Below are 67,057 nucleotides of genomic sequence, written 5' to 3' on the forward strand. Positions count from 1 at the left end.
GGTCTGCTTTTGTTTGTTTGTTTTCGTTAGGTTCCGTTTTGTTTTAATCAACACTGATAGTCTCTGTCATTTAATACGTGTATTTAGACCATTCATGGTTAAAGTGATTACTGTTATGGATAGATTAATATTTGACATGTTTTTAACTGTTTTCTATTTGCTACCCTTGATTTTCTTTTCTTTTCCTTCCTCCCTCCCTCTCTCTTTCCCTCCCTCCCTTCCTTCCTTCCTTCCTTCCTTCCTTCCTTCCTTCCTTCCTTTTTTCGGTCTTAAACTATTTTTCTGTCTTCTGTGGCTTTAATTGAGTGTTTTATACGATCCCATTTTCTCCTGTCTTTTAGCAGAGCCATTATGGTTGTAATGTTGTTGTTTTTTTTCCTTATTGATTGCCCTAGAGTGTGCAATCTGCTTTTACAACTAATCCAAGTCCACTTTCAGAAAACACTATACAGCTTCAAGTACCTCATGGAAGAATATTTCCAATTCATCCCTCCTGGCTCTTATGTAACATTGCTGTCATTAATTTCACTTATCTATAAGCTGTATTCACTGAACACATTATTTCTATCACTATTTTCAGCAAACTCTTTTTGTTACATCTATTAATTAAAAAAGAAAAGAGTTTCTTTATCCATAATTCATTCCTTTCCTAACACTCTTCCTTTCTTTATGTAGGCCCAAGTATATGAACTACACTATTTCCCTTCTCTCTGAAGAACTTCTTTAAACATTTACCTGTGCAAGGCAGGTCTACTGGCAAAAAGTCCCTCAATTTTTGTTTGGCTAATAAAGTCTTCCTAACTCATTCACGCTGGAAAGACAATTTTGCTGTATACAGAATTCTAGGCTGGTAGTTTTGGGGGTTCCTTGTTTTGTTTTGCTTCTCTTCAATACGGTAAATATTTCATTTCACTCTCTTTTTGTTGCATGATTTCTCAAGAGAAGTCCAATGTAATTCCTATTCTTGTTCCTGTATAAGTAAGGTGATATTTTCCATGGGCTTTTTTTTTTTTTTTAAAAGAAATTTCTCTTTGATTTTCTGTAGTCGGAATAGGATATGCCTATGTGTAGATTTTTTTTTTTTTTTAATCTTGCATGGTGCTCTCTGAGCTTCCTAGACCTGTGGTTTAGTGGCTGTCCTTTATTTTGGAAAATCTGTACCCAGTAATCCTTCAAATATTTCTTGTGTTATTTTCTTTCTTCTCCTCCTGGTGTTCCCATTACACATATGTGATACTTTTGTAATTGTATACAGTCCTTGGATATTCTCTTTTTTCATATTTTGTTTTACATTCTTTCTCCTCTTTGCTTTTCAGTTTGGGAAGTTTCTATTAACATATCCTCAGGCTTATTGACTTGTTCTTTGCCCATGTTCAGTCTCCTAATGAGCCCACCAAAGACATTTTTCATTCCTGTTATGGTGTTTTATATTTCTAGCATTTACTTTTTCTTTTCTTAGGGTATCCATCTCTGCTTGCATTACCTGTCTATTCTTGCATGTTATCCACTTTTCCCATTAGAGCCCTTAGCATATTAGTCATGGCCACTTTAAATTCCAGGTCTAATAATTTCTCTGCCGTATCAGTCTGGTTCTGATGATTGATTCATCTTTTTGGACTGTGTTTTGTTTTGTTTTGGTTTGTTTTCATTTTAGCATAGCTTGTAAGTTTTTGGTGAAAGCAGACATGATGTATCACGTAAAAAGATCCTAGGTAAATAGGCCTTTGGTGGGAGATTCTATGTTTATCCGGCCAGGAATTAGGTTGTGCTTGCTAGGTGCTAACAGTTTCATGTGTCAGAGGCAAAAATTTCTTTTAGAATCCTTGTTTTTGACTCCTCTATTGTCTTGGGTTGCTTGGGATAGTCTTTCTTAAAGACTCTAAGCTTCCAGTTCCATCAGCTATAATCTCCTGTTGTTATGCAGGAGTGCAGTGCATGTGGTGATATTGTGTGGGGGAAGGAGAAGCATTTCATTGTTCCATGCTAAAAGACTAAGGGCAACTATGCCCCTGAAATATGACCGCCACAAGTGCTCCTCAGCTTTTTCCTGACCTTAGTTGGGATGGGTAGGCTAGAAAAGTTTGGAGTTGGGTATAGCCTTTCCCCTACACTTGAGACTACAAAAGACAGCTTTCAATATTTCCCTTCACCCAGTTTGGTTACACTCTGGTATCGTACAAGTTAGTAGACTTGGGCCCCATGGGCTCTATGGTTCAGAACTTTAAGGCTGTACTGCTCCAGGTCACTTGGACTTTATCATTCTCAAGTCCCAGAGTATTGTAGTTCAAAATACTGCTTCCGGAACTTTATGGATTCAGGCTCTAAACTCAAAATCTCTTTGGCCTATGGCCCCAGTATTCCATTTTAAGGGTGCTCTGTAGAAGGGCGACAATATTTTAAATCTAGATGGATCCGGGACTTTGTAGTTTCTAAACACTACAATGCCAGTGCACTGTATTTTTCTGGCTTTGAGGTAAAGTAAACAAAATGAGACAAAACAAACCTGTGGCCTCTGGAAGGTTCAGAGTCTAAATTGACTATGGTTTCCTTTTTATACTGTTGACTCGGGTTTTATGACACCAGAGTTCTCCAGCTTGAAGGTTCTATGACTCTGGGCCCCTTGGTGATCTGAAGTTTTGTGGTTAAGGGTCCTGATGGTTACAGCCCCCCATGTCCAATGTTTCAATGTTCCCAGTATTCTGTGGTTTCAGGTCTATGTGGCTCCTGAATGTGCAAGGTACCAGGACCCCAAGGGAGGCCTTGGCCTCTAAGATCCCAGGGTCATGGGAGGTAGAGTCTCTGGTCCCAGGGGACCACTGTTCCTGTACTCTCTGCTTTCTGAGTCTTCTAAAACAAGAGCTATAACAGGTCTGCCGGGTCCTTGTTACCTGCTTCATCGTGGTGCCAAACATTGAGCCAGCCACTTGTATTAACAACGAATACCACATTTTTGTTGACAGGTGGGAGGCTTCTGGGGGCAAAATAATGAATAAAATAGCCCTCGTAAATCTGGACAAAAAGAAGTGAAACCAACAAGAAGTAGGAAAGGCAGTCTAAATCAGGTCCCCTCTTATTCTCCGGCATAGCACCCTGTGCCTTTTTCCTTCCTAGGCCTTCTCTCTGCTTCTAGTTAAATAGGCATCTGTGAGATTGTTTGTTTTAATGTCCACCTCCTCTACCAGAGCTGTGTCTCTGCTGTTCAGGCTGTCAGCCCAGGGCCTGCCCCAGAACTGTGGAGTGAACGAGGCTGGCTTGTGGCCCAAGGCTCCAAGGATCAGGATCTCTGTAATATGTGAGTTCCTGTTCATGAGAGCTGACTTGCACAGTCCTGAGGGCCCCTGGGGACATTTTGCCTGGGCTCCAGGAACTGTAAGTATTGTTTTAACCTCCCTTTATAGAGTGAGCCAGGGGCCCAGCTCCATTGCTGCCAGGGGCTGAGAGTTTGCAAGGCCTCCCTCTCTTCCTTAAGCCTCCTTTCTGCTGTTGCTGGGCAGAGTAGGCAGGGAAGGAGGGAGCAGAGGCTGGGTGAGCTGTCTGTTCAGAGGGGATTGGTTAGACCAGGTGCAGATGCCTTGGGCTGCCAAGGATGTGATTGGCTGCTGACCCCCTTCCCCCACTCCATCTCCCCTCTGCAGAGCTTGGGGGCTGGAACAGATGAGGGAAGTGGAGGCGGGATGTCCCTGGGGGCCAGTGTCAGCTCAGCCTAGGGAAGTATGGGCTTGCTGAGGGTCTGTGCTGCTCAGTAGCCTGAAGTAAGCTCTGCCTTGGGACAGCCAGCTTTACTCTCCTCTCTGCCATTCAGGCGCTCTCTGATCACAAGCCTGGACACATTATCTCCTCCTCTCTCAGGGGGAAAGGAGGATAAGGGAGGACATCTTGCTCTTTCCCTCCACTCTAGCCTCTGAGTTAATTCACACGTGCATGTGGAGGCTCTGTCTCCACTTTCTCCTGACGCTCTACAGCAGTTCTCAAAGACCTGGGTCATCCACCATACCACTGCCCAGGCCCAAGGCAGAGCCCAGCTGTCCTGAGATTCCTGCTATAACCTGAGCAAGTGAGAGTTTCTGGGAAAATCACATTCCTATCTCCTCATGGTCCCAGGCTCCCTGGTGGCCTCACACCTCACATCCTATAAGCCAGAGGCATGACCCAGGTCACCACCCTCTCACGTTCCCCTCAGCTGCCATGCCACCTCACTTGGAGGAAATGTTTCCTTTCCTTCCTAATGAAGAAAACTAATGGCACCAGGCCATGTCCCTTGGACTGCCCACCCCACCCTTGCACAGGGTTCACACACCCATACACCTCTTCCTCTATTAAGGACAAAACAGTCTTGTCCTGGACCCCATGCCCTCCCAGGCTCCATCACCTCCTCCGCCAGTCAGACCCTTCTCTCCAACCTGCCCCACACAAGCTCCTGGGTCTTCTTTAGGATATGGAAAGTGTTGTGTCTTTTCCACCCACTAAGACAATCCCCACTGATCCCAATCCCATCAAAACTTTAAACCATCTTATCTCCTCCCTGTAGCATACCAAGGTAATGGAATCACCAACTGCAGTGGTCGGCTCACGTCCAGTTTATTCCTCTCCACACCACAGACTGGCTTCAGCCCCTGCCACACACTGACTCCTCTCTCACTAAAGGCAACAGTACTTAGTTGGTTTCCAAACTCAATAGGTGTATTTTGATTCTTTTTTTTTTAATTTATTTTTTATTTTTTTATAAACATATAATGTATTATTAGCCCCAGGGGTACAGGTCTGTGAATCGCCAGGTTTACACACTTCACAGCATTCACCATATCACATACCCTCCCCAATGTCCATAACCCCACCACCCTCTCCCTACCCCCCTCCCCACCGCCACCCTCAGTTTGTTTTGTGACATTAAGAGTCTCTTATGGTTTGTCTCCCTCCCGATCCCATCTTGTTTCATTTATTCTTTTCCTACCCCCTAAACCCCCCACGTCGCATCTCTACTTCCTCATATCAGGGAGATCGTATGATAGTTGTCTTTCTCCAATTGACTTATTTCACTAAGCATAATACCCTCAAGTTCCATCCACGTCTTCACAAATGGCAAGATTTCATTTCCTTTGATGGCTGCATAGTATTCCATTGTATATATATACACCACATCTTCTTTATCCATTCACCTGTTGATGGACATGTAGGTTCTTTCCATAGTTTGGCTATTGTGGACATGGCTGCTATAAACATTCGGGTGCACGTGCGTGTTTTTTGATTCTTATCAGACTGCATCCCCCTGATGTATTTCACAACTGGCGATCACTTTTGGTCCCAAGAAGAATCTTCTCTCCTGGGAAACTCAGATGGCAAACTCTCCTTACTCTCTGACCAGTTCTCTGGCCCATTTGATTCAGTCTCTTACATGAGTTCCATTTTCTCTAAGCAGTGCTTTCTGGTTTTTTTTTTTTTTTCAGTCATGGCAAGCAAAGAGAATGATTATGCTTGTGTAACACAATGGAGGGAAGTGATGGCGATACAGAGCTCTGAGCAGACTGCTGGCAGCTGGTGGAGCTAGACACCCAGAGAGCTGAGGAGATCAGTGGCTGCTGGACCTTAGCAGTTGCCATCGTGGATCTGCTCTTCTGGCTCAACACATTCTCCCTGGGTCGCTTCCCTAGCTCTTGTACTGTCAGTCCCTGAATCTCCATGATGACCCAGTACCACATCTTTCTCCTGTCCAATGTTCTCCACTCTTCCCCTTCCACAACTGCATACCTGATCACTGTTAGACCCATTCCCTTGGACGTCTGAAGATGCTTCCAACGTATTTTGCCCAAACAATAAATTGCTATATTTCCCCCATCCTGCCTTTGTGTGCCTTTGTCCTTTACAGACCCTATCATCCACATGGTCACTCCAGATACAAACCTGAGCATCACCCTTGAATCTTCCTGTGCCCCTCACTCCCCACATCCAACCAGCTACCAATTCCTGCTGCTTTAATCTGCAGGATATATCCCAGGCCCACCCCTCCTCTCCATTCCAGACTAACAAAACCCAAATTCAAGACTTCTTTCTCTTTGGTTCTGCTCCTTCTTTTGTGGCCATGCATCTTTGCAGCAGCTGCTCAGTCAGGTCTTCCTAAACTCAAACCCCATAATGTCATTCCCTTTCATGGCTCCCTTGTCAACTTCAAGACTTATTCCATGTTCCTCATCACACCCCTGCAGCACTCGTAGCCTTCGGTCTCACCTCTTACCATTTCTTGTGTCTCAAATGAATGCTCCAGGAACTCCAGCCTACGTGAGGCTCCCTAAACACCCCTGGATATTTCCAGCCTTCATTCCCTGTATCGTGCAGGCCTCGGTTGGCTAGAATGTCTTTCCCATTTCACAGCCCCTCTCCCAACTTGGCATCCATTTTTGCATTCTTTTACCCAGGTCAGTTTTCACTTCTGCCAGGGAGCCCTCCCTGACCACCTTCTTCCCTCATGATGGCATCCGTCCCAGCTTGTGTTGTCATTGACAGAGAACTTTTCATCGTGTGTGTGTGTGTGTGTGTGTGTGTGTGTGTGTGTGTGTCTGTGTGTGTGTGTGTGTTTCACCCAGAAACAGTGAATAGGATCTCCGTGTGATTCACTTCAGGGTTCCCAGCATCAGCCAGCAGTGGGCATGAAGCAGATTAGGTACCCAGGGAGTCCCAACTGAGTGAATGAAGGGGTGAATGTGCAGGACTTTGAAAGATGGGCAACCTCAAGCAGGAATGGGAGGTCAGTGGAGGGATTCTTGGTAGGGGATGCAGGAGTCAGGGCACACAGTAAATGGGAGTATCTGTCTTGCTATTTAGTGCCTAATTCCATCTGTTCTGATTATGTTTCTGCTCCAGGCAATGGTCAAAAAGGTAAAGAATGAGATGCAGACAAATACCTCAATTAACACACCCACAGGATAGAACACCAGGTTAAGGCCCCTGCTGCCACCTACTGGCAGGGTACCCTCAGCTCTTATTTGGAGAGGGAGACTTATTTTACTCCCCCTCCGCAACAGGCTGTACCATACCTCTGTGCCTCTGCGCACACTGTTCCCTACATCTCTCTGCATCTGCTATTCCCTTCACCCCCAACGACCCTGGCAGAGGTAGAGTCTCTTCATATTTTTCCCAGGCTAATTTAAAGGCCAACTCCTTTAGGAAGGCTTTCCTGGAACCCTCCTCAGTGGTATCTGTGCATAACCCATTACAGATTTATATGCAGCATTTAGAACCGTTTATGACTGCCACAGGTCTATGTATCTGGCTGCTTAGGGGCTAGGATGTTCCAAAGGAAGACTAGGGGTTGTGTCCACCTCATTTTTGAGCTCCCAGAATCAGTGAGGACAGGACTGGGCTAGAGTAGCTCTGCTTGGTGGTGATGTATCCACATATGAATGAATGAGTAAATATGTGCAGGGGGAGAGGTGTTACCAAAGCACTATATTAGCCCAGAGCAGACGGGAAAATTGTCAATGGGCTGGGCTCATCAGAGAGGTAGCATTTGAGCAAGTTCTTCAAGGACAAGGACCAATGGAGAAAGGAGGGAGAAGACATTCCCAGGGCAAGCAGAGAGTATGAGCAAATACTCAGGCACAAATGAATGGCAAATTCAGGTGTTTTTAAAGAAAGGCATGTGGCGTGGTGTGGTGTGTGGGGCAGCTGGAGGGTGGTTCGTGTGCTGCAGGTGGTGAGAGATATGGCAAGAAAGGAAGGCTGGGACCAGACATCTCGGGCAGCCATGCAATCGTTGTCAAGCCAAGGGTCCTGGATCCATGCTGGAACCTCCTGGCAGAGCATGAGATTTCTGCATATTCTTCATGAATGTGTGAGCTCAGAATTAAGGGCTCCCTGTTTAGGCAGATGGCTCAGGTGAGGCAAAAAGAATTTTTAAAACTTAGAGACGGCATGAAAGTGTGAGGGAACATGAGAATATCAGAGCTGCAGAAAGTGTGAGAGCCCCATGAGTGGGAGAGACCAATTACTGGCCAATGGTTCACTTTCCAAAAGGACTGGTGAAGAGTGGGCTATAATTTACTTCAACCAAGAGTGGATTCATTTCAGGGTGCCTGGGTGCTTCGGTGGGTTAAGCATCTGCCTTCGGCTCAGGTCATGATGCTAGGGTCCTGGGATGGAGCCCTGTGTTGGGCTCCCTGCTCAGTGGGGAGTCTGCTTCTCCCTCTACTTCTCCTTCTGCCTCTCCCTCCGCACGCCCCCCACCCCTCCTCCTGCGCTCATTCACTCTCTCGCTCTCTCGCTCTCTCTCAAATAAGTGGAGTCTTAAGAAAAAAAAAAAAGCAACGGGTTCATTTGGAGTTTTATTCAATTTATGCAGTTCTGAGTCTCCAACACTTAGAGGAAGCGCATGTGTCTCCTGTGGTGTCAAGTCATGTGTCCCTATACATCATTCTGTCTGTGTTCACTTGTCCTCACTGATCTCTAGGGAAAATCAGATGAGCAATTTGCAGAAGCCAGATTACTGGCCAGGCCTGTCTGACTCCAGAGCCAGACTCTTTCCATTCCATTTCCATTTCCATTCCCCCTCACCTGCACATCTCCAGCGATGCCCTCCATGACTCCATGTGCTGGACCACAAAGTGGGCCATGGTGCCTGAACTGGAAAAGGCAGACTGGTCTTGCAGTGCTGGGCAGAAGGTGATATTCAGACACAGGTCTCTCCCCCTCTCAATCCTGGTAGATGGGGACGAGTCAGCCTCACCTGTATGGGTGGGAAGGATTGAGAGGGGTGGCATGGAGGGCTCACCAGGCAGAAAGGGATGACATCAAAAGGGGCAATATCTGAGCATGGGGAAAAGCAAACCCTGCACCACCCGCTGCTCCTCCTGCTTACAGCACCCTTCCACTTGCCCCAGTGCTATAATCCTCTCCAAATCCCACAGCTAGCTCCTCCTGCTCTGCCTCTTCCAGCAGGCCCAGGCTGACCCACCCAGCCCTCCCCACAGCTCCCAGGCTCTAGAAGTCTGACCCTCACCCACAACCTTGCCCTGGCTCACTTGCCATTCGTCCCTGGGCCCAGTCTCTGGAGGCGTGTCATGTCTCCACCTAGACCAGAGACCTGGGTCTCCTCCCACAGAGGCTGTGTGGTGTGTGCTGTGGAGAGAGACAAACACGGAAACGGGGCCTAGGTCCCCTCCCATGCCCCTTACTGCTGTGGAAAATTGCAGTCTAGCAAGGTTCTCCTCTGGGATAGAATTTCATGTGTTTTCTGACACACACAGCCCGCCACCCGGCCTTCTGACTCTCAGAATCACGTGTGTGAAGAAGGCTTTTAGCGCCTCATGAAATCACAGATGATTCTCTGGTCCCGGATGTTTGCCGAGCAGGCCACAAGATCAGCTCTTCTGGAATTCCAGCCCAAGACAAATGTCCATTTAGACAGGTCCCTGTGCCTCCCTTTTTCCAGAAAATGGAACCTTGGGAATTCTGTGTCCCCCCCCCCTTCTTCCTGCTACAGCTGTCAGGAAGCTTAGGGGCAAACTGAGCCCCCATACTCTCTGAGACTTCTGCTTACATACATTCCCTTGGCTTCCTTCCTTTCAGAGGTCTTTGTTCTGTTTTTTCCCCACAGGATTGGCTCTACCCTCTGCTTTAACCTTTAAGGAGAAGGGGGAGGGAGCTGCCATTTATAGCTTAGGGCTTAAGAGTGCAGGCTGCAAGGACTCAGATGCTCCCTGTGGGCCCCTAGACAAGTTATTCACACTCTCTAAGCCTCAGTCTCCTCATCTGTAGCATGGGAATTATAATAACTCCTATTTCATAGACAGCGTTTGTGGGGATTAAATGAGACCATTTACGTAAAGCACTTGGAACCATACTTGGTTCTTAGTATGTGCTCAATAACGCTAACAATTACAGTTATCATCACATCTTCATGAGACTCTGCACCAGTGATTTGAAGGAAGGCATTTTCTCAAATTCTCACAATGGTCCTGGGCTGTGGATGGCATCTCCCCATTGTACTGGTGGGAATAGTGAAGCGGAGCAGTGGAGTCATTTGCCTGTGGTCCCACCTTAGGAAAAGGTCAAAGCCGGGTTCAGAACCCAGGTCTGTGTGTGTCTTTATGTATGTATACCACCCTGCCTCTCTGGGTCAGTAGGCTCAAATGAGGCAAGGCCTCCAAGCTAAACAGTTTGGTGAGGGTGGTCACATGGCATGAGTGGTTTCTCTGCGCCTGTCCATTCATCTCCCAGAGGAGGTGGGTAGGCCCGCTCAGTGGTTTTCCAATCTGGCTGAATACCAATTTCACCTGCAAATGGGTTAAGAGCATAGATTCCTGGGCCCCTCCCTAACTTACTGAAGCAAAATCCAGAAGGGTGGGGTCCAGGAATCTGTATTTCTAACAGCTCACATAGTGATTCTGATGTAGCCAGTCTGGACTTCAAACATCTGTAGATGAAATTTTTTATATTTTTTATGTTTTTCACCATACGGTACATCATTATTTTTGTTTGTTTGTATGTTTTAGACTGAGCCACCCAGGTGCTCCAATTTTTTTGTGTGTGTGTTATGTTAGTCACCATACAATACATTATTAGTTTTTGATGTAATGTTCAAAACAAGGCTGGCAGCCAGGACAGTTCTCTGGCCTAGAGAGCCTGAGATGGTATCCTCAAGGGCAGCCTGCACTTCACACTGTTTTCCCATTGCCCTTGCATTCTCAGTGGTCATTTGAGGAAATTAGTTGTGGCTTCTGCTACCCTTAGTGGTATAAATATCAAAGGTTATAGATCAATCTATTCTGTCATTCCCTCATACACACTTACTTACTGATTCATTTATCATTTATTCATGTTACATTCATCCACTCCATCCTTTACTCACACATTCATACTTTCCATTTTCATTCACATTCTCTCTGTGTCAATCAGAATGCTATAAAAAAAAAAACAGATGGCACACTCAGTGGTAACTGAGAATAAATTAGTGAAGACATAATTCAGAGGTGGGTAGAGTTAAGGGAACGTACAAGGGATGGCCAGATACCCAAGGACTAATCAGCTAAAAGTCATTTCCACTCCAAAAAATTGAAGGATCAAGGGAATAGGTTATAAGAAAGAGGTGAATTTTATAAATGGGGACATGGGCTGCCCACAGGAGTTTATGGCTATTGTTAGGGGGGACTCAGACAAGGTCAAGAGACAACCCAGTGGGTAGGAATACATGAGAATAAATACTTAAATTCTCGGATCTTCCTCCATCTCATGCCAATGTGTCTTGTTTGCAGAACAAGGGAGCCGGAAGGATCAATCAAGAAAAGTCATTATCCTAGGGCACAAAATAGGATAGATAGGGTTCAAGAGGAGCAAATGGAAATAATGAAGAGAGCCCAGTACCATTATCTCCTGAGCTACCTTTGTTCCTGATTGGGGAGGCCCAGTAATCTGTTCTACATCAAGATCTTCTATGTGAGCTCACATTACGTGGTGAACTGAGTGCAGGGTCACATCCAGTGCCACCAAGTCTAGTATATTAGGAACACCCAAGTTACACGGACTCCATCAACTTATGCCAGCATGGTAAGAGTGAGATCAACTTCAGAGTTCACGTCAGAGGTGACTCTGGCCTCTCAGCTCAGAGCAAGCAGGTAGGAAGGACCACATGCACCACAAGGCATTGGCTGAGCTGGCCCAGGTAGGCTGTGGGTGGGTGGTACAGCCACTGCCTAAGTATGGGAGGACTCAGTAACAGGGTAAAATCAGGTTCTGGTCACACCTGCTTTTCCACCTAATCAGTTGCTCTATCTTGATCTATCCTTGAAAGGTTCCCATGTGCTAACAGCACCTCTGTTTAGCTTGGTATTGGCACTTCAGGTTGCCCAGGTCTGGCTGCTCCTCTAGCCCCATTAGAGTGAGCACTCCTCACCCCTGCCTGACTGGTTTCCCTCCTCTGTCTCTCACAATTCTGTGCCCTTTCTTGTGCAGTTTCCGCCACCTAGGATGCCCTCCTCTGTCAGCTAGTGACCATCACATGCCCTGACAGCTGCCCTGATATGCCCCATTCTTGAATCTATTTTTTCTCTTACTCAGGGCTGATGTCACAGTCCCCACTCCCACTTCAGGCCGTCCCACTGTCAGCACTTGTCACCAACCAGTTACTACTCTTCTCTTGCCCTCTCTCCCTTATCCCCTTCTATGGCCCAGCTCCTGCATGGTTTGGTCTAGGAAGCCTTCCCCTGTCCTCTTCTGCCTTCCCAGACCAGTCACTGTGCCTTGTGTTCCATCTTTCCCAGTTCTGGCCCTTCTCTGACTATGGCATGAATCTCTTTTTCCAGCCAAGCATAGTAACCTGCACATTACGGTTATAAAATAAAATAAGGCACAAATTTTCCTTAGTGTTGTCCCTGTGCCTGGGCTTGTTAACACAGGTATTGTTCTTGCTGGGAGGATGGCTTTGGGTAGAACAAATAGGAAATGGGGTGCAGGAAGAAGGGAGCACTCTCTTTTATTGGGCAAATGTGCACAGTCACAGCACCATCTGCTTCCACAAGTGTGGCCTCACTCAATCTTCACAACAGTTCTGGGGGGGTGGGCATTACCATTAACGGTTTATGAAACCTGAGGAGGCTGAGGCCCAAGGAGGAGAAAAGAGCATCCCCAGGTCATATAACCAGTAAAAAAGAGCTAGGATTGAAAACCAGACTTTCCTGACTGCCCCTAATCATCCCCCACTGCAGAAGTGGTAGTGTCCTAAGCAAGGCACTGCACTGGAAGGCCTGGTCCTCATGACTCCCTTTCTCTTACCTTCAGACTGGCAGGCTCCCCTTAAGGGGGACTCAGACCTTTGACTCCCACCCCTCTTACTCCTCAGAGAAGAATAGAGGGTACTGGTGGCATCACCCTTTCCCTATGGCACCACCTGTTGCCAGGGGTCTCTTGATTGGGGCCAGCTATGGCTTTGCCCACACAGCTCAATACCCAGTTTGGACACATGGCCATCTCCACAATGCATACTGGCCTTGCACATAAATGTGTGCGTGTACAGGTAAATGCCTGGCACCAACCTTCATACTTATGTGCACAGTGCACAATGCAGCTTACAAAACACTTTCCCACTGAGTGTCACTAATAATTAATCACAGAAGATGTCACCCAATGTGGACATCTAGGTGCTTCTCATCCACTATTCAATGTAATGCTCACAGGACCAGGCTGTGTGAGCTAATGTTGTTTACACCTTACAGGTAGGAGATCCAAGTCGAGAGAGAAGAAGGGATGTGTCTTAGGTCACATAGGGACCATGTAAGGAAGCTAGAACAGTTTAACCCCTGTTGCCTACATCCCAGTCAAGGGCTCCTTCCACCAGAGAACACTGACTGCTGACTCATAATCCATAATCAGGACATGTGTACATAATACCTATATTTAAACATGTATGCTTATGTCTATGCAGTTGTGCTGATGTTCACCACACACCATCTGTGACTAATAATAGCATGCCTTTGCAAAAGAAGAGTGAATCACTTGCTCATTTGGACTCATAGTTCTTCACGGTTTCTCTTGGTGCTGTCATTTTTTCCCTCATTGGACTGGATGTGTGTTGGAAATGGGACGCTCTGAGACCCATGAATACTGTAGTCTCTAATGCATGTTTGTTTAATAAACAAGTAAATGTCTGAGTGAGTTGAGTGGGTGTCTGTGACAGATTGGGATGCTATATGGAGCCTCCGACAAACCCCAACTGGAAAATCAAAGCTCAAGCCTCTAGAGTTTTGAAGCAAAAGTCATGCACCTTGTCAAATAATACTCTCCTTTTTTAAAAATTTAATTTAATTTTTTAAATTTATTTTTAGCATAACAGTATTCATTGTTTTTGCACCACACTCAGTGCTCCATGCAATCCGTGCCCTCTCTAATACCCACCACCTGGCACCCCGACCTCCCACCCCCCCGCCCCTTCAAAACCCTCAGATTGTTTTTCAGAGTCCATAGTCTCTCATGGTTCACCTCCCCTTCCAATTTCCCTCAACTCCCTTCTCCTCTCCATCTCCCCTTGTCCTCCATGCTATTTGTTATGCTCCACAAATAAGTGAGACCACATGATAATTGACTCTCTCTGACTTATTTCACTCAGCATAATCTCTTCCAGTCCCGTCTATATTGCTACAAAAGTTGGGTATTCATCCTTTCTGATGGAGGCATAATACTCCAAAGTGTATATGGACCACATCTTCCTTATCCATTCGTCTGTTGAAGGACATCTTGGTTCTTTCCACAGTTTGGTGACTGTGGCCATTGCTGCTTATAAACATTGGGGTACAGATGGCCCTTCTTTTCACTACATCTTAATACACTCCTTTTAAGAAACAACTCCTAGCACCTGATGACTAATTTAGCAAAGTTAAATTACTGATCCTGGTAGAGCTTGAATACCTAACCTTGGGATCCCAAGTGACAATGCAAACTGAGCTGCCCATCTTGGGCGTGGTGCCATCTGATGGCAAAAAGTGGGGCAGGCAATAACAACACTCCATCAGCAAAGGACAGTGGTATAAACAAAACCAGTCTGGAGGAGCATCTGAGTGGCTCAGTGGGTTAAAGCCTCTGCCTTTGGCTCAGGCCATGATCTCAGGGTCTTGGGATTGAGCTGCTCAGCAGAAAGCCTGCTTCCCTTCCTCTCTCTCTCTCTCTGCCTGCCTCTCTGCCTACTTGTGATCTCTTTCTGTCAAATAAATAAAATCTTTAAAACAAACAAACAAACAAACAAACCAGTCTGGCGAAGGTCCTGAAAGAACAAATGAGTTACAGGAGGTTCGCACTCCCATAACACCTACTCCTGCCACACTGCTTGCTCTCTGTCAGTTCAGACCTAGATCTTTGTGGGTAGTTCCTAATAACCAGTTTACTGAAGAAGAAAAAATCCAGAAGCATGTGGTTTGCAGGTGCCGCTGCTGGTTAAGGAGGAACTAGGTGGAAGTTGACAGCTGTAGTGTTAATTGCTCCACTCAGGCATGACCCTGATGGGAAGTAAGGAAGAGAAATCCTCTTAGAAGACAAAATGATGTATCGTATGGTGACTAACATAACACAATTTAAAAAAAAAACTGCTTAAGAATAAATCTGGAGAAAAAAGACACTTAAAATTATGGATTATACTTGAAATCCTCATATTTGATAGACCCAATTTTGCATTTAACATCAAATAGATCTATTGACATCTTATTAAAAGCTGATTTTGTAAATGAAATGCTTTAAAGACATTAGACGGGATTCATTAATTAAAAATGTGTGCCATGTTTCTCTTGCATTGGGTTTCCTCCTTGAAATGATGGCATAAATTACAAGGAAATGTAGACAAATTATGTGAACACTCTTGATGTGCTCATAGGACCATTAAAGTGAGGAGCAAGAAAGACAAATGGCACATAGCATGTAACGGTCACATACCAGCACTCTAAACAGAGGGCCTTGTCAATTAAAACCTCTCTTTGTCAAATAATGCTAATCCATATTTCATAATAAAACTAAATAGTACAAGATTTTAAAACTATAAGATTATAAATAAATTGTTCTTATCAGAAGAAGAAGGAAGAGGAGGAAGAGGAGGGGGAGAGGGAGAAGGAGAAGGAGAAGGAGGAGGAAGGGAAGAATGTGACGGCGTCAAAACTCAGAGCCATGCTTCTGGTTGATCTCTTTATCCACAAAGTGACCTGGCCAGGCACACAATCAATACCAGCTAACACTCTGGTCAGATGGTCCAAGACTGGGAAGGAACAAGACTAGAGAACTGATAGCAATAACAATAATGCAATAAAATACTTAGAGAGTACTGAAATTAGGCTAGTTTCAGTAACAAAGACTATAACCATCCTCTTTATTTCCTTTTTTGCTCTCTCTCTGTGTAATTTATTTCCATCCTCTTCATCTTTGCCCCTTTGTAGAACATAGTGTGTGCATGGTGGCTCAACCTACAATTTAGTTCATAGCTTGTAGCATATCTAGAAAGTGTTGCAAGGTAACTAGAATAGGAAAGGATATCATCCAAGATTACCGGACTTGGAGCTAGAGATAGTGGGTGATAAGATTTGTGGTAATCTCCTTTTGGAGAAGGGGTGAGTGTTTATACATGATTTAGTAGCATTATGTTGAATAAAGGCATTTTTGAGAGTGTAAGTTTGGGGAAAAGTTTGCTATCCATTTTGTTCTCACAAATGCTTGATCTCTAGTAAATGTTTCTTGTTTTCTCTCTCTCCCCACCCCCAACCCCCCTTTCCCGGGTACCCAGAATTCATTCCACCTTGCTTTATTCATTCCAAAGGAAATATTACTCTAGGGCTTGCATTTTCAATGTGGGGGTGGAGGTGGAGGGGTGGCAAGTAATCACCCCCAAGGGGGTGAAAATTGGCTCTTGGGGAGGCAACAATAATCAACTATTGTAATAGTTTGTGGTCCTCTAAGGCTCAAGCCTATCGGATAAAAATCTTATTCCTCAGTTTTAAATTTCTCTTACTGGATTTTCTTGGCTATCACATGAGCAGCAATGCTGAAGTCATGGAAGATACACAAAAAGGTATGCAAGGTTAGTGTTACAAAATCTCAGGGAATAGATGGCTGTGACTGGAGGACTTTGAATCCATTGCTTCTATGCAGTCATATAGTGAGAAGTGGTCTGTGAGTGCCTGTTGGCTGCCATTGACTGCCTTTGATCTTCAGTGCCCTTATGTTATATGGGCTTTGAGAATTAAATTAAAATAGTTTCTGTTTAATTCTACAAAAGTTATTCAAACCATCATTAATTACGTCAGGTAGTGAAAAGAAAAACTGTTAATACCCGAGTGAATATCGAGCAGCTACTTATTTTCTCGTATCAAGCAACACTAAAAAATTAAGTTCACTAAAAATAGTTATAAATTTCCAACTGTTTTACTTTTGCTAGAAAAATAAGTTGTTCTTTTTAAAAAAATGTATAACACCTCTATCATATCTGTTGTAAAAATGGCTGAAAAAAATAAAAATAAAAATAAAAATGGCTAATATTCAGGGGTACCTGGCTGGCTCGGTTGGTAGAACGTGTGACTCTTGATCTCAAGGTCATGAATTCAAACCTCACATTGGGTGTGGAGCCTACTTAAAATAAATGGCTAATTTTTATACGTAATTTGATATGTTACCATGTAAATTACATTATAATGTAAATAAATTGTATTTAAAGTTTTCAGCAAATACAGATGACTAAGTGGTTCATTCTGTTAAGAGTCTGCCTTAGGCTCAGGTCATGATCCCAGGGTCCTAGGATTGAATACATCAGGCTCTCTGCTCAGTGGGGAGCCTCTTTCTCCCTCTCCCTCTGCCTGCTGCTCCCCCAGCTTGTGCATGCTCTCTCTGGTTCTCTCTGACAAATAAATAAAAATCTTTTAAAAAAATATTTTAAAATATTTAAAACAACAAGAGTTGTTCGTCAAATCGCTATAATTAAATGTTAATAGCTTTTATAATTTTTAAACTTTTAACTTACACATTTTAGTCACCACTAATCCTGTATTTAATAAAAAATATTTTATGTATAAAGCACAAGTATAAAATTATTAAATATATATACAATATATGTGGTATTGAAATTTAATGAATTGCTATTCATGCAATAGCAATTAGGACAAAAATGTCTAAAAACCCTTCTTAAGGAGTGATAATGAAAAACAGGTAGAGAAACTGCTCTAGGAGGTCTTCCATCTCTTAGCCAAGGGGAAGACATACAATATAATCCAGACTTATTTGGAATTTAATATGTACTGAAATAAAGAATGAAAATTGTGGGAATTCATTCATTGCAGTAATGGCCTCCAAGCTGACAACTGGCAAAAATATGAACTGGAGTTTATCTCCATTTCCTCTTCCCTGCTCTGGTCACTCCCCACTTGCCTGGAACCAGACTTCATCTCTTCCCCCCTGCCCTACATGCCTTCAGTCCTTACATTTGGGAAGGAATAAGCCAACCTCTTGTCCTCTCAAATTCTAGGCCTTGCATTAAGGGAGAAGAGATGGAGAGCCCTACAAGCCCCAGTGATCTCAGAAAGAAGTGGAAAGAGTGAAGTTCTCCCATGACTATGATATACCCTTATCTCTATCAAGCACTATTAACTTAATTATTCGAATTATAATCCCCAAGTTACTTACCAGCTCCCATCACTGCCCCATTCCATTTTCAAATGGACATTACCTGAGAATCTGAGGGGGGGCCCTGGACACAATATCCATCCACTAGAATTCTTGCTAAGCCTAAGCTGTCCCTGACTTTGTCTACCTCTTCCAGGTACTACCCAGCTCCCAAGGAAACCAGGGTCTATGAACTCAATGGAAGAACCTCTGCTTTCTGTGAACAACACCTCAAGTACAAAAGCAAGTCTGGATTCATGGCCATAGGCAAGGAGCTGCCTTGCTCTAAATGGAAGTGGTGAGGTTTTTGTTTTGTTTTGTTTTGTTTGGGTTTTTTTTTTAGATCTTTAATTGCCTAGTCTATAGGAGGTAAGAGACAGCTATTTCTAGGTCCCCCATAAGATTCTTTCCCAGTGATTAGGGGTCTGGTATTGGAGGATTAGATGCTGGGGGCTTCCTGGAGAAAAAGGTCCAGGGGAACACTCCCCAAAATAGGGTGAAGGTCAATCTCTGATCACCTGCAGGCCCTATGTCTTAGTGGGCAGTGTAACTGAGAGGACACCTTCAACCACACAAGTATACTTTGGCATCTGGTTCCAAATGTTCCTCTCTACCCAACTCCTACCACCATCCTTGGTGATTTCACTGTCCACATGGATAACCCAACCAACACCTTGGCACCCCAGGCTATTGACCCTTCATCTCCAGAAAATGCCATCTTCTCTCCCCTTTACACACCCAGTCCTTGGACCTTACACCACTCAGAGTTCTCTCCACTCAGTCCTCTTAAATACAATTGTCCCACTGTTTGACCATATGACTAGTCCCCCAGATCATCTTTCCAGTTTTCTCAACACTCCTTCCCAGATCCCTAGAACACTGCCAGACATACAGCAGGTACTTGGTATATTTACTTAACATTCTGCCCTGTTCAGACTTCACTGAGACTCCTGCCCATAAACTCCTAGTCTCCCAATTCATCACACAATTTCCTCATCTGCCTCCCCAAGCCTGCCTGGGTCCCATGATCTATCTCTTCCACTATTCTGTGTATCTACTAGGTCAGATACTATGCACACAGTAATGAAGATGCAGACCCACATACTCAGTGCCCTCAATCTAATTACCTTATTTCAGAACCAAATTCTTGGGATAAATTAATTCATCTTCTTGATTCTAAGATTGCTGGCACCTTACTATGGGGGAAAGGTCTCCCAAAAATCAAGAGCTCCATCCTATATTGGAGCATCCCCTCTGCTTGACATCTTTCTGCAGTCCCCTTTCCAAATCCTTTCTGGATAGTCCCTTCTCCCAGGCCTTACCCTCCCACCTCCTCAAGGCTACCTGATTCAGTCTTTGACATCTCCCTTTTTATTGGCTTCTGCCTGCTCAAGCATTTCTCTCCTTTCCCAAGAAAATCATCTTTTGTTCCTGTATCTCCCATTAGCTACCTCTCTCTCCTCCCATTCTCATCCAAATTTCTCAAAACTGAAGTCTGTATTTGATGTCCAGTTTCTGGACAACATGTCTGTTTCTGCTTGATTTGCCCCCCTCAGGGCTCTTCAAAGTGTGTCCTCTGTGCTTAGAATCTTCATGACTCCCCACCCTACTGCAATGCTGCCTACATTGCAGACTATAGATGTGGACCAAGCTATCCCAGAGAGATGCTAATATTGCTCCCCTGAATCTAGTAAACACAGATTTATTTTTAAATGTGATACCAAAATATGAGAGCCCACCAAAAAAAAAGAGCAATAAACTCAGAAATGGCAAATAGATTTAATGTAGAATATCAATTTCAATTGATGGATAGTGGCTGCCTAGAGGTGCTGTGTTGAGTAGGCTTCTGAGGATGCACCCTGGCTTGAAGAGAAAAACTGCTGGGATTAGGAATATCTGAAAACACAAGTAAAAGAAATGCAAAAAGTCAACTGAGAGCCACCGAAAGGGAAGGAACAAAATGCCAAGAGTGGGGTTTTCCCACATGCTCCATATGGTCCTGCAACCTTGGCCTTCCTATAACCAGCCAGTTCCTTACCCCAACCCTATAAGCCCCAGCTGTCCCAACCCAGTCTAAGTAGATACCTGAAATCTCACTTATAGGAGAAACCACAGGCACCAGAGCTGCCACTTGTGCTGGCACCTGCTCCACTGAGGCCCGCAAAAAGCCCAAACGTGAGAGTGGCGGTCAGGCTGGCACTGGCACTGAAGCCACCACTGGCACTAGTACTGGCACTAGCCCCAGAGCTAGCACCACCACTCTCTTGGCCTTTGGCTTTAGCTTCAGCTCCTGCCTGGATCCGGGCTTTGGCCCAGGGTCCAATATCAGCTTCGTCCCAGTTGCAGGGCCCAGCAGCATTTTCAGAGCCAAGCCCAATGCCCATTCGAGCTCTGATCTCAGCTCTCGCCTTGGCTTCAGCTGCAGCCTCAGCAGCAGCCTTCATATCTGCTTCCATTGCCTCTCGGTACTGAGCTGCCCATTCTTTGGGATCCTTCTTTTGTACCTAAAACAGAAATAACCACCATCAGAAGGATCAGAATCCAAGAACTGAGCACCTAACTGTATGCCAGGCACCATGCTTCATGCTCTACACAATAGTAATAATATAATAAATACTACTAATAGTTATGTACTTTATTCCATCCCTGTTCTGACACTTATTAGCTCTGGGACCTTGGACATGTTACCTAACAACCTCTCTGAGCCCGATTGTTCTAATCTGGTCTAGGGAATGGACGTGCTAGTTGTACAATCAGCTAAACATTTGGCCCAGAAGCAGAGGCTTCAGAATGTTCACATGTGAGCCGCAAGTGGCTCTATGCACAGCCTGCCCTAGGCAGCAGCACCCTATACTCTTGCTATCCCAAGCTTGGGAAGCTATCCAATTACCTTGCAGGCAAACTTGAGGACTTTCATCTTGCTGGTCTCATAGTAGGAGCGCAGGCCCCAGAAGAACTCATACTCAGGCGGATTGCTATTAGGGACTCTGGCATAGTCCAAGTACCTTGAAAAGAGAAGTTAAAAGCCTTTGTGTCTAAGACAACCATAGCCCACCCATGTATGGACTGGATAGGTTCTAAGTGGCAACCTCTCCCACTAAGTACTATAGCTTTTCTTCCAATATTGAGCCCTGTCCCATTGGTCTTGTCTAGAAGCCATCTGGAGGTGCGGGGTGGGACATGTGTAGGCTATATGTTCATAAGAAGGCTACAAGTTTTGTGCCCCTTGTCACAATGAACCCAGATTCTTGTTGGGTGTTATAAACAGAAGAGCCATTTGTTTAGGTCCCCAGCTCTGAGCACACCCTACCACTGGGGAGTGTCCATGACCTAGTGAGCCCTGCGACAATCTACCATAGAAAATGAGTGTAAAGGGAAGAAACAGTCCACCAAGAGTAGCGTACTTTGTGCATATTTCTGACTGCATGCATGGGAGTGTGTGGCATGTGCTAAGGATAAAGGGTACGGTAGGCCCTGGCCAGAAAGTCAGGAGGCCTCCATGACCACATTGGACCCTTACCAGCCAGGGCCATAATCATACTTCCACTCTCTGAGACCCAGGTCCCTCAACTAAAAGTGGGGATGGGATGGCAGTATCTATTCTGCGTGGTAGTTACAAAAATGAAATGAGATACACAAGTCAAGTCCCCAGCACAGTACCTGGCTGCCTAAATCTGTCACTCTACAACGTTTCTTTATGGAGATTAATTTCTATAAAACCCTGGTTGGCATGGTAAAAAAAAATCCTAGGCATTGGGGCCAGGATCTAAATATAACGCTCCCATTTGCTACCTATGTAGCTATTTACTTGAGCAAATTACTTCACTGCTCTGAACCTCAGTTTACTAATATGGACGACACTGGTGATGACAATCCCTACCTTGAAAAACTGCCCCAAAAGCGTATGTGAAAGTACATGTAGGTCAGGAAATGTGCCCTCCTGTTCCCTCTCACTACGTCAGGAATAAGCTACCTACCACCTGCGCATGCGCGCGCGCACACACACACACACACACACATACACACACACACACACCCATAGGTTAATTACTCAGTTCTGAAATAAGCAAAACACATGGAATACACCATCATGACACATACTTACTTCTGCTTCACAAACTCATCAGTAATAAGCTTCTTCACATCCCCAAAAAGTGAGTGATGTATCCTGACAGCAGAAAAAGAAAAATCCATCAATCTATCAGTCAATCAATCAATCATATTCAATCAATCACTTCCCAGATGTATACAGACACATTTTCAACATGGAAAAGAAGTTACCAGCACAAGAGGAAAACTCCATAGAAGCCCAAGAGATAGTGAGACAGGGGGAAAAGTTTGGGACCATTTCCCCATCCAACTAGGTTGGAACCCTGGACCCTTTACCAGCACCCCCACCCATTCCACCAGACCACCAGACTGATGCAATCCTGGAACCATCCTTTCTTTCCAAATGACAACACGGACAGCAAGCACTGAGAGAGCCCAATCATACCCAGGGCGCAGCCCCAGCTTGCGCAGCACCTCCCAGATGACAGCTGCAAGAGGAGGCAAGAGGAGACAGGGACAGAAAATGAGCATGTGGACTTCCAACTGTGGCCACCCATTCAGCTGCATGCCTACCCACTCACCCTCACTGGACCGATTTCCATTCATAAAGATGATGCTAAGAAGCACCATGAGGAGACCTAGCTTTGGTGAATCCTTAGTCCTAGGGAAATAACAGAGTAGAGAAAAGGTTTATGTCCAGCAGCAATCTTCAAAAAACACACCAGCCAGATCACTAGGCTATCCTTTCCCAGATTCCTGAGACATGACAGAATTCTGCCTAGTCTATGCTTCAAGCTCTATGTGACCCTGAGCAAAGCACTTAGACTCTTGAGTCTCTGTCTCCTATAGAGTAGAATGGGAAAATCTAATCCTCCACCCCAGGTTGCCAAGAGGTTGGAAGGATGCCTGTCAACCTAGGACAACCCAGGGACCCAGCCAATGTGAGTCCCTTCTTTCTCTGCTAGACCCCTCTACCCCAAGAGAATTCTAGACAAAGCCCCAGTGATTCTGCTGTCCTTCAAGCATCATGATTCACCCACACCAGGGAGCCCTTCCTTGAGAAGCATTCTACCAAAGCCAGTAGAAAGAGACAAGCAATACATGTCTGCTTTCCTGGGAAGTTTCTGAAGAAACAGAAAACAGGAAGAATGCACTGCTCCAAGATACTATACCCTTCAGTCAATCATAATAAAGCACCGTTAGCATGTGCAGGGCTCCAACTATGTGACAGAACTGGAACAGGGGCTTTTAAAGTCCTGTCTTCCTACCTCTCCAAGGGACCATGGGGAGAGATGACAGGAATGGGGTAGTGCCATAGACAAAAGCAGAGTCTCCCACCCCAGCTCTTTCCCAGCTTACGTTCCCAGTATGCCTGCATCAGTGGGCTCTAAGGTGCTGAGAAGAATGTACAAGTGGTCATTCTTATCGATTTCCTTCAACTGAATCCCAAACACCTAGGATGGGGAAAACAGCTTGTTAAGATCACAAATTCAGCTTCCTGAGCATCCCACAGCTCCCATGTACTTAGGTGTGTATGGGTGTGGAGGCGGGTGTGGTTGTGAGTGTGTGTTGTGGGAGGGGAGGTTGGTAAGTGAGATAATGTAGATAAACCTAAGTGGTTGGCTCACAGCAAACAGGTAAGAAATCTACTGTTGTTCTCAGCATCATCTCTGGATTTGTGGAAATCTAAGGAGACAGAGAATGGGGAATGAAAGAAGACGAGAGCATGTAAAATGCATTATAGGACATCTCCAGCAGCAGACAAAAGCAGGACTAAGTTGGGTGGCTTGGGTCCTAGCTGTGCTTTTAGGAGACTTGCTATGTGACCCTGGACTAGTCTATGTCCCTCCTTAGGCACTCTGGTTATGGGGAGGCCCCTTCCTGTCTATCTATTCACACAGTGATAGGGCTGAATTAGTGAGTCTCTGTGGTCCCACCCCAGAACAGACATGTACACTTGGTCAGTTCGATGCTTCCCCACTGCATCCATCCCCCATGGCTGCCCCTTCACCTTCTCCAAGGAATAGCCTGCTCGTTCAATGATTTCAGGGTACACATCAGTGTATTCTTTGATGATGTCCTTCAGCATGTCTGCAAGGGGAGAGTGTTGCAAGCACCTGAGCTCAAGTGAAGCCAGGTGGCCCCAAATCCAAGCTAAAGACCCTCTGCAAACCCTGCTGTGGGTGGCACAAACAGGTTCTGAAGTAATGAACAGAGATGCTAGCACTACCAAATTAGAACTCTGGGAGTACAAAGGTAGGAGCATAAGGGCAAGGAATGTCCTCAGCACATGGGAAAGAGGGCAGCGGAGGGCACAGCTTAGGGGGAGGGTTAGCAGGACTCTACCTGAGCGTTTGATGGGAATCTTCGTCTGGTCTTTAACCAAGAGATACTTCACCAAATCATTTGCCTGGAAAAGGGAAAAAAAGGTAGAAAGATCAAAATATGTTTGCAGAACATTTGAGAAGAAGACAGAAAAGACAGGCAATGAAGTAAATAAGGCAAAATGGAGAAAACAGGGTTCTTACCCTCCCCTGCAAAAGGGCCACATCTCGAGGTGGTGGTGCTTCAGGCTCTTGGGATGACTGGAGCTTGGCAGCTCGACGGCGAGCCTTGCCCCTACGGGCCTTAGGTGACCTCAGGGAGAGCAAAGCTCTCCGGGCCCAAGCAGCCAACCGAGTCCTTGATGCCCTGCGGGCCCAAAAGGCTATGGGGCCCCTTGAAGCCCTGCGGGCCATTGAGGCCATTAGGGCCTTTGAGACCCTTCGGCCAGCTGTGGTTCCAGAAGCCTGACTCTGATCACTGTTTCCATCGTCTTCGCCATTCAGATGTTTCACCTGCATCAACGGAGAGGAAGTTCAATATTGTCAGATGGAGCAGGTGGTCCTTTTCCCTCATCTTACCTCTTCTAGAAGGCCCATTAATCCCACCCCTAGAGTAACACCGTAACTAGACACTGGCCACGTTGAGTCTTGGCTTTGTTTTTCACGGATTCCCATGCAGGAATTTCATCTCTCTACCAGGCCTGGAGCAACCTAAGGGTGGGGCCCAAGGATTCTCCTCTTCCTATGTCCACCACTGACTCTGCTTGTACCATCCTGGAAAAGTCACCCCACTTCTCTGGGACTCAGCTTCCTTTTCTATAAAACTGGATTACTTTCAGGATTTAATGAAATAATCTATATGAATGCATCTAGCTCAAGGTCTAACACATGGTAGCTACTATGGAAATATAAACCGCTTTATTTTCACATTGCAGCTACGTGTACTATCTCAATTCTCTATAAGTCTGTGAACTCTGCAGAGAGAAAGTACATCACATGCCTCTTGTTCCTTCCCACCAGCCTTAACCAGCACAGGGAACTTTCTAAATGTTTGCAGAACAAATGAACCAACTGAAAGAAGCAGAAAGAAAAGACTGGTGATTATAGAGGTCTTACCTTTCTGGCTTTCTTGGCCTTGACCTTGGGCCGAGTATCCTGATTCTCCTGAACCTGAGCAGCTGCACCCTCAGGCTTAGGTTCATCTGCCAAAGCCTGAGAGGCAGGAGCCTCAGTATCCAGGGCCTTTGTAACCACCTTCGTATCAGCCACACAGCTGACCTTTTTGGTCTCAGTGGCAGGCATTGTCACAGGCTGAGGGTCAGCACTCTGCATCTTGGTGTCAGCTGCTGGACTCTTCTTTTCAACTGCCAGAACCTGGGTATCAGTCAGCTTAGTGGTAGGTGAGGCCTGAGTGGCAGCTGCCTTCTGAGCCTCTGGGGCCTTTGAGACTTCTGTGGCCTTTGAGACTCCTGCAGCATTTGACCCCTTCATGGCTTCTGAGACCTCTGGTGCCTTTGAAGTCTTCAGTGTCTCTGAGACCTCCAAGTTCTGAGTCACTGTCAATAGGGTCTGTATCTTCAAGCCACTGTCCTTCTCTGAAGCTTCAGTCTGCATGAGGAAGCAGGAAAGCTCACAGACCTCCCCACCCCTAACTAGGCGAATGGCTCCAATATTCTAGGGCCTCACTCCTCTGACCTATACTAACTCCTCCTTACAGTGTGCTCTGCCCACCTAACCCCAACAAGGCCTCTCCTTCCTCTGAGCAGGTGGCGATGGCAAAAGAAGGGCACCTCCCTCCTTCTTTTCTCCATCCTTCATTCCTTCCTACTTTCCTCCCTCCCTCTACTGTGGCGGGGGGAGGGCACCCAGGCAGTTATGTGGGTAAAGAAGGACAAGGATGGGAGGGGTGGTGCCAAGGGAACTAAGGCAGGAACAGGGGCTGAAGAAAAGTAGCAAGGGAGAGGACAGAAAGAAGCCTTACCTGGAAGCGGGTTGGACCCGTAGCTCTCTTGCTTGTGTCAGACATGTCTCAAGTTGGCCTGGCGAGCGCTGAGCCTGAGGAGAGAAGGCCTGTGTCAAAGTGGGGTGGAGAGGGGGCTCCTGATCGTCCTCTCCTGTTCTGCCTGGAAACTGATCCTCACTTTCCCCAGGGCCCCAATCCCAAACCCCTCCCCCAGCCCCAATGACTCCGTTCTCAGATTCAATAATCCAAAGCGTCTAGATCCCAATTCTCCGCAGCCGCACCCTCCCCTTCTCCAGGAAGATGTGCCAGCGCGGCAGCTCTAAGGACCCCGCCCCTTTTCCTAGTGCAACCCCCCCACCCAGCCGCAGGCCAACAATGCGCATGCGCGTTCGCTGCAGGGCCCACCTCACCCCCCCGCCCGCTCTCCCAGAACAAGCTTTCTTTTGATGTCCACCGTGCACATGCGCATTCGGTAGCTGCCCCGTCTCTACGCCGTCTTTTCTCTACACGCCCCTTCTTAGCGATCCACAGTGCGCATGCGCAGGGGCCCCGACTCAGTACACCACCGCTTCCAACACACTCCCGGCTCCAGGTCCGCAGTACCATTCAGTCCCGCCCCTCCCCTACATGGCTCCCTCTAAAATCTTCGCAGTGTCTGGCGGTCTTGGCCCCTCCCCTCCTTACACCCACCCCAAATCCACACTACAGCCCGGTCCCGCCCTTTTTCACAACACGCCCCCTCCAGCCTGTGGCAAAGCGCATCTTGGTTCCGCCCCTTCTTTAATACACACCCCCCTCAAATCAGAATGGAGCCAGTGATTCCATCTTGGGCTCAGCCAAACCGGGTTCAGCCCCCTCCCTTCCCATCCGGATGGATCCGGTATGATCCGGTCCCTACAGCAGGTTTTCTCCAGATTCCAAAGGGTGGGGCCGATCCCTACTGGGCTGTGATCCAGAGCCGGGCCCCGCAGCTCACCTCCTTCTCCTTAATTTTCAGAGTGCGTCCACTCTCCAAGCCCCTCCAAAACTCCTAGACTGCCCTCCCCGCTCCAGACCGGAAGTGGCCCCGCCCCTTTCCGCCTCCCTAGGGGGCCTCGGTTGCAGCCAGTCTGCCCTTCCCCCCCTCTCTGCTACTTATTCCTTATCGCCCGTATTCCCTCTGCCTTGCTCCCTGCTCCCCCTCGCATTATCTATTTTACCTCACAGAATTGCTTATTCTCCTTCCTTACATCCTCCCGTGTTACCTGTGCACCCCTTTCCCTAGCACTCCTTAACCCTTCTCTGCATTCTCTATTTTCTTCTCTGGATTCCACTTTTCCTCAGTATTCCCCTCCCCCTCCCAGTCCGCCACCCACAAACTTGGTTCCTCTCCTCCCCCCACTAGTCTCTGATTCCCAGTCGTTACCGCCTGCTACCCTATGTAGTCCTCGTTGCCTACATCCCGCTCCAGGTCATCTCTCCCTCGGCTGCAGTGGTGCAGTAAGTATTGCCCACCTGCCTGGCTATAGGTTGGAGGGGACTGAAATCACTGTCTGGCTGCCAGGAAACCCAAATCTCAACGCCCCTCACCTTGTCCTCGAGCAAGTCCGGGATGAGTCTGCCCTCTCTCAATCCCTCTCGAAGTCTCAGCCTCCAGGACTAGAGCTGCAGCCAGCCCAGCCCAGCCCCTTTCCGCAGCCCCCTGCCACCCCCCTCCTTCCTTGGGGGTGGGGCAATGGGGCCCTGCTCAGGGCTGTCTGACGCCAAAGCCCATGTTTATGCCACTGTACCAGACTCAGTCTGCAGACCTTCCAACTAAAATCATCCTCTCAAAGCGATTCATTCATTGAATGTATTTATTTTTATATCTTTTTTCTTATTACAAAGGTAATGTGTTGTGAAAATTCAAATAATGCAGAAATATATAACATACCAATGAAAGGCCACCATTATCTTATTTCCCAGAAATAACCACTACCAACATTTTGATATACATCCCTCTAGATTTTTTCGATTCATATACTAATTATTTGGGTTTTCTCCCCACAAATGGTATCCAACACCTACTGTTCTGTAACCTGCTTTTTCCTCATTATATATTCTTTTTTTTAAAGATTTTATTTATTTATTTGACAGACAGAGATCACAAGTAGGCAGAGAGGGAGGAAGGGAAGCAGGCTCCCCACCAGGCAGAGAGCCTGATGGGAGGCTTGATCCCAGGACTCTGGGATCATGACCTGAGCCGAAGACAGAGGCTTTAATCCACTGAGCCACCCAGGGTGCCCCGCCCATTATATATTCTAAACAGCTTTCCATAGTGCACATTTTTCTTAACAGCTGAATAATTTTTTCTTGTATAGATGGCCCATAATTTATTTAACCAGTCCAGGATACACGGATATGGACACTTAGATTGTTTCTCTTTCTCTGCTTCATGCTTAAAGATGCTTTCCACACTCCTATATTACAATCCCTATTTTTTCAAGCACTTTTATGACTTCCGTATCTACATTTAAATATTTGATTATTCCAAAATCTGTTTTGTAAGTGTTCACCTTAATTATTTTCCAAAATCACAGTTTCTTATCCCTATACCATGTGTGAATCTCTTTTTCCCACTGATGTGAAATGACACCTTTATCACCTAATAAATTTGCATAAGTAATTGGGTCTATTCAAAAGAACGAAATAAGATGAGACAAAATTGTCATTAGTTATTGAGTAATATGAATGCAGACCTGGACAACCCAAGACCATCAACTAAAAAGTTATTAGAAACCATAATAAAATTCAGCACAGCAGTCAGTTACAGAAATTCAATGCCTTTCTTACACTCAAAAGTAATTCAAATCGTCATACCTCTTCTGTTTTATGAGGTCACCTTTTCCTTTACTAAGCTAATAAAACATCAATCCCTTCATTTTATAGATAATTCGTGTACACACACACACACACACACACATTTCCCACACATTTAAGATAGGCCTCTGTTCTCCTGACTCCTCTCTTTCTCTGAATTGTTGCTCCCTCCAAGTTTCTATCAGTTCGTCACTTTCTTGCCTCCTAGGTTCCCTTCCCCATCCACGGGGCTTTATTTCATGCTAGACACAGCTCCTCCTTGTCTTCCAGCTCTAGTACCCAAATTCTCATTGCTTCTAAATCATAGCAAGCCTTGAATGCCAAGATAAGGACTTTGGCCTTGATCTTGAGAGCACTGAGAGGTTTTTTGAAGGGTCTTAGGTTTTGATACAATGCAGATTTGTGTTTTAGAGACAATACCCTAGCTGCCTAATCCATAAGGAGTATAGATTAGATGTCTACCTGGAAAGAGGGTGAGTAGTCATCTAGGTAAGCAATGATAGTGGTTTGGCCTAGAGTGGTAGGAATGGAGGTAGTGAGAAATAATTAAATTCAGAATATATTAAAGAAGTAAAAAAGCAAAAAGACTATGAATAATTGGGTGTGGGGACAGGGGTGAGAAGGAGAGAAGTATCAAAGGGAACTCTTAGGGACCTGATTTGAGAGACCAAATGTGTCAATGGTAACCCATTTCACTGAGATATGGAATACTAACAGAGGGGAACTAGGCATTGATATTGAGATACCTGTGGGACATCCAAGAAGAAATATTCCACAGGCAGTTGAATATACATGCCTGAAGCTTAGGAAAGAGGTCTGGACTGAAGTTACAGATCTAGAAGTCATCAGTATATAAATGGTTCTTTAAGCTAGCACTTTTAGCACCTGAGAAGACTGTGCATCCCTAGAAGAGATGGGGCCTAAGGAAGAGCCCTGGAGACCAGCAGTGACTATGGCATAGGTGGGGGAAACCGAGCCCAGGAGAGAGAAGGTTGGTAGTGACCAAAGAGATAGGGAAAAAAGCAGGAGAATGTAGTGTCACAAAACCAAGTGAAAAGATTATTTCAAAAGGAGGAAGGGGTCAATATTGTTGAATGCTATCAAGAGGTCGAGAAAATATATGGTTTCACTTATTTGTGGAGCATAACAAATAGCATGGAGGACATGGGGAGTTAGAGAGGAGAAGGGAATTGGGGGAAATTGGAAGGGGAGGTGAATCATGAGAGACTATGGATTCTGAAAAACAATCTGAGGGGTTTGAAGTGGGGGGGGGGTGGGAGGTTGGGGGAGCCAGGTGGTGGGTATTATAGAGGGCACAGATTGCATGGAGCACTGGGTGTGGTGAAAAAATAATGAATACTATTATGCTGAAAATAAATAAATTAATTTAAAAAAAAGTCCTGAAAAAATGTCTAGGGTTTATAACAATCAGGTGGTAGTTGGTCTCTGGTGACCTTGGAGAGGATAATTTCAGTACAGACATTTGTGGCATTCTTATCTTCTTCCTTAGTAATAAAACATCTTGAGTTTTAGCTGGACACAACCTCCTTGAATAAAGGCCATGAAGACTAGGGTTAAATCCTAAGGATAGTGGAGCAGTAAACTAAAAAGAACCTGGGTGTCTTAACAATTTCACAGTGCCATCATACTGGCTTTGGACTGCCTACCCTCTAGATTTCTTTTGGGTGAGATAAATACATGTATGTCTTATTTAAGCCATTTTTACTTGGAAGTCTATGCCATGCAGTAGCTTCTTGATTACAGTGAGCTGAGATGAGGTATACAAGGCAATGAGTATAAACTACTCTTTCAAGAAATCCCTGAGCCTGATTTGAAGGTTCTCCAAAAATCTAGCCCTAATTAGTTCTTCAGCCTTTTTCTTGTTGTTTTTCTGAACACTACCTATATTCCAACCAAACGAAACACTTACTGTTACCAGATAAGCCCTGCTTTCTCTTGCTTAGGAGCCTTTGTACAATTTCTTCCCCACAGAACACCCTCTGTTACATATCCTCTGTTACAACTTCCACCATTTTAAATTCCAGAGCATTTTCAGTCCTAGTTGTGGCCTTTGGGATCCTGGAATAACTTTAAAGGAATACACAGTTGAAAGCTTAGGAGATACTGGATTCAAGCAGGGAACTCAAGCAAAATCTCCGTTTAAGTCCATTGGTGAGGCATTCCCAAAGATTTATGAAGCCAAACTTCCCCAGTCCACTCTCAATACCACCATCTTCCTAACCTAATACCATAGTCATACTTACCTTATGACCTGGAGAATCAGAGGACCGGAAGAAACCTTATCAGAAGAGAAAAAAAAATTCATTCACAATCTTTACCCTTTGATCAGAGGGATTTCTTTCAACCTTCTCCTTGTGAACACTTGGGATATTTTGATCTTTGGCACCTACCCATAAAACTGAGATCCAAGGTCACTGAGTCCCAGACAAGTTTCCAGCATCCATACATCAGCAGGCAAATACCTGAGATCATATGGGTCCTACATATCAACTAGGGACAAAGGTGAAAAGGTGAGTTATTACCAGCAGCTCTGTTCAGGAGATAAGGAAAGGCAGGCTAAAGATGGTTTAGTGCAGAACGTCAGAGGATGAAACTGCCTAATCCAGGAACATCTAAGATTTCACATCACTGAGGCTTAAATTGGAAACCCAGAATATCCTTAACCACCAACCCTCTCCTAACATATTTTCCTTTCCCCAAACTATGCAAAATAAGTACCTCTTAATTTTGCAAAATTTTGGAAAATTTAGAGATAAGTCTGGAAGTAGGTGGCAAAGGTTTCTTTCCAGGGATACCTATCATGTCTTTAGTCATCTAAATCTGCATAGTCTAGCAATCAGCTTAAAACTGGACATCAGACTTTCCTGTTCTTCACACTTTTTTTTTCAGTCATTTCCATCACTAGGAAAGGCCTACTAATGATCCCTTCTCCTGGTCCCCACTCCTCATTGCTGTTGGGCCCTTTCTGTCCTTCAGCCTCTGGAGGAGGCAACTCTTCTATTTTCGATTTTCAGATTCCTATGTCCCCTATCATGAGCTGCTGGTGAAATCTCTCTTTTTCTTCCTTTTATGTGCAGGACAATCTATTTTGTAATACTCTACGCCCAGAAAGCCATCTACCCACAATCACAATGACCTCATTTTGTTAAACCAAGGACAGATTTCCCATAGATGAGGAAACTGGCTACCCCCTTTTGGACTAATTCTTTTTCCTCTGCTCTTTGCACATTGAGTCCTTTCTCAGCACAAGTCTGTGAAGCAGGTTCAGGCCATTCAATAGTCACTGAGCACCAACTCCCCTGCATTTTTAAACATTGATATTCCTTTTTTTGTTCTTGCTTAATTTTATAACTTGAAAAAATATAGCCTCCCTTCCTTATTCCATCCATTTTTGACAGATAATTTCAACTACCCACATTTTAGTACAAGGATATTAGGGTCACTACCCTCCCCCTGCCCATTCAATGACTCACTTGTTAGTTTCATCTTTCCTTTACATTGTTCAGGTTATTAACATTTACATTCTGTTCTGCAGCCACAACCAGGTCTTTTATGTTTTGTCCCCAGGTTGGCTCTAAAACCTGAAAACCAATAAATAACATTTGCGTTATCATGACTATGTAAATATTTTTCAAAACCCAGCTGGGTACTGAGCCAAGAATACACTTCCTTCTTTACAAGTCCAAAGACACAGTCTTTGAGCCTCTCAAAGAAGATTTCTACTATCAAGGTAGAAGAGAGTCTCCCTTATGTTCTGTCAGTGGCTTATAATCATGTTATACTTTATTTTGCTTTATATATGGACCATGATTTTCTCAGTTATACATTACACACACACACACACACACACACACACACACACTTTCTAATAGACTTTCCTTTTCCCTTGAGTCATTTGCCTTTATCATATTCATTCATTCAACACATATTTTTTGAATGTCTACTATGTACCATACACTGTTGTAGATGCTGAGGTTACACAGTGGTGAAGATAGACATTCTTGCTCTCAAAGAGCAAATATTCTAGTGAGAGCAAGAGAGAAAAATAATCAGATAAAGAAGTAAAATATACAATAAGTTAAAATGTGGTAGGTGCTATGGGGGGGGGGGATAAATCATGGTAAAAAGAAATGTGGAATGCCAGGGAGGGTGGGAGATTATTGTAGTTTTAAATAGGTTGGTCAGAGAAAGACCCACTGAAAAGGTCAAATATGAGCAAAGACTTGCATAACATGAGAGAGCTAACCAAGAGGACACCTGAGGAAAGAACATTTCAAATGAAAGAACAGTCAGTGTAAAGGCCCTGGAACAGGACAGTGTCTACCATTTTCTCCTGCCTGACATTTTTAGAGAGCATAAAGGTCAAAGTTGCTAGAGTGAAGACAGAAAGGGAAGTAATATGAGGTCAGATAGATAACAGGGCTTAATGTTATCAGGTCCTGTAAGCCACAGTGGGATCCACAGGAGACTTTTGAGCAGAGGTAGGTGAGGATCTGACTTTGGTTTTATGAGGATCCCTTAGGCTATTCGGAATACATACTGGTGGTGGAGAGGCGGGGTGAAAGGGAAGATGACAAAGGGAGAAGCAAGAAGATGGGTGAGGAGCCTACAGTAATCCCTTGGGTGGGAGTAACCACTTCCTGGTTCACTGTTCTGGGCATCTGTTCTGGAAGTCCTTCAGTTTTGGAAAATTAACTTCTAATATGTTTTTAACTATTCTTCTTTCATTTTTTTCTGTTCTATCTAGAACTCCTATTATTCAGATGTTAAAACTGCTGATCTCTATCTCTTAAAATTTCTCTCATACCTTGTGTTTCTTTGTTTTTTGTTTTTGTTTTTGTTTTTTGTCCCCTACATTCTGGGAACTTCCCTCAATTTTATTTCACAGTCCTGTCGACTTTTTTTTTTTTTTATTTCAACAACTGATTTTCCGTTTCTTTTTTTAAATTTTTTAATTTTTTATAAATATATAATATATTTTTATCCCCAGGGGTACAGGTCTGTGAATCGCCAGGTTTACACACTTCACAGCACTCACCAAAGCACATACCCTCCCCAATGTCCATAACCACACTCCCTTTCTCCCAACCCCCCTCCCCCCAGCAACCCTCAGTTTGTTTTGTGAGATTAAGAGTCACTTACGGTGATTTTCCGTTTCTAAGGAGTCTTTCTTTTCTCTGATTGTTCCTGTTTTGTGGTATCTAGCTCTTGTTTTATTCATGCTGTATCTTCTTGAATTTTACTGAGAATATTATCATTTTTTCCCTGCAGTTCTTTCTTGTTTCCAAAATTCCCAAATTGCTCTGGGATCAGTAGTTTTATTTGTTTACTTTAGTCTTTTTCTTCCATGCTGCAGGTTCTTTTAATTTGCTTGAGGATCCTTGGTTATCTATTCTTAGTTAAGAGATAGGACTGGTAGCTGGTTTCTCTGTTGTACAAGCAGGGCTGTTTTCTAAATAGGGCTCTCCTCCATGAGGAAATTCTGACAGGAAACTTTGTGTGAACTTGGGAGAGGTATCAACTGACAGGATATGAGTGGTCCAAATATCAAAATGAGGAGGCTTTGTTCTGTGGCACCTAATGCCATAGGACTAGTCGGAGTGTTCCCTACAGAGTTTGTAAAATGATGTTAGAGATTTTGCCTGAAGCTAAGTACTGGAGCCGTATGTTCTCTACATGGGTGGAAAGGGCAGGGAGACAGGGGTTCTAGCTGATATTGACATCCCATGTGCAGACCTTCAGGTAATCTTTTTATCATCTCTACTTCTCACTGTCATCCTCCACTATACCTGCAGACACAGTCCAGAGCATCTCTGGGTTCCCTATACTGACTAATGCCTACCAACTCAGCATCTCCCCAGACTTCCTCCACCTAGGTCTCCAGAGGGACAGGGAGCTTCCCATACTTTTCATCTCAGTCTGGTCTCATCCCACTCTAGTCCTAGCAGTTAATATTTACTGAACACTAATCTTGTTCCAAGCATTCCAAAAATACAGTGTCACTTAATCTTTATTACAACTTTACCACAATCTTATGAAGTAGGTGTTATTATTATCTTCATGTTATAGGAAGAAATGGAGGCTATAGAGTGGTTAATTAACTTAATACTATTAAATACTAACTATTAATATTATTATCTCAATGTTACATCTTCAGTAAGTGACAGAACTGAGCTTTAAATCCAGATGATCTGAATCCACTAGTTCTATTTTAAACTACTGTGTTATATTTTCACTCTCTCCCTAGCCCGTCTTGGCCTCTGACTATTCTGTATATTGTAAGTCTCATGTCTGTGGAAGTTCTAATTAGTTATGGGACCCTAAGTAAGCCTTTCTTGTCTCAAAGTTAAAGTTAGTGCCAGAAGGGACCAGGATTGGGGCCTTGCACCACCAACCTCTCTCTCATAATTGCAACATTTTTAAGATGATCCATCCTAAGTGACCTTTCTCTGGCCTGAGTTTCTGGTCTCCTCTAGATGTTTATAGGAAAGAAAAACTCCACCTTGAGCCAACATAGCAAACAGACAGATCCACAACTCTAGTATGTTTAGCTTTTATTCATCTACAGCTGGATGAGGGGGAAAAACGGAGGCATGGAACTGGCCCCTCTCCAGGCAAGATGACAACCCCAGCTCTTGGACAATTCTGGATTGTATGGGCCTCAATGCCACATTCAGAGTCTTCCCCACCATTCAGGATAGTTCCTCTCTTTCAAGAGAAGGGATACCCTGAAGAAAGCAAGAATTTGGGGATTGACCCAAGCCAGAGGTGAGATATCTGGGTGGAGATGCTCATCTGTGTCAGCTTTTTGCTGACCATCCTCCTTGAAATGACATACTGGGGACCTCCATGCCCACCTCATCAAGCCCAAAGGTTAGTTCTGGGAAAAGGAAACAAAGTCTGGGATTTTTGAGAAAATTAGCTCTTTGAAGGGGACTAGGGAAAAGTTACTGGATCTGTTTTCTCAGTCCTACAACTCAGAAGCTAGGGGCAGAGAAAAGAGATATTATTGCTAAGCACATGTCAGGTGCTGCACCAGAGATTTTAGAGTTACTCTTTCACTTAGTCCTCACAGTGTCCCCGTGACTTAAGCTCTATTATTGTCCCCATCAAATAGAGGAGGAAACAGAGGCTCAGAGGTTAAGTAAGACCTAGTTAGGAAGTGGCGGAACTAAAATTTGAACCTAGGTCCATCTGATCCCAAATGCCTTCATTTCCCACTGCCCAACACTGAGAATGAACTAGGTGTATGTTATATGTGGATAAATGGAAGGATCATGGCTTCAGAAAAGGTGAGGAAGAAGATCGGTATTTTAATTGTAAGTGACCTCAATCTCTGGGCCCAGTTAACACATTGGTAAAATGTGGACTAGAGTAGTATCTAGCTCAGAGAGTCAATTCGAGAGTTAAATAAGATCATGGGTGCCAGATGCTTATCATGCTTTCGGTGCATGATGGCATTTATTGGATGTAATTTTTTATACTTGAAATCTTGAAGAGGAAGAAAATAAATATGTTTGTCACAGTGCCTTGCATAGAGTAGGGCTCAATGAATGACAGCCACTCTATTATACTCTAAAGCTTTGCCACTCAAAGTAAAATCCATGTACTAGCAGCATCAGCATCACCTGGGAGCTTTTCAGAAAAAGGCACAATCACAGGCCCCAGCCCAGACTTGCTGAATCAAAATCTGCATTTTAACAAGATCTCCAGGAGATTCATGTGCACATTGAAGTTGCTGAAACACTTGTACAGATGTCCCTTAATTTGTGATCTCCTGAAAATCTGGTTCTGAGACTTGATAAAATTCACAGAATATTAAGCAGATTTATGAAATGGGTGACAGAGGCAGTTTCCCCTCTCTGGTCTTCAGCTTCTCCACCTGTTCCCTGTGGTTCAGGAGTTCTGGGTTCCCAAGTACATGTTCCTAAGCACATGTAGGCCCATGGGAGAGTCTACTTAACCCATCTTCCTGTCTTCTCTCTCAGCTGTTGATGACAAGTTAGTGTATACACTCTACTGTAGTTTCCCACTGTACTCACACCTTGGTCACCTCTGTCCTGTTCAATCTACATGCTGAGGCCCATAAAACCACCTTTGACCTGCATCTGCCTCACCTTCCCTTTATCTCCAATTTCACCTATGTATGCCTGCTTCCAAACTTATTGTTTTATTCATTCGTGTGGACATTTGTTCATTCTTTTGTCCATTTTTTTTCAGTAGAGTATAGTGATAAAGAGCATGCATTATGAAATCAGATTTCTTGAGTTTGAATCTTGGCTTTGCCAATTTTGGTACTCAGGACAAGTCACTTTACTTCTCAGGGTCTCATTTTACACATCTGTAGAATGGAGATAAAATTAGGACCCACCTGCAAGAATTAAATGAGTTTACATATGTGAAAATGTCTGCTAAAACCAGTGCCAGGGACATAAGTCCCTGATAATATTAGCTTGATTATTTTTTTAACAAACATTTTCTGATACGATACCGACTGTGTGACTTGCACTGGGCTGGGTACTATGGAAAGAGGAAGATAAATCATACACTGTCCCAGATCCCAAAGAGTTCACAGTCTAATGGGGGATAGGAAAAAGGAAGCAGGTAGTTTTAATAATGTGCTGGGAGAAAAGAGAAGTGTGAATGCAGGATTATGGGAATGGTGAGGCCTACCAGGAGACAGTTAATTCCCCCATCCCCAGGCAGTCAGAGAAAGCCTTACAGAGATGACACATAAATTGAGGCTTGAAATATGAGATATTCACCAGGTGAGTAAGGAGAAGGCAGGGCTGGGGAATTTCAATGTGCATGTGCCCATCACTTTAGAAATAACTGCAGTCCAGGACACTTAAGTGGCACAGTTCGTTAAGCATCCTACTCTTGATTTCAGCTCATGATCTTATGCTCCTGAGATCAAGCTTCCCATCCCCCATCAGTGGGGAGTATGCTTGGATGCTCTCTCTCCCTCTCCCTCTGCTCTTCCAACTCATACTCTCTCTCTCTCTCTCAGATAAATAAATCCTTAAAAAACAAAGAAATAACTATGGCCCATAATGAGGAGACATGGCAAGGTTTTAAGTAAGATGTGACAATAATGAAATGGGGTGGGCTGGAGGGGCCAACTGGGAAACAGAGAGCTCAGTAAGAAACCTGAAGGATGCTGGAGCTGGAGCCAGTGCAGTGTTGGTGGGATTAGAGACCATAAACGGGAAGAAACAATCTGATGTATGTGAAAAGTAAGTAATACAGAGGTGCCAACCTGATTTCAGCTTGTCTGACCTGGTAGAAGACAGTGCCTTCTTTGAGATGATAAAAATGGGAGAAGGATCAGGTCAAGGGAAGCTTACTGGGGACTCATTAGCCCATATAACATCTTAGGGTGAACTAGAAAAGTTCCCCCCACCTCTTGGGGAAAGGACTCAGATTTAGCAGTTGAGTAAGGCCAGCACAGGCAGTTTCAGTCTTTGCTCTGACCTCCTTCACCAGAGGGGGTCCCTGTACTGCAAACTACCTGCAAGCCTCAGCAATAGCCCTGGGCCTTGTCATCTGGAACCTTCTGGTTTTGATGAGCAGGTGGCAGTCCCTAGGTTAAGGAAAGTTTGGAGGATGAAAGATGTGTGCCCCTGGCAAGGGAGTTCACAGGGGAGGTGCTGAGGGGATTAAAGTGGGCTTTCTAGAACCATGATTTTCCATATAGGTAAGATTTGAAGGTACCATAATCATTGCAGGGAAAGGAGAGAGGAACAAAGGCAAAACAGCTGGTATGAATTTGTATTATGAAGGCTAACCAGAGAGGTTGCTGGTCAAATGATGCAAGGGCTAAGTATTGGGGCAGAATTTGGATTTTTACTCCAATAGGAAAAAAAATTAAAAACACCAAAAGTTTTTTTTTTTTTTTTAATTAGGCAAAGTAGGCTGAAGGAAATGTTCTTGGGCAGACTCTATGGAAAGTATGCTTGTTGGAGGCAGAGCATACACAAGAAGCCCCAGTGTGCTGCTGCCTGACCAGCTCCACCCTACACCTCCATACCTCCCAGAAGACCTTGGGGGCATTGCCAGTCCAGCCCACCCCTAACACAAGTGCAGCAATAGTCTGTTTCAACTCCCTAGAAACACTTCCCTCCTGAGTGGTCTCTTCTGCAAGCTGCATATCTTCCTCAAGTGTTCCTGTCAGACACTGCTTTGCTCAAATAACTTCACCCATGCTTCACCCCATATCTGTGCCTCAGTTTCTCCATATGTAAATGGAGATTGTTTTTTCTTCCTTTTACAGAGTTGCATGAATATTCTCTAGGACACTGAACTCCTTAAAGGACAGCTCTGACCCATCCCTTCCCTTTTCAAGATTTATCCCTAACTCCCTATTCTCCATAGCAAAAGTCTTCACTGCCATTTGAGCTCCTTGATTCTAGTATTCAAATCTCTTTATTTTCTAGGCCTACCCAAATACTCCAAATTTCCCTCCATATCTTCTTTACCTGCACCTCTGCTCTAACTAAATATTTGCTGTTCCTTGAAATACATTCTGTGTTTTTATGTTGTCTATCCAGAATGGCCATTATACATATAATTGTTGAGTACCTGTTGTGTGCCAGGCCATATTCCATGCACTGTGTATATAGCAGAAAATGAGACAGACAAAATCCCTGCATTAAAGGAGAAGACAGACAAGGAAAAATTAAACATAGATGTGTATGTCAGTTTATGGATAAGAAGTGTTACAAAGAAATAGAAAGTAGAACAAGGGAGATACAGAGTGAATAGGAAGGTGCTATTTTAGAGTAATCAAGGGTGTCCCTCTGATGAAATGACATTTGAACAAAGACCTGAAAGACTTGCAAAGATCAAGAGGAAGAGTGTTCCAAACTAAGGGAAAAGTCATTGCAGATACTCTGAGACAGGAGTATGCTGAACAAATTCAAGAAACAGCAATGAGGGAAGTGTGGATGGAGCAGAATAAGTGAGGGAAAGAGTAGGAGATTATGGGGTTAAAGAGGTGACTGAGCCAGACTGTGAAGGGTCATGGGGCCCTTGGTGAGAACTTTGGCTTTTACTCTAAGTATAGATAGTCACAGAGAGTTTTGAGTAAAAAAGGGACATGGCCTCACTTAGGATTAAATGACCTCTCTCACTGTTGTGAAGAGAACAGATACTAAAGAGACAGAGCTTTACAGAGGGAAGCCAGTTAATAAGTCATTTGTCCAAGCAAGAGATGTTGGTAGTTTGAACTTGGGTAGTAATTGTAGGAATGGTAAGAATTAGATTGTGGATGTATCTAAAGATAGTGCCAAAATTCCCTGATGGATTAGATGTGGAATGTGAGAGGAAGAGGGGGGGGTCAGTCATGACTCTAAAAATTTTCATCCAAACAACTATTTCCTGAGATAAGGAGGACTGGGGAGGAACAGACTGTGGAGGTGAGGGTGATACCAAGTTTGGGTTATGTTAGGCTTTAGGTATCTATTCGACATTTTAGTGGAAATGTCAAGTAAGCAATTAGATATGTACCTCTGGATTACATGGGACAGGTAAACAAGAGAGATACAGATTTGGGAGTCATCTACATATAATGATATTTAGAGCCATGGGAATAGATGACATCACCTAGAGAGGGACTGTAGAAAGAACAGAGGAGGGGAAGAGGAAGTTAAGAACAGAGTCTAGGAGCATCCCAAAGAGTTAGATGCCAGGAAGGAAAAAAGCCAACAAAGGAAACTAAAAAGGCATGGCCAGTAAAAAACATGTATCCAAAGTCTCTCTGTTTTTCAGGCCTAGCACTAAGGCCACCTCCTCTAGAACCCTTTCCTAAAAGCTTGGGAAAAAAGTGACCCCTCTCTTCTTTGAAATTTATACTCTATTAGCTTCTTAGAGCAACGGAAAAAATTGAGGGAGGTGTGGTGGTAAGCAGTCTTACTTGTATTCCATTAGTTCTCTGAGGTCAAGACCCCCTCCCTATTCAGGCCAGATGCCTTAGCAGGGATTTGCATTTTGCTTTCACAATTTTTATCACATGTACCACCCACCATATTAATCACTTAATGTAGTTTTTAAAAAATAGATATACTTTTTGAGATTAACTAAATTAGTCTTATCTTAAGCAGCAATATTTGTGAGTTCATGGGTTCAATGTGCTAGTTATATTTTAATACATATTACAGTAGACACATAACAGTTACAATAAAAATATTCAGTTGTGTTCCATAACTTCATGTGCCAAAACATGGAATTCATTCAACACTTTGAGAAATGAAAAAGTCCCAGCACCAGGTCTACCATATGCCAACTGTGTGGTCTCCATTTCCCCACCTGACAAATGGAGATAATGATAACTGCTTCACTTGATTTTATCTACCTGGACTCCCCTCTCTTCTGTTGTTCCTTTTCTCACCCTAGTTTTATGGTACAATTTTGCTCTTTCTCTCTCCCCATCCTCCACCCTTCTCTTCCTCCTTCTTTTTTTGTTTGTATCTTCTCTCTGTTTCTAACCACCTCTTTTTTTCCTTTGTCTATTTCTGTCTCTCTCATTCCTCATCTCTCAGGACCATCAACAATAAAGTCTATGTTGTGGAAGTCAAAGAGAAGCACCAGGCAAAGAAAATCTGTGAGAAAGCCCATCAGCAGGGAAATGCAGTTGCTCATGTGGGCATCAGATAAGGCTTCATCCAGTCTGAAATGTGACAAATTTCATCTTAACTGTGTGATCAGTATATGTGCTGCCGAAGCGAGCACTTAACTGTGTGATCAGGAACTTACACATGTTTTCCCAGGGCCTCAGTTCCTACCTCCATGAAACGGAGATAATATTCTTTACTCCATAAGATTATATGAAGATGACATAAATTAATTAATATTCAAACTTGTAAGAAAGTAGTTGTTCAAAAAATGGGAATTTACATCCCCATTTCCACTTTCCTCCTCCCAGCAGGATGTGGCTTATTTAAGAACTGGCACCTTCTAGTAAGGTTATATTCAGGTAAGATTTTTCTAAATTGAATCCTATTTCCTAAATCAGTTTCATTCTACTGGCAGAAATGTAAAGTCTTCCTTCAGTGTTTCCTCCCAGCTTCCAAAAGAGTTTCATCAAGCACATAAACTTTAGGTTTGGCTCCTACATTCTGAGGAATTAATGGCATATAAAGAAGTTTACTCTAAAGCATGGGGAGAGGATGGGTGTGAGGGGCTATTTGATGGGAAAGAAGCATTGTGTGTAAATGGAAAACATTTTTCATAAAACAAAACATTAGCCATATTTTCACCCACAGAGTTTCTTTGTGTGTAAGCTGCCTGTGAATCAATTTATCAGGCACAATATTTAGGAGTGTGAATGAGGAAGAGAGATTAACGAGCAGATGACAAACTATGGGTGAGGGGTTTAGTTGAACTAGAAGCCCAGTTTAGTTGAACTAGAAGCCCAGCCAGGTATCCTAGGGCCAGGGTGGGCATGTGCAGAACTGGGCCATCTATCCATTTTCTTCCCTTATGAGATCTCATCCCCTTTCCACCTTCCCCCCTTTCATGCTCAGGGACTAGAAGGAGAGAAGTTCGGAATCTCTACTAGCCCGGCAGCAGGTCTAGAGGTGACTTTTCCTTGGTCTATGAGGGGCTGCTATGATGGTTCCAGGGCCAGTACCTGGCAGTGGTTAGCTTGAAGCTTGGCCAGTTGGTCACAAGGCTGACTGTGGAGGTCACAGTGTCAGAAAGAATGGGAACTAGCTATGTTCACATGCTACCTCTGAAGGATAGCCACCTGTGTACCAACACCCACAGGGGAATGTCAGCAGCACTATGTGTCAACCATCATAATGGCTTCCCCAAAATAAGAAACTGCACTTGGGATTCCCTTTAATACCACTTGTGGCCTGACCTCACTGCCAAGATCCCTCTGCATTCAAATAACAAGGGGTAATACTTGGACTTCAAGATATTTGTGCCATAAATTTGGTCTGACACATGCAAGCTGTGTGAAATGAGCAAGTCCAATAACTTTTCAGTTGTGATTTCTTTTATGAAAAAATAAAATTGAGTAGGGGCTGCTGGGTGGGCTCCATTAAATCATGTGGTGATAATACTGAAGTTGCAGAAGCTAACCTAGACAAACCTGGCAGTCCTCAAAAAACCACTCATGCCTGAGAATGCAAGGGCAATGGGAAAATAGTGTGAAGTGCAGGCTGCCCTTGAGGATACCATCTCAGGCTCTCTAGGCCAGAGAACTGTCCTGGCTGCCAGCCTTGTTTTGAACATTACATCAAAAACTAATAATGTATTGTATGGTGACTAACATAACACACACACAAAAAAATTGGAGCACCTGGGTGGCTCAGTCTAAAACATACAAACAAACAAAAATAATGATGTACCGTATGGTGAAAAACATAAAAAATATAAAAAATTTCATCTACAGATGTTTGAAGTCCAGACTGGCTACATCAGAATCACTATGTGAGCTGTTAGAAATACAGATTCCTGGACCCCACCCTTCTGGATTTTGCTTCAGTAAGTTAGGGAGGGGCCCAGGAATCTATGCTCTTAACCCATTTGCAGGTGAAATTGGTATTCAGCCAGATTGGAAAACCACTGAGCGGGCCTACCCACCTCCTCTGGGAGATGAATGGACAGGCGCAGAGAAACCACTCATGCCATGTGACCACCCTCACCAAACTGTTTAGCTTGGAGGCCTTGCCTCATTTGAGCCTACTGACCCAGAGAGGCAGGGTGGTATACATACATAAAGACACACACAGACCTGGGTTCTGAACCCGGCTTTGACCTTTTCCTAAGGTGGGACCACAGGCAAATGACTCCACTGCTCCGCTTCACTATTCCCACCAGTACAATGGGGAGATGCCATCCACAGCCCAGGACCATTGTGAGAATTTGAGAAAATGCCTTCCTTCAAATCACTGGTGCAGAGTCTCATGAAGATGTGATGATAACTGTAATTGTTAGCGTTATTGAGCACATACTAAGAACCAAGTATGGTTCCAAGTGCTTTACGTAAATGGTCTCATTTAATCCCCACAAACGCTGTCTATGAAATAGGAGTTATTATAATTCCCATGCTACAGATGAGGAGACTGAGGCTTAGAGAGTGTGAATAACTTGTCTAGGGGCCCACAGGGAGCATCTGAGTCCTTGCAGCCTGCACTCTTAAGCCCTAAGCTATAAATGGCAGCTCCCTCCCCCTTCTCCTTAAAGGTTAAAGCAGAGGGTAGAGCCAATCCTGTGGGGAAAAAACAGAACAAAGACCTCTGAAAGGAAGGAAGCCAAGGGAATGTATGTAAGCAGAAGTCTCAGAGAGTATGGGGGCTCAGTTTGCCCCTAAGCTTCCTGACAGCTGTAGCAGGAAGAAGGGGGGGGGACACAGAATTCCCAAGGTTCCATTTTCTGGAAAAAGGGAGGCACAGGGACCTGTCTAAATGGACATTTGTCTTGGGCTGGAATTCCAGAAGAGCTGATCTTGTGGCCTGCTCGGCAAACATCCGGGACCAGAGAATCATCTGTGATTTCATGAGGCGCTAAAAGCCTTCTTCACACACGTGATTCTGAGAGTCAGAAGGCCGGGTGGCGGGCTGTGTGTGTCAGAAAACACATGAAATTCTATCCCAGAGGAGAACCTTGCTAGACTGCAATTTTCCACAGCAGTAAGGGGCATGGGAGGGGACCTAGGCCCCGTTTCCGTGTTTGTCTCTCTCCACAGCACACACCACACAGCCTCTGTGGGAGGAGACCCAGGTCTCTGGTCTAGGTGGAGACATGACACGCCTCCAGAGACTGGGCCCAGGGACGAATGGCAAGTGAGCCAGGGCAAGGTTGTGGGTGAGGGTCAGACTTCTAGAGCCTGGGAGCTGTGGGGAGGGCTGGGTGGGTCAGCCTGGGCCTGCTGGAAGAGGCAGAGCAGGAGGAGCTAGCTGTGGGATTTGGAGAGGATTATAGCACTGGGGCAAGTGGAAGGGTGCTGTAAGCAGGAGGAGCAGCGGGTGGTGCAGGGTTTGCTTTTCCCCATGCTCAGATATTGCCCCTTTTGATGTCATCCCTTTCTGCCTGGTGAGCCCTCCATGCCACCCCTCTCAATCCTTCCCACCCATACAGGTGAGGCTGACTCGTCCCCATCTACCAGGATTGAGAGGGGGAGAGACCTGTGTCTGAATATCACCTTCTGCCCAGCACTGCAAGACCAGTCTGCCTTTTCCAGTTCAGGCACCATGGCCCACTTTGTGGTCCAGCACATGGAGTCATGGAGGGCATCGCTGGAGATGTGCAGGTGAGGGGGAATGGAAATGGAAATGGAATGGAAAGAGTCTGGCTCTGGAGTCAGACAGGCCTGGCCAGTAATCTGGCTTCTGCAAATTGCTCATCTGATTTTCCCTAGAGATCAGTGAGGACAAGTGAACACAGACAGAATGATGTATAGGGACACATGACTTGACACCACAGGAGACACATGCGCTTCCTCTAAGTGTTGGAGACTCAGAACTGCATAAATTGAATAAAACTCCAAATGAACCCGTTGCTTTTTTTTTTTTCTTAAGACTCCACTTATTTGAGAGAGAGCGAGAGAGCGAGAGAGTGAATGAGCGCAGGAGGAGGGGTGGGGGGCGTGCGGAGGGAGAGGCAGAAGGAGAAGTAGAGGGAGAAGCAGACTCCCCACTGAGCAGGGAGCCCAACACAGGGCTCCATCCCAGGACCCTAGCATCATGACCTGAGCCGAAGGCAGATGCTTAACCCACCGAAGCACCCAGGCACCCTGAAATGAATCCACTCTTGGTTGAAGTAAATTATAGCCCACTCTTCACCAGTCCTTTTGGAAAGTGAACCATTGGCCAGTAATTGGTCTCTCCCACTCATGGGGCTCTCACACTTTCTGCAGCTCTGATATTCTCATGTTCCCTCACACTTTCATGCCGTCTCTAAGTTTTAAAAATTCTTTTTGCCTCACCTGAGCCATCTGCCTAAACAGGGAGCCCTTAATTCTGAGCTCACACATTCATGAAGAATATGCAGAAATCTCATGCTCTGCCAGGAGGTTCCAGCATGGATCCAGGACCCTTGGCTTGACAACGATTGCATGGCTGCCCGAGATGTCTGGTCCCAGCCTTCCTTTCTTGCCATATCTCTCACCACCTGCAGCACACGAACCACCCTCCAGCTGCCCCACACACCACACCACGCCACATGCCTTTCTTTAAAAACACCTGAATTTGCCATTCATTTGTGCCTGAGTATTTGCTCATACTCTCTGCTTGCCCTGGGAATGTCTTCTCCCTCCTTTCTCCATTGGTCCTTGTCCTTGAAGAACTTGCTCAAATGCTACCTCTCTGATGAGCCCAGCCCATTGACAATTTTCCCGTCTGCTCTGGGCTAATATAGTGCTTTGGTAACACCTCTCCCCCTGCACATATTTACTCATTCATTCATATGTGGATACATCACCACCAAGCAGAGCTACTCTAGCCCAGTCCTGTCCTCACTGATTCTGGGAGCTCAAAAATGAGGTGGACACAACCCCTAGTCTTCCTTTGGAACATCCTAGCCCCTAAGCAGCCAGATACATAGACCTGTGGCAGTCATAAACGGTTCTAAATGCTGCATATAAATCTGTAATGGGTTATGCACAGATACCACTGAGGAGGGTTCCAGGAAAGCCTTCCTAAAGGAGTTGGCCTTTAAATTAGCCTGGGAAAAATATGAAGAGACTCTACCTCTGCCAGGGTCGTTGGGGGTGAAGGGAATAGCAGATGCAGAGAGATGTAGGGAACAGTGTGCGCAGAGGCACAGAGGTATGGTACAGCCTGTTGCGGAGGGGGAGTAAAATAAGTCTCCCTCTCCAAATAAGAGCTGAGGGTACCCTGCCAGTAGGTGGCAGCAGGGGCCTTAACCTGGTGTTCTATCCTGTGGGTGTGTTAATTGAGGTATTTGTCTGCATCTCATTCTTTACCTTTTTGACCATTGCCTGGAGCAGAAACATAATCAGAACAGATGGAATTAGGCACTAAATAGCAAGACAGATACTCCCATTTACTGTGTGCCCTGACTCCTGCATCCCCTACCAAGAATCCCTCCACTGACCTCCCATTCCTGCTTGAGGTTGCCCATCTTTCAAAGTCCTGCACATTCACCCCTTCATTCACTCAGTTGGGACTCCCTGGGTACCTAATCTGCTTCATGCCCACTGCTGGCTGATGCTGGGAACCCTGAAGTGAATCACACGGAGATCCTATTCACTGTTTCTGGGTGAAACACACACACACACACAGACACACACACACACACACACGATGAAAAGTTCTCTGTCAATGACAACACAAGCTGGGACGGATGCCATCATGAGGGAAGAAGGTGGTCAGGGAGGGCTCCCTGGCAGAAGTGAAAACTGACCTGGGTAAAAGAATGCAAAAATGGATGCCAAGTTGGGAGAGGGGCTGTGAAATGGGAAAGACATTCTAGCCAACCGAGGCCTGCACGATACAGGGAATGAAGGCTGGAAATATCCAGGGGTGTTTAGGGAGCCTCACGTAGGCTGGAGTTCCTGGAGCATTCATTTGAGACACAAGAAATGGTAAGAGGTGAGACCGAAGGCTACGAGTGCTGCAGGGGTGTGATGAGGAACATGGAATAAGTCTTGAAGTTGACAAGGGAGCCATGAAAGGGAATGACATTATGGGGTTTGAGTTTAGGAAGACCTGACTGAGCAGCTGCTGCAAAGATGCATGGCCACAAAAGAAGGAGCAGAACCAAAGAGAAAGAAGTCTTGAATTTGGGTTTTGTTAGTCTGGAATGGAGAGGAGGGGTGGGCCTGGGATATATCCTGCAGATTAAAGCAGCAGGAATCGGTAGCTGGTTGGATGTGGGGAGTGAGGGGCACAGGAAGATTCAAGGGTGATGCTCAGGTTTGTATCTGGAGTGACCATGTGGATGATAGGGTCTGTAAAGGACAGAGGCACACAAAGGGAGGATGGGGGAAATATAGCAATTTATTGTTTGGGCAAAATACGTTGGAAGCATCTTCAGACGTCCAAGGGAATGGGTCTAACAGTGATCAGGTATGCAGTTGTGGAAGGGGAAGAGTGGAGAACATTGGACAGGAGAAAGATGTGGTACTGGGTCATCATGGAGATTCAGGGACTGACAGTACAAGAGCTAGGGAAGCGACCCAGGGAGAATGTGTTGAGCCAGAAGAGCAGATCCACGATGGCAACTGCTAAGGTCCAGCAGCCACTGATCTCCTCAGCTCTCTGGGTGTCTAGCTCCACCAGCTGCCAGCAGTCTGCTCAGAGCTCTGTATCGCCATCACTTCCCTCCATTGTGTTACACAAGCATAATCATTCTCTTTGCTTGCCATGACTGAAAAAAAAAAAAAAACCAGAAAGCACTGCTTAGAGAAAATGGAACTCATGTAAGAGACTGAATCAAATGGGCCAGAGAACTGGTCAGAGAGTAAGGAGAGTTTGCCATCTGAGTTTCCCAGGAGAGAAGATTCTTCTTGGGACCAAAAGTGATCGCCAGTTGTGAAATACATCAGGGGGATGCAGTCTGATAAGAATCAAAAAACACGCACGTGCACCCGAATGTTTATAGCAGCCATGTCCACAATAGCCAAACTATGGAAAGAACCTACATGTCCATCAACAGGTGAATGGATAAAGAAGATGTGGTGTATATATATACAATGGAATACTATGCAGCCATCAAAGGAAATGAAATCTTGCCATTTGTGAAGACGTGGATGGAACTTGAGGGTATTATGCTTAGTGAAATAAGTCAATTGGAGAAAGACAACTATCATACGATCTCCCTGATATGAGGAAGTAGAGATGCGACGTGGGGGGTTTAGGGGGTAGGAAAAGAATAAATGAAACAAGATGGGATCGGGAGGGAGACAAACCATAAGAGACTCTTAATGTCACAAAACAAACTGAGGGTGGCGGTGGGGAGGGGGGTAGGGAGAGGGTGGTGGGGTTATGGACATTGGGGAGGGTATGTGATATGGTGAATGCTGTGAAGTGTGTAAACCTGGCGATTCACAGACCTGTACCCCTGGGGCTAATAATACATTATATGTTTATAAAAAAATAAAAAATAAATTAAAAAAAAAAGAATCAAAATACACCTATTGAGTTTGGAAACCAACTAAGTACTGTTGCCTTTAGTGAGAGAGGAGTCAGTGTGTGGCAGGGGCTGAAGCCAGTCTGTGGTGTGGAGAGGAATAAACTGGACGTGAGCCGACCACTGCAGTTGGTGATTCCATTACCTTGGTATGCTACAGGGAGGAGAGAAGATGGTTTAAAGTTTTGATGGGATTGGGATCAGTGGGGATTGTCTTAGTGGGTGGAAAAGACACAATACTTTCCATATCCTAAAGAAGACCCAGGAGCTTGTGTGGGGCAGGTTGGAGAGAAGGGTCTGACTGGCGGAGGAGGTGATGGAGCCTGGGAGGGCATGGGGTCCAGGACAAGACTGTTTTGTCCTTAATAGAGGAAGAGGTGTATGGGTGTGTGAACCCTGTGCAAGGGTGGGGTGGGCAGTCCAAGGGACATGGCCTGGTGCCATTAGTTTTCTTCATTAGGAAGGAAAGGAAGCATTTCCTCCAAGTGAGGTGGCATGGCAGCTGAGGGGAACGTGAGAGGGTGGTGACCTGGGTCATGCCTCTGGCTTATAGGATGTGAGGTGTGAGGCCACCAGGGAGCCTGGGACCATGAGGAGATAGGAATGTGATTTTCCCAGAAACTCTCACTTGCTCAGGTTATAGCAGGAATCTCAGGACAGCTGGGCTCTGCCTTGGGCCTGGGCAGTGGTATGGTGGATGACCCAGGTCTTTGAGAACTGCTGTAGAGCGTCAGGAGAAAGTGGAGACAGAGCCTCCACATGCACGTGTGAATTAACTCAGAGGCTAGAGTGGAGGGAAAGAGCAAGATGTCCTCCCTTATCCTCCTTTCCCCCTGAGAGAAGAGGAGATAATGTGTCCAGGCTTGTGATCAGAGAGCGCCTGAATGGCAGAGAGGAGAGTAAAGCTGGCTGTCCCAAGGCAGAGCTTACTTCAGGCTACTGAGCAGCACAGACCCTCAGCAAGCCCATACTTCCCTAGGCTGAGCTGACACTGGCCCCCAGGGACATCCCGCCTCCACTTCCCTCATCTGTTCCAGCCCCCAAGCTCTGCAGAGGGGAGATGGAGTGGGGGAAGGGGGTCAGCAGCCAATCACATCCTTGGCAGCCCAAGGCATCTGCACCTGGTCTAACCAATCCCCTCTGAACAGACAGCTCACCCAGCCTCTGCTCCCTCCTTCCCTGCCTACTCTGCCCAGCAACAGCAGAAAGGAGGCTTAAGGAAGAGAGGGAGGCCTTGCAAACTCTCAGCCCCTGGCAGCAATGGAGCTGGGCCCCTGGCTCACTCTATAAAGGGAGGTTAAAACAATACTTACAGTTCCTGGAGCCCAGGCAAAATGTCCCCAGGGGCCCTCAGGACTGTGCAAGTCAGCTCTCATGAACAGGAACTCACATATTACAGAGATCCTGATCCTTGGAGCCTTGGGCCACAAGCCAGCCTCGTTCACTCCACAGTTCTGGGGCAGGCCCTGGGCTGACAGCCTGAACAGCAGAGACACAGCTCTGGTAGAGGAGGTGGACATTAAAACAAACAATCTCACAGATGCCTATTTAACTAGAAGCAGAGAGAAGGCCTAGGAAGGAAAAAGGCACAGGGTGCTATGCCGGAGAATAAGAGGGGACCTGATTTAGACTGCCTTTCCTACTTCTTGTTGGTTTCACTTCTTTTTGTCCAGATTTACGAGGGCTATTTTATTCATTATTTTGCCCCCAGAAGCCTCCCACCTGTCAACAAAAATGTGGTATTCGTTGTTAATACAAGTGGCTGGCTCAATGTTTGGCACCACGATGAAGCAGGTAACAAGGACCCGGCAGACCTGTTATAGCTCTTGTTTTAGAAGACTCAGAAAGCAGAGAGTACAGGAACAGTGGTCCCCTGGGACCAGAGACTCTACCTCCCATGACCCTGGGATCTTAGAGGCCAAGGCCTCCCTTGGGGTCCTGGTACCTTGCACATTCAGGAGCCACATAGACCTGAAACCACAGAATACTGGGAACATTGAAACATTGGACATGGGGGGCTGTAACCATCAGGACCCTTAACCACAAAACTTCAGATCACCAAGGGGCCCAGAGTCATAGAACCTTCAAGCTGGAGAACTCTGGTGTCATAAAACCCGAGTCAACAGTATAAAAAGGAAACCATAGTCAATTTAGACTCTGAACCTTCCAGAGGCCACAGGTTTGTTTTGTCTCATTTTGTTTACTTTACCTCAAAGCCAGAAAAATACAGTGCACTGGCATTGTAGTGTTTAGAAACTACAAAGTCCCGGATCCATCTAGATTTAAAATATTGTCGCCCTTCTACAGAGCACCCTTAAAATGGAATACTGGGGCCATAGGCCAAAGAGATTTTGAGTTTAGAGCCTGAATCCATAAAGTTCCGGAAGCAGTATTTTGAACTACAATACTCTGGGACTTGAGAATGATAAAGTCCAAGTGACCTGGAGCAGTACAGCCTTAAAGTTCTGAACCATAGAGCCCATGGGGCCCAAGTCTACTAACTTGTACGATACCAGAGTGTAACCAAACTGGGTGAAGGGAAATATTGAAAGCTGTCTTTTGTAGTCTCAAGTGTAGGGGAAAGGCTATACCCAACTCCAAACTTTTCTAGCCTACCCATCCCAACTAAGGTCAGGAAAAAGCTGAGGAGCACTTGTGGCGGTCATATTTCAGGGGCATAGTTGCCCTTAGTCTTTTAGCATGGAACAATGAAATGCTTCTCCTTCCCCCACACAATATCACCACATGCACTGCACTCCTGCATAACAACAGGAGATTATAGCTGATGGAACTGGAAGCTTAGAGTCTTTAAGAAAGACTATCCCAAGCAACCCAAGACAATAGAGGAGTCAAAAACAAGGATTCTAAAAGAAATTTTTGCCTCTGACACATGAAACTGTTAGCACCTAGCAAGCACAACCTAATTCCTGGCCGGATAAACATAGAATCTCCCACCAAAGGCCTATTTACCTAGGATCTTTTTACGTGATACATCATGTCTGCTTTCACCAAAAACTTACAAGCTATGCTAAAATGAAAACAAACCAAAACAAAACAAAACACAGTCCAAAAAGATGAATCAATCATCAGAACCAGACTGATACGGCAGAGAAATTATTAGACCTGGAATTTAAAGTGGCCATGACTAATATGCTAAGGGCTCTAATGGGAAAAGTGGATAACATGCAAGAATAGACAGGTAATGCAAGCAGAGATGGATACCCTAAGAAAAGAAAAAGTAAATGCTAGAAATATAAAACACCATAACAGGAATGAAAAATGTCTTTGGTGGGCTCATTAGGAGACTGAACATGGGCAAAGAACAAGTCAATAAGCCTGAGGATATGTTAATAGAAACTTCCCAAACTGAAAAGCAAAGAGGAGAAAGAATGTAAAACAAAATATGAAAAAAGAGAATATCCAAGGACTGTATACAATTACAAAAGTATCACATATGTGTAATGGGAACACCAGGAGGAGAAGAAAGAAAATAACACAAGAAATATTTGAAGGATTACTGGGTACAGATTTTCCAAAATAAAGGACAGCCACTAAACCACAGGTCTAGGAAGCTCAGAGAGCACCATGCAAGATTAAAAAAAAAAAAAAATCTACACATAGGCATATCCTATTCCGACTACAGAAAATCAAAGAGAAATTTCTTTTAAAAAAAAAAAAAAAGCCCATGGAAAATATCACCTTACTTATACAGGAACAAGAATAGGAATTACATTGGACTTCTCTTGAGAAATCATGCAACAAAAAGAGAGTGAAATGAAATATTTACCGTATTGAAGAGAAGCAAAACAAAACAAGGAACCCCCAAAACTACCAGCCTAGAATTCTGTATACAGCAAAATTGTCTTTCCAGCGTGAATGAGTTAGGAAGACTTTATTAGCCAAACAAAAATTGAGGGACTTTTTGCCAGTAGACCTGCCTTGCACAGGTAAATGTTTAAAGAAGTTCTTCAGAGAGAAGGGAAATAGTGTAGTTCATATACTTGGGCCTACATAAAGAAAGGAAGAGTGTTAGGAAAGGAATGAATTATGGATAAAGAAACTCTTTTCTTTTTTAATTAATAGATGTAACAAAAAGAGTTTGCTGAAAATAGTGATAGAAATAATGTGTTCAGTGAATACAGCTTATAGATAAGTGAAATTAATGACAGCAATGTTACATAAGAGCCAGGAGGGATGAATTGGAAATATTCTTCCATGAGGTACTTGAAGCTGTATAGTGTTTTCTGAAAGTGGACTTGGATTAGTTGTAAAAGCAGATTGCACACTCTAGGGCAATCAATAAGGAAAAAAAACAACAACATTACAACCATAATGGCTCTGCTAAAAGACAGGAGAAAATGGGATCGTATAAAACACTCAATTAAAGCCACAGAAGACAGAAAAATAGTTTAAGACCGAAAAAAGGAAGGAAGGAAGGAAGGAAGGAAGGAAGGAAGGAAGGGAGGGAGGGAAAGAGAGAGGGAGGGAGGAAGGAAAAGAAAAGAAAATCAAGGGTAGCAAATAGAAAACAGTTAAAAACATGTCAAATATTAATCTATCCATAACAGTAATCACTTTAACCATGAATGGTCTAAATACACGTATTAAATGACAGAGACTATCAGTGTTGATTAAAACAAAACGGAACCTAACGAAAACAAACAAACAAAAGCAGACCCAACTCTGTGTTGTCTACAAGAAACCGATTTTAAATAAAAAGACACAGATAGACTAAAAGTCATGGTATGGGAAAAAAAGATATCCCATTCTGAACACTAATCACAAAAAAGCTGAAGCAGCTATACTAATTTCAGATGAAACAACTTTAGAGCAAGTAAGTTATCAGGGATAAGGAGATGCGTTGTTTAAAGAAACAAAGCAAATATCCCTGACAGATAACACACTGGTTGATCTCTTGGTAAATATGGCATTGTTTTCATGGAGGATCTGATTCACAAGACCTATAAAGTATTACTGTAAAGTGTTTCAAAGAACCACAAAACTTCCAGGGGCCCTGCAAATTATCTTCTCCATGAAGTGGAACGAAGAAAAGGATCACCCATTTTGTGGGAGGCGCAGTTGCTGGCAATAGGGAAGACCAGATGAACAGCTTATTAGAAGGATAAACTAAGGTATCTGCCATCACTATTTCTGCAGTTTGGCCAGTTAATAAACCATGACTGCTTTCAGACTGAAAAAAAAATCTTATATAACTATAATTATATAATGGCTCTCCAAGAAGACACAGCAATCCTTAATGTGTAATGCACCTAACAATAGAACGTCAAAAGACATGAGGCAAAAACTGTTAGAACTGCAAAGAGACATAGATGAAACCACTGTTATAGTTAGAGACGTCAGCTCCCTTCTATCACAAATGGACAGATCCAGCAGGCACAAAATCAGTAAGGACAGAGTTTAACAGAACAGCACCATTAATCAGTTGAATAATTGACATCTACACAGTACTTCATCCAACAGCAACACAATACACATCCATCTCAAGCTCACATGGAATGTTTGCCAAAATAGACTACATCGTGGGCTGTAAAACACGCCCTAACAAAGTAAAAGAGTACAAATCATACAATAAATATATGCTCTCAGACCATGTGGAATAAACTAGAAATCAATAACAGACAGATAGCTGGAAAATCTCAGTAGATTAAATGACATACTTCTAAAAACACGATTTGTCTCTGGTTAGTGGGAGATTCTCAGGAAGGGCCATCATGCTCTATGTTTCAGTCCTCTGAATGAAAACAAGAATGAGTGGCTAAATCCTTAAAACCATGCAACATTTAGGCCTTAGTACCTTGTAGAGAAATAACCTTTCAGTCTTGAGGAAGACTTCAGCTCCCTATTCCAGAATGTGTGACCTCTACCCTGAGCTCATCCTGTGGCAGGAAAGACTCTGATCCCCTTGAAAGCATTCAAGGCATCTTCTATCAGTTTAAGGTGTAGAGAAAGGTGGGTCACAAGTGGTAGTCCCTGTGGTCTCTGAAATCTATAACAATATAAAACTTGGAAGGCATAATGTTTAACACCTCCAAAATATGGATTTGCATCTGTGGTTCATCAGTGACTAGTTGTGTGACCTTGAGCAAGTCACTCTGCCTCTCTGAGCCTCGGTGTTGTCACTGATAAAATGGGTATAATATCAGTATCTTTTCCATTGTGTTGCTATGACGATTAAATGAGCTGATGCATCTAAGTATTTGGCACAGTGCCTGAAACATAACAAGTGCCCTGTAAGAGGTACCTAATACTAGGACCTGCATTCCCTGTTCCCTGAAACTCTAATGTGCCTAGACCTATGCTAGGTATTGTTACGGATAAGGGAGCCAAAAGGGAGAAGTATTCAAAGCCCTGTTCTCAGAGGGCTCAATATCAGTGTGGAAAATGAAAACATTCTACATATGACAGCGAGCAAACCATCTGGGACAGGGACTATCTGGGTACAAGGGGCATGGGTCAGAGTAAGCAATCAAGGAAGGGCTGCCCAGAGAAGGAGCAGTGAAGATATGAATAAGTAAAGGGGAAGTGGAAAGGTCTGTTACCTAAAGGGCACAATAAGAGCAAAGTTTGGCGGGGGGGAATGGGATCTGGGTTATCTGGGGACTGAGAAGAGGATCCGCCTAGAAGAAATGGAAGGTGAGGTAAAAGAACAGATTACACAGGGCAGAACCAGAGCTTGCAAAGTCACTTAAAGGAAGTTATAAAGACCCAGAATCATAAAGGTCTTAAGCTTTAGGGTCCTGGAATCACTGAATCCTGGGTCATGGGGTCCGGGAACCATGGAACACATAGGACCCTAGCACCCTGAAAGCATGGAGCTTGAACCTTCTAGACCACCACTGTCTAATAGAACTATCTTGATGGAAAAGTTCTGAAGTTCTGAGGTGTCCCATACAGGAGTAGCCACTGCTCTGCAATAACCCTTGTGTGGTTATTGGGCACTTGAAATGTAGCTACTGCAAGTAAAGGAACAGTTTATTCATAATTTTTCTTCTAATTCTAACTAGCTTACATTTAAGTAGCTACATGTGGCTAGCAGTTTCCATTGGACAGTGCAGTTCTAGGCTTAGATCCAAAGGGCCTGTAGCATTTTGACCCCGAGAATTCTAGACTTACGGAGTGCCGGAGTCAGAGAGTCTTAAAACCATACCACACTTAGGCCTCAATACCTTGTATAGAAATAACTTTTTAGTCTTGAGCAAGACCTCCAGCCTTGGTCCATCTCCTTCATTTCACCCATATCCCACAGACTGAAAAGGCCACGAACGTGATCCTGGGTGGCGCACAGGTCAACGACCACTTCTAAACCATCACCTTTTCTGACTCGGTTAGCATCTAGCTAGCATCCAGAATATCCACAGCACCAAGGACTACCTGGGTCACATGGAAGCTGGTGGTTGTAAGTGTAGACCTACCCACTGAAATGGATGGGCTGTGGTAATGTGGGGAATTCCTTTTTATCTATCTATCTATTTATTTATTTATTTTTCTATTTTAGGTAGGCCCCATGCCCAACATGGGCCCCGAACTCATGACCCTGAGATTAAGAGTCACGTGCTCTACTGCCTGAACCAGCCAGGTGCCCCAGATATGGGGAATTTTTGAAATGCTCCCTTTGTTCCCCCATCTACCTCACCTCTCACAATACCTGAAACATCACTATTATATTTTATACAAATATGTCCCTTCATCCTTCTGCCTCCCCTTTCCTAGTTGAAAGAACATAGCACTATGTATTTTAGGGCACATTCCTCTTCGGCCCTGCGTTTCTTTAAAGCACATACTCAGAAAAATTTGCCAAAACTTTTAAAAATCAATAATCTATGTAGGTATTTCCAAGCACTTGGTCAAGCTGTTGCCCTGATTCTGGCTTTTGATCAATCGTCTCTCAGAGAAGTACTGAAGTCTCCCCGACCCGCCACCTCTGGTAAACTCAGCCCTTCCTTCCCCTATAGCATGGAGGTGGGGTTGCTATCATTGGGGAGATGCCTGTCTCAGATATCCCCCCAGGAAACAGGCAAATCGTAGTCTGAGACAGGGAGTGATAAAAGCCAAGGACATGTGGGCCCCACTGTCAGATCTCGGGGAACCCGTGGGGGGGGGCAGGAGTGTTGGGAAGGATAAGCAGCAGAAACAGCCTGAGCAAAGATGAGAAATGACTGAGCCTGAGAGGTTGGTGAGGTGTCTAAGGTGTCTGCAATGGGGATAGAAATAACTAGAAAAGATGGTCTCACAGTCTGCTTCCCAATTAGGGACCAACATCAGTGCAGCTCTGCTACAGCATAGCATTGCTAAACCACAGCAATCAGAAAACTGGTCAGGGCTGCAGTGTGAGGAGGATCCGTCTCATCATCTTCCTGACAGATGCGGAGCCCATAGCCAGTGTGATGACCCCTAGGGTGATCCTCTCCAACATCTGTCAGGCACTGGGCAACAGGGTGTCCCTTTTTAGTTTGGCCTTCAGGGATGAGGCTGACTTCCCATTGCTGTGTCACCTGCCCCTGGAGAACCAGGGAGAAGCCTGGTGCACGTATGAGGGCACTGATGCAGCCCTACAGCTGAAGGGCCTCTATGAGGAGATCTCCATTCCTCCGCTGGCAGACGTGCATTCTTGAAGGGAGAGCCTCCCCTCCTCTGGGAGGCTTGGTTGGGGCCTCCCCTTGGACCTTTTCCCCATTATTTTCGTGGCTCAGAACTGGTGGTGGCAGGACAGGCACAGGCAGGCAGGTAGGAAAGCAGGAACTTGGCATCCACCTGGCAGCCTGTGGCCCCGAGTCAGCTTCTTGTAGCCTGCCACAGTGAGGCAGCCACCAGCAGAGCCAGAAGAACTCTGGTGTCCCAGGGGAGTGGGCCTACAACGTAGCCCACTTCACCTGCTGCCTCTGGGCCTACACCACCAGTGGAGAGTTGCTGAGGGATGCTTCCAAGTCTGCTCGCCGCCTGCTGGCCACCGAAGTCCTCAAGCTGTCCCTTGAAAACAATGTTGTCACACCTCTGACTTCACTGGTTATGGTGCAGCCCAAGGAGGCAAGTGGGAAGGTCAGATCACAGATTTCCACTGCAGCTGTACTAGGCACCATTATGCCTTCATCCGCCAGCAGACGTGGCCTCGGGACAGGCACAGCCCCGTCAGCCTTGTTACCCAAGGTCTCTCCCAAATTAGGGCTTGTGAAACCAAGGTCCTACTTATCCCCAATGGCTCCTGCTTCTACAGAAATTATGTCCAGTTCCAAGGAGTTGGAGCCACTGGGTCAGGACACTAAGTACCCTATCCATCCCAGCACACCCCAAATCCCCAAATCCTACACAACAGGATTCCGGCACTTTGGTTCAGCCAACTCTCAGAACAAAAACTGCTACCTTTGGCCCTCAAACTCTGGTGCCCTAATGCTTCTGAAGCCCAGCGTGCCATCACACCAGAATCCTGGTACCCTATTACCCATGACTGCCAAGACACAAGTCCCACTTCTGAATCCTAGCACCCCATCCCAGCCCAAAGCTGGCATTGTGAAACATGATATTCCACTGTCCTCCAAACCTGGTGTTCCATCACAACCCAAACTGGATGCTCTATCACATTCCCAACTTGGGATACTCACATCACAGTCACCCAAAAGCTTGCCACAGGCCAATCCTGGAGTCTCCATGCTTCAGGTCTTCAAACACTTATCACAAAACTAGACCAAAGGTTCCTGCTCACAAGACCCCAAACAATCTGTCACACCCTAAACCCAGCATCCTCTTAACCTAACATCCCTAAAATCCTAACACCTCTTTTTTTTTTTTTAAGATCCCATTTATTTATTTGAACAGACAGAAATCACAAGTAGGCAGAGAAGCAGGCAGAGAGAGACGGAGGAAGCAGGCTCCCCGCTGAACAGAGAGCCCGATGCCGGGCTCGATCCCAGGATCCTGAGATCATGACCTGAGCCGAAGGCAGAGGCTTTAACCCACTGAGCCAGCCAGGCACCCCAGTCCCAACACCTCTTAACTCTAATACCCCAGCTCCCCCAAATTACCCAAGCTTATCATTTTCCAAACCTAGGACCCCAATCCCCAATAAACCCAAAACCCCATTATCCCCCAGACCTGTCAGACCAATGCCCCTACCTCCTCAGGATCCAAACACATTCACAAGCACAACCTCAAGTCCTGCAAGTCCCAGCAAGACCATGACCACCTCTGTCTTTGGAGCACCCTTCCCAATTCCCTTTGACTCCACCTTGCCCTTTCTGCTGCCCTGAGAAAGCTCTGGCTTCAGCAGGATCTGCTGCTGGGGCCCCCAAACACCAGGCAAATTCTGGGACTACCTGTGTCAGAAGTCCCAACAATGGGCCTCTCCAGCAGCTCCAGGCCTATGCCAGAAGGCAGCCCCCAAATGTGCCAGTCTTGCTGCCTTCTAGCATCCTCCCTGAGGTGACCAGCCTGCTCCATTTCCCTGAGGAGCTAGAGCTGCTGTCTAAGTCAATGGTGGAGTCCATGATCATGGAGTCCTTGAACACACCAGCTTTCTATACCTTCCTCACTCCTGATGAAGATGGTTAGTGCCACGGGCAAGAGGTCAAGCCATGAGGAGGAGGTAAGAATGGAGAGCTCCGGGAACTAGGAATGTACAAAGCTTCTGCAGATTCTAGTGATGACAGTTGCCTGTTTGCTTGCTTTGAGACTTTGAATCAGCTACTTAACCTCTCTGGGCCTTAGAACCTAAGCACAGAATTAGAGGCCCTGAGAGAGGAGGGATATTAAGACTGGGAAAGCGAAACAGAAAGAAACTGATCAAGTTGTGGTTTTGACATTTGCTCTGTTGGACAACAGAATTGCTCATGTTTCCAGGACAGGGCAGGGATACAGGGTTCTAACTGGAGGCATCACTGGGTAAGGCAGGTCTGATTAGTTCTTTTGTGCTCTATATACAGCCCTGTTTAAGGAGAGGGGTACACAAATTGGAAAAGATAACAATTATCCTTAAATTTCCTAAAGACTGTGAAGTAACAAAGGTTAACATTTTTTAGTCCTTTGTATGTGCAGGTACTTGTCTATATATTGCTTTTTTAGTCCCTCATTTAATACACATACACACACTCACACACACACAACCTGTGGATACCTGCATTTTACTCATGGGGAAACTGAAGTGCAGGGAACTGAAGTAACTTATTCCATGTCACACAACTAGGCCTGCATCATTGGATGGCATCATTTGGGCCTGCATCATTTGGTTGCAGACTGAATGTGCTCCACCACTCCATTGTTCTCTCTTCCTAAGAAGAGCAACATTTCTTGGGAGACATTATAGGGCAGGATTAGAACTAGTTGGTGGTGGCAGTAAGTCACCGAGATACAGATTTGGGCATGAGATCCTTGACATGCCCCTTTCCTTCACCACCTGCCAATATCCCATCCATCTTCAATTCTTGGCAATGTTGCCTCTGACATATTTGCTAAATGCACCCAGTTCTCACCACCTCAACTGTCACTATCTTAGGGCAGACTACAATCATGTCTACCATAGAAAACTGTTCCATTCTCCTCACTGGTCTCCCTGCTCCCTCTCTCGGGACATTATTTTTCCTTCTTTCTTGCTTGCTTTCTTTCCTTCCTTTCTTTCTTTTCTTCCTTTCTTCTTTTTTTTTTTCTTTTGCCATCCTTCCTCAGCAGCAAAAGGATTATTGAAAAACAAAGATTACTTCATGTCCCGCTCCCACTTAACCCCCCTCAAGAGTTTCCCATCTTACCTAGAATGAAGCCCAAAGTTCTTTTTATACCCGACAAGGCCCTACGTGATCTGCCCTCTATCCTATACCCCTCTAACCTCACTTTTTCCCACTCGCTCTCTGAACTCTATCCACCCCCCAACCCCGGCCTCCTCTCCGTTCCCTAATGGGCCCTGTCTCAACCCCAACTCCACTATGGGACCTCTCTCAAGCTGTTCTATTTGATAATTGCTCTGAACTTACCTGCCCTGGTCCCTGTCTACCATGCTCATCTTTTGCATTGCCACTCAAATTCTAGATCACAACTTAGATCTTGGCTCAGATGTCCTTCCCACCCTCCCCCAAACACTCCAGACTTCATCAAATATCTATAACTCCCTCAGTCATTTAAGTAGTTTTTCTGGGGCTCCTGGCTGGTTCACTCAGAAGAACACGTGACACTTGATCTCGGGATTGTGGGTTCAAGCCCCACGTTGGGATGTAGAGATGATCTCAAAAACAAAACAAAACAAAACAAAACAAACAAACAAACAAACAAAAACTAGGTGTTGTATGTAAGTGATGAATTACTGAAATCTATTCCTGAAACCAATATTGCACTGCATGTTAACTGACTAGAATTTAAATAAAAATTCGAAAAGATAGTTGTCTTTCTCTGCTTGACTTATTTCGCTAAGCATGATACGCTCTAGTTCCATCCATGTTGTGATTCACAGACCTGTACCCCTGGGGATAAAAATATATGTTTATAAAAAATAAAAAGTTAAAAAAAAATTCGAAAAGAAAAGAAAAGAAAATTTTCCTTGAACTACTGAAAAAAAAAGTCTTAAGAAGAGAGAAAGTGAGCAAGAGAGAGAGAGAGACAGAGATATTCACAAAGACCCAGACACAAAAGCAGAGGAGACGAGACACACAGTGACACATAGAGACACAAGGACACAGAAGTAACCAGGGAGACATAGGTCAAAACCATAGCCCAATACACCAAGGTTGAAGAAGTAGAAGCATAGAGACATGATGACATGGTAACTGACAGAAATGGGATAGGGGATGGGAGAAGAAAACAGAGACACAAGACCACAGATCTACAAAATCATAGAAACAGAGATGTTACTTATACCAAGACTTGGTAACAAAGACCCAAGGACATGGGCGCATGCAGAGGAGCACACCAAGAGTCAAACTGGAGCACAAATTTATATACTCAGAGATCCAGTGACAAAAGCATGGGAATGCAGACACCCAAACTGTGACAAACACCAGCCAAGACATAAGGGTTAGGGTTAGGTTAGGTAACAGAGAGGCATAAAGACAGGCAAGCTGGAGGCCCAGGTACAGTGGAGACACTGTGACATAGGGACACAAGATTTTAGAAAAGGAGTGAGAGAAAGACACACACACACACACACACACACACACACACACACATCCCAGAATAAGTAGACATGGGGATGTGAATCCACAAACACAGCCATATGGATACAAGGTAGAAATGGGAACAGATACACAGGATCATGTCTGGAAGGATCAAGATAGGAACAAAGAAACCTAGACACATAGGAACGGACACACAGAACATAAACAAATGGGCAGAGACACGGTGACAAGGAAATCTATCCAGAGACGCAGGGGGGCAAAGACACAGAATAAAAATAAACCTGGGGATACCCAGAAACAGAATCACACAAATAGGCAGGCAAGGCCAAAAATGAAGAGATGGGGACAGTGAATCAGGCACAGGGACACAGAGAGTGGCTCAAAAATAAAAAAGCCATGAGTAGGAGAAGACAAGATGACAGCAGAGTAGGGGAATGCTGTGCTCACCTCGCACACAATCAGAACTAGATAATTATCAAATCATCCTAAATGCCCCAGAAAGAGACCTGAAGACTGACAGAACAAACCCCACAACTAAAGGGAGAAAAGAGGCCACATCCAAAAAGGTAAGGAAGTGGGGATCCATGGATTAGGGGAGAAAAGAATCCTGGGTGCTGCAGAGGGGAGGGAGCTGTGGTCACAGAGAAGGGTAAGAGAGAGGAGCATGCAGGGGAACGCATAAAGAGAATGCATCCCCAAAGCCACTGTCCTGGAAAGCAAGAGTGGCTGAATTTCATGAGTTCTGGCAACCAAGAGGGCTTAAAGGCTGGAGTTCTAGAGGTCAGTGGGCTTGGCTGGAATAGACTTGGTGGGCACTGCCCTGCTCCTGAAGAGAAGGCAGGCAAAGGACCTGAAGGCAGACAGTGTGGAAACAGTGATCTGAGAACCACCTGGGACACACAGTGGGAGGGTTTGTTTCTTCTCCTAGTGTGTCCCTGAGAGCCAGTATTCGTGGAGATGCTGCTCTGGGGACAAAGAAGCTGGCTGGAGCTATTTCCCTCCCCTGACCCACAGCATAAACACAGAGCCACCTGCAGGAAGCAACACAGCACCCACACTGGCTGCCTAACCTGCTTACACCAAGCCCCACACCCCTGCACACTGGAGAGACTATCCTTCTTAGTCAAACTTGCTCCAGTCCCAATGCAGAGGGCCCCTTCCCAGAAGACCAGAAGAAACCCCTGCCCACACCACATCTTCCAGCCAGAGAGTTCTTCAGCGCTTCAGTTCCAGTTCAGATAGTATCAGGTCTCATCTAACAAGCAGGCTAGAGCACACGTGCTTAAAACTCACCACATTCTGGCAAAGGACCAAACACTGACCACCGCAGGCAGAGAGAGCCTCTGCAGACAACTACCCTGAAAGATAGATCAGCCAAAACACTCCAGCAGAGTGCACACAACACACACCAGAGACACTCACTGAAGTGCCAGGCCCTGGACACTGCATGACCTCTTCTTCATAAAGCCATTGCTCTCAGAAGCAGGAATCATAACTGGCTATCTATTCTCACATACAGATGAAGGCAGAGACTAGACAAAATGTCACATGGAGGAATTCATCCCAAATGCAATAAATAAATAAACAAATAAGGCCGTGGCCAGAAATTGAAGCAAAACAGATATAAGTAACATGAGTGAGGGAGAATTTAAAGCAACAAACATAAGAATACTCACTGGGCTAGGGAAAGAGTGGAAGAGTTCAGGGACCCTTACCCCAGAGATAAAAGAGTTAAAAGCCAACCTGACAGAAATGAAAAAGACAATAACTGAGATTCAAAACTGGCTGGATGGAATGACCACAAGGATGGAAGAATCAGAGGAATGAATGAGTGGTATAAAGATAGAATGATGGAATATAATGAGGCTCAACAGAAGAGAGAAAGATGAACTATGGATCATGAGAAAAGGCTTTGGGAACTCAGTGACAGCATCGAACATAATAACACTTGTATCATAGGAATCCCAGGAGAGGAAGTGAGAGAAAAAGGGACAGGAAGTTTATTTGAGAAAATAATAGCTAAAAACTTCCCCAATCTGGGGACGAAAACAACCATTCAGAACCAGGAGACACAGAGAACTCCCATCAAAATCAACAAAAGCAGGCCAACACCAAGACATATTATAATTACATTTGAAAAATAGAGTGATAAGTTAAAAATGTTAAAAGCAGCAAGACAAAAGAAGTCCTTAACTTACAAGGGAAGATACATCAGGCTAGGTTCAGATTTCTCAATAGAAACGTGAAACAGAAAGCCAGAAGGGAGTGGCATCATATATTCAAAGAGCTGAATTGGAAAATCTGCCACCTAGAATACTCTACAGCAAGGCTATCAGAATAGAAAGAAAGATACAGAGTTGCCCAGACAAACAAAAACTAAAGGATATCATGACCAATAACACAGCCCTGGAAGAAGTACTAAAGGGACTCTTTGCAAAGGAGAGATGAACAGTGATAATGACAAGAAAGGGTCAAAGAAAATCTCCAGAAATGACAAAAACAAGTAAAAAATTGGCAATAAGTACATACTATGAATAATTATTCTGAGTGTAAATTGACTAAATGGCCCAATTAAAAGACACAGGGTGTCAGAGTGGATGAGAAAAAAAAAAAACAACAACCAAAAAAATAATGAGGTTCATCTATATACTTCGTACAAGAGACACATTTCAGACCTAAAGACACCTGAAGATTGAAAGTGAGGGGCTAGAGAAACATTTCTCACACAAAAAAATGTCAGATGAAAGCCAGCATATTGATTCTTGTATCAGACCAAGTAGACTTTAAACCAGACTGTAACAAGAGAAGAATGACACGATTCATAATAAAGGGGACAATACAGCAACAAGATCTAACAATTGGAAACATTTATGGACCCAACACAGGATCCCCAATGAAACAATAACAAACATAAAGGTCCTCATTGACAATAATACAATAATAGTAAGGGACTTTAACACTCCACTTACAGCAATGGACAGATCATCTAAGCAGAGAATCAACAAGAAAACAACGGCTTTGAATGACACACTGGACTAGAGGGACTTCACAGATGTATTCAGAACATTTCCTCTTAAAACAGCAGAATACACATTCCTTTCATGTGCACATGGAACATTCTCTGGAATAGATCACATACTAGGTCACAAATCATGCCTCAACAAATACAAAAAGATTGGGATCATACCATGCACTTTTTCCGACCACAACACTATGAAACCACAAGTCAACCAGAAGGGAAAAATACGGAGAGATCACAAGTACATGAAGGTTAAACAACATGCTACTAATGAGTGAATGGGTCAAGAAACTAAAAAATACACGGAAACAAATGAAAATGAAAACACAATAGTGCAAAACCTTTGGGATGCAGTAAAAATGGTCATAAGAAGGAAGTATATAGCAATACAGGCCTACATTAAGAGGCAAGAAAAATCTCAAATAAACAACCTAACCTTATACTTAAGGGAGCTAGAAAAATAACAACAAACAAAGCCTAAAATCAGCAGAAGGAAGGAAATAATAGAACAGATTTAAATGACACAGACACAACAACAACAACAACAAACCAATAGAGCAGATCAATGAAACCAGGAGCTGGTTCTTTGAAAAAAATTAATAAAGTCAGTAAACCCCTATCTAGACTTTTATAAAAAAGAAATGAGAAAGGACCCAAATAAATAAAGTCACAGTTGAGAGAGGAGAAATGACAACCAATACCACAGAAATATCGGCAATTATAAGAGAATTTTATAAAAACAACAACAACAATATACCAACAACCTAGAAAAACAACCTGGATAAATTCTTAAAAACATACAATCTACCCAAAGATACAGATGTAGTGAAAAGAAGGGCCATATGTACCCCCCATGTTCATAGCAGCAATGTCCACAATCACCAAACTGTGGGAAGAGCCAAGATGCCCTTCAACAGACGAATGGATAAAGAAGATATGATCCACATAGACAATGGAATATTACACCACCATCAGAAAGGATGAATATCCAACTTCTGTATCAACATGGACGGGACTGGAGGAGATTATGCTGAGTGAAATAAGTCAAGCAGAGAAAGTCAATTATCATATGGTTTTCCTTACTTGTGGAACATAAGGAATAAAATGGAGGACATTAGGAGAAGGAAAGGAAAAGTGAATTGGGGGAAGTCAGTGGGGGAGATGAGTCATGAGCGACTGTGGACTCTGAGAAACAAACTGGGGGTTTTGGAGGGGAGGGGGATGGGGGGATGGATGAGCCTGGTGGTAGGTATTGAGGAGGGCATATATCGCGTGATGCACTGGGTGTGGTGCATAAACAATGAAGCTTGGAACACTGAAAAAAATAAAATCAAAATTAAGATGTTAAAAAAATATATTATCTACCAAATCTGAAACAGAAAGGAACAATTTGAACAGACTGATTACCAGCAAAGAAATTGAGTCAGTAATAAAACAAACAGACAAACAAGCAAAAAAACTTCCAACAAACAAGAGTCCAGGGCCACACGGCTTCCCAGGGGCATTCTACCAAACATTTAAA

The 67,057-nt window shown here is 44.7% G+C and overlaps 2 protein-coding genes, 1 long non-coding RNA gene and 1 pseudogene across 5 annotated transcripts in view; 1 reads left to right on the forward strand and 3 right to left on the reverse strand.

Annotated features, from left to right (window-relative positions):
• The window catches only part of LOC309855916 (inter-alpha-trypsin inhibitor heavy chain H6 pseudogene), a 7,988-nt pseudogene extending 5,091 nt beyond the window's left edge, over positions 1–2,897 (reverse strand). Inside the window, exon 1 of the transcript in view lies at positions 2,889–2,897. The product of the transcript in view is annotated as an inter-alpha-trypsin inhibitor heavy chain H6 pseudogene (transcript). The remainder of the gene's footprint in view (positions 1–2,888) is intronic.
• A 5,405-nt stretch (positions 2,898–8,302) lies between these two features.
• Positions 8,303–9,225, reverse strand: LOC309856378. The gene is made up of 3 exons (XR_014307163.1): positions 9,016–9,225; positions 8,545–8,716; positions 8,303–8,436 (listed from the first exon to the last, which is right to left on the reverse strand). It is a non-coding gene; the product is annotated as an uncharacterized lncRNA (long non-coding RNA).
• A 10,643-nt stretch (positions 9,226–19,868) lies between these two features.
• On the reverse strand, positions 19,869–28,138 carry MAGED2 (MAGE family member D2). 2 transcript variants are annotated; one of them, XM_082716940.1, is made up of 13 exons: positions 28,015–28,138; positions 26,464–26,537; positions 25,599–26,090; positions 24,687–24,995; positions 24,505–24,568; positions 24,170–24,249; positions 23,518–23,612; positions 22,740–22,819; positions 22,604–22,646; positions 22,214–22,276; positions 20,999–21,113; positions 20,194–20,612; positions 19,869–20,004 (listed from the first exon to the last, which is right to left on the reverse strand). In XM_082716940.1, exons 2-12 carry the CDS (start codon positions 26,506–26,508, stop codon positions 20,202–20,204), a joined length of 1,797 nt encoding a protein of 598 aa, XP_082573066.1. In that variant the 5' UTR covers positions 26,509–26,537; positions 28,015–28,138; the 3' UTR covers positions 19,869–20,004; positions 20,194–20,201. The 2 variants fall into 2 exon arrangements, with proteins under 2 accessions (XP_082573066.1, XP_082573067.1); XM_082716941.1 differs by lacking the exon at positions 28,015–28,138 and adding an exon at positions 26,727–26,781.
• Positions 28,139–35,897: 7,759 nt separating this feature from the next.
• Positions 35,898–59,970, forward strand: ITIH6 (inter-alpha-trypsin inhibitor heavy chain family member 6; the record flags this gene model as incomplete). The annotated part of the gene is given in 27 exon segments (XM_082716524.1): positions 35,898–35,918; positions 36,021–36,090; positions 36,093–36,152; positions 36,155–36,177; positions 37,293–37,307; positions 37,311–37,445; positions 37,447–37,448; positions 41,844–41,955; positions 42,828–42,888; positions 42,891–42,913; positions 42,917–43,055; positions 45,394–45,528; positions 45,531–45,565; positions 51,081–51,155; positions 51,157–51,201; positions 56,758–56,824; positions 57,691–58,034; positions 58,036–58,091; positions 58,093–58,147; positions 58,150–58,199; positions 58,201–58,238; positions 58,241–58,686; positions 58,688–58,781; positions 58,784–59,103; positions 59,105–59,172; positions 59,671–59,792; positions 59,795–59,970. Coding segments are annotated over 27 exon segments (2,787 nt in total).
• Positions 59,971–67,057: the final 7,087 nt, after the last annotated feature.

This window comes from Mustela nivalis, assembly GCF_964662115.1.
Source record: "Mustela nivalis genome assembly, chromosome: X".
Taxonomy (NCBI): Eukaryota; Metazoa; Chordata; class Mammalia; order Carnivora; family Mustelidae; genus Mustela; species Mustela nivalis.

Coding starts and splice junctions, on each gene's coding strand:
- MAGED2 (XM_082716940.1), bottom strand. CDS start 26,508: ATGTCTGACACAAGCAAGAGAGCTACGGGTCCAACCCGCTTCCAG. Junction 24,996..25,598: donor AGGCCAAGAAAGCCAGAAAG/GTAAGACCTCTA, acceptor CCGTTGATGCAG/GTGAAACATCTGAATGGCGA. Junction 23,613..24,169: donor CAGGCTATTCCTTGGAGAAG/GTGAAGGGGCAG, acceptor TCCCCATCCTAG/GTGTTTGGGATTCAGTTGAA.